The sequence below is a fragment of the Amphiprion ocellaris genome, chromosome 8 (assembly GCF_022539595.1).
Source record: "Amphiprion ocellaris isolate individual 3 ecotype Okinawa chromosome 8, ASM2253959v1, whole genome shotgun sequence".
NCBI lineage: Eukaryota > Metazoa > Chordata > Actinopteri > Pomacentridae > Amphiprion > Amphiprion ocellaris.
Genome location: NC_072773.1, coordinates 26,510,952 through 26,581,902, shown reverse-complemented (window position 1 = coordinate 26,581,902; position 70,951 = coordinate 26,510,952). Strand labels below are relative to the sequence as shown.

Sequence of the window (70,951 nt, the reverse complement as noted above, 5' to 3'; positions counted from 1 at the left end):
ACAGCTGCACATGCACACGCACACACACACACACCACAATGACAGTGGACACAGTAAATTCCTCTTGATGTAGTTAAAATAAGACACTGGGAAGTTTTCTGGGTTTCACTGGACAAGATTCACTCCAGCATCTTTGTTTATGTGACATATCAGGCAAAGTATCATGATATTTGAGTCACTGTGTTACTGTAAATCTGTCTGCAGTGAAACCATTTTTAGACGCCAGGCATTACTTTTACAAATCAACAGATACCATGATGCCATTATGTGTCTTCTATTCGATCTTCATTCTCCTTATCTCCTGTTCAACACATTGTATTCGTATTCCAAGACTCACCGATTTTATGCAATTTTGGACGGATTCAGAATTATACATATTGCACATGTGAGAGATTTTTTTTTAAAAAATATTAATGTTGTTGCAGAAATGCTGCCCTATAATTTATAATGTATTTTGTCATGTCTTTTGTTCTGTTTTTGGTTAAACCGCATAAATGTTGTTGCAGCATCCACTGTACACCAGAATGAAATACAAACCAAGCTTTTATACTGAGCTCCCAGTTCTTAGTTGTATACCTGTCCATACTCTCTGTACTCAGCATCTCAGGATCAGCCCTCTGTTGGTTCATGTCCTACCTCTCAAGAAGATACTTCAGAGTATCTTGGAGGGGAGAAGTGCCTGAACTGGACAGCCTATCCACAGGGGTTCCTCGAGGGTCAGTGCTCGATCCCCTCCTCTTCTCAATATATCCAACCCCACTTGGTGCAATAATCCACCCCCATGGTTTCTCATGTCATTGCTATGCTGATGATACCCATATTTTCACGATGTTCCCCCCGGACAATCACATGGTCTCTCCCCCAGTCTCATCATGACTTGCAGATATCTCAGCATGGATGAAAAAAAAACCCCACCTTCAACTAAACTTCTCCAAGACTGAGCTCCTTGTCATTCCAGCCAGTCCCTCTATACAACAGGAAATCAACATCCAGCTTGAATCAACCCAACTGAAACCCACAAAGTCTGCCAGAAACCTGGGTGTCATGATCGATGACCAGCTAACCTTTAAGGCTCATGTGGCCTCTGTTGCTCGGTCGTGTCGATTCGTCCTGTACAACATCAGGAAGATCAGACCATTGCTGTCTGAACATGTAGCACAACTCCTGGTACAGGCTCTCCCGACACACATCGTCAAACCTCTGCAGACGATCTGGAATGCAGCAGAGCGTCTGGTTTTCAACCAGCCAAAAAAAGCATGTCACCCCACTGTTCAGATCGCTTCACTGGCTTCCAGTTGCTGCCCGCTGAACTCTCATTCAGGTCTACACTCCCTCCAGCTCACTACGCTCGGCCAACAAAAGGCTCCTGGTCCAACCACCACAACAAGGCCAGTCTATAGCTAGACTCTTCTTCTCTGTGGTTCCTCAATGGTGGAACGAGTTACCAAACTCTGTTCGATCTGCAGTGTCTCTCAGTCATTAGGAAAAGACTAAATACCCAACTCTTCACTGAACACCTTTACATCTGACAGACTGCAAAACAAAGAGAACCAGTCTAGCTCCTGCTGCATTGTAAAAGGCCTTGCGATTGGTCGAAATTGGTTAGCTGCCAACGATTGGACCAATCAAATTGCTTGATGCATTCTTTTGTTACAATTCATGGCGGTATGTTCATGTTGGAATTTTGAGCTATCGGGATCGTTTTCGGTGGAATCATGAGGTTTTTATCTAAAGATCAAGAGTCATCGGTGCTAGAAATAGATAAAAGTGTCAAAAACAAGTTCCGATGGAATTGTCTTGAGAGAAAAGTCATTTGAGTCATTTAACAAAACATTGGGTATTTGACTCATGACTCAGGGCAAAATGAATCCCTGATAGTGTTTAAAGAGTGTTCTGGAAATGTAAAAAACAAAAAAACTGACACAGCTGACTCCATAGAGGAAACTGTGACATTAGAAGTGACTTTGTGACCAGTGTAGAACTCCAGTGTAAATAGTGTTAAAAGACCTATAGAACTGTAAAAATTGTAGGACTAAATGCAGTGAGACAACATTGAAGAAAAAGTAAGTTAACTTTTCATTGAATTAACTTATTCATTACAATCTAGTCTTCTGTAAATCTATGCATGTTTTTCATTCTAAATCACCTCTATTTTGCTGAAAACCTCTCTGTCAAGTGTTCTCCCACTTTCAATGACTGGTGATTATCACTGATGATTTTTGAACATTCATGTGCAGTTTCCTCACTTGAAAAAGGACGTTTCATCTACTCAGGGTTTGAGCTGGACTCCACTCATTGATCAGACAGTTACTTTCTTTTTTTCAGGTAACAGGTATACACAGATGGCAACTTCACAAGGCCATGATGAGTTAAGTTGATACATTAAGATGAAAAACCTTCAAACAAAACACAACAGAACAATGTTCACATCACTGCAACTCAGCAAACAGTAACAACCATTCCCTATGCAAAAGTTTCACCTCATTGGCAAATGCTACTCCACTCAATTTGTGTTTGTCAACCTCAGCATCAAAAAACTGAAGCAACAAACCATTTCATGACCGATCTTCAAACCAATCCTATACCACACACAAATTTAACTGCATTTTAAAGAGGCGATTTAAATCACACATTTACTCTTAACATTTTTATCAGATTTTTAAGCATATTTATACATTTTAAATTATATTTTTGTAATGACTTAAAGGGCATGAAGTGACTTTTAAAGTGCAATCTGTTACAGACCCAGTAAATAAATAAAGTGCAAATAACAAACCCACCATTGCAACCAGAATTAACTGTTTTTTTAATTAGCACTATCTGCCTGCAATCTTATTTTCAATTGAACGATTACAAACACATAACAATTAATCATACACAGACAAAAGAAAGTTAACAGGTGATGATACTGTGGCATGTCTTAAACAAACAAGCAAACAAATAAATCAGGACCGCCAGTTCTAAGTAAACAGGTCTCTGATTGGACGTTAGACAAGTCACGCGCTTCCGTGAATGACGGAAAGACTTCGTGGGGTTTTGGTTTTATAAACTCAAAAAATAAGCGTCTCGTCGTGTTTTTATGCGAAAATTAGGCACACGGTAAGTAACTAAATGAGAATAGTACAACCTTACACGACTCTTTTAGTTATTCAGTGCTCGCTGATGCCTTGTTGTCCGAAATTAGTTTTAGCTAACAGGTAACTTTAGCTAGCATTAGCAGCAGCTACTCGGCGTTAAGCTAGCTCCGTTATTTGGGGGAAAGAGATGTCAGGTCAGATAGCGAGTAATGGTTGAGTTTATGTGTTCAACGATCGTTAGTGATATATAATATGTAAAGAAGGTCTTGGAGTTACGTTTGGTGAGGGTTGACAAAGAGAGGACCGGTGAAAACGTCGTGGACTTTGTTGACGCGGCGCACCGGTCTACCGAGGCGGCGGCTAAACTGAAGCTAGACTGAATGACATAATTTGCAGGTAGGTTTTAGATGTAAAAACCCATCTGCAAATGCATCTATTGTGCATTTTTCTTGTAGATTATAACCTTTAAAATACAGCCCTCGTGATTGAAATCAAGTAGTTTTGATGCAATAATACCATTTCCGTTACAATATAGAGACTTCAGTTTTGACAAGTGCAAAACTGCATTTTGTGAGTTAAACTGGCCCTTAAATGCTTTTTCTAACTGGGAAGAAGAACTGGATTGGTTGTATTCTGAGACACAGCTGGTAAAATGACTCAGAGTTGAAGATATTTGCAAAAGAGATTATTTCTTTATCTCTTTTGCACTGTGTTTTATCCAGCTGTAGATGTATATAAACTGGGAAGTACAACTTTAACCAGCAACAGACAATCCCTTTTTGGCACAGCCTAGCTCACAACTGATGTTAGTACTGTTGAGAGATAACCAAAATGTTTTGATTGTCAACAACAAATTAACAGAAAATACATATAAAAGTCACTTGACCTATACATGAGGCTAAATCTCTGTTCAAATAGTGTTAAGATTGTTAGTTTTGTGTTTGCCTTTTTCTTTTACAGTCATTTTGAGGATCGCAGACTCTAAAGCGCATGGAAGACCCTCAGACACAAGAATGATACCAAGCCAGAGCAATCAGGTTGGAATGCAAGTTTTAAACAATTTGACTGATCATCAGTACTGTAATTTAAGAAGACATTACTCAAATAGTTCTTGATGAACAAATGGCAAAACGTAAACATTAATAAAACTTCTTACTCGTGTAGTTGGAGAATGCTATCGACGAGGGGTTGAAGAGTGGGAATGCCCAAACCCTGCACGTGTTCTTGCAAACGGACATATATGAGGAGATCCCAAGGAAATGCTCCCAACAGTTACCAAATTGGATAAACTTGTCAGCAGGGTAAGATAAAGTCCAGCACACTCACTACCACACCCTGATGCTCTGCTGTTTGTGGATTTAATGAAACTGTTCTGATGTTGTTTAGTGTTTGGATCAAAAAGATGCCACATCAGCCAGTTGGGCTCTCGCCTGCCTCTCTAAGTGTGGGAAAAACTTGAAACTACCAGGTGGCCAAGGACTGTCTGGACTAATAGCTCAAGGCCTGATCAAAAAGATAAGTATACATCCAATACAGGAGTGTCAGACATACAGCCTGCGGGACGACTTTGTAAAGTGTAAAAATTTCATTCAGAAGACATTAACTGCAGATTGTAAATTTGTAAAACTATACATTTAAAATGATTTCGAGACCATGACAAGTTGTTTTGATCATAAAGTAAAATACTGTATTTCTCATTGTTCTTTTTTCATTTTATGTCTCATTTTTGTAACATTTTGTCTTGTTTTTGTTGTTTTTGTCTGACTTTTAGATTTGCACGGAATCTCGTATATGATGTTGCATTTCTTGTCCAGTTCTATTTTGTCTTTGGGATGGACTAATAGCTGCTGGAGTTTTGTATGTGGTTTTACTGCTGTATTGATGTTGTGTTTTTTCATTATGCGCTGTATGGGTTCTGTTATCCCACGGATATATGGGATGGTGATTATGTCTTTGTTTTTATTGTCTGGTTGTTGTGTGCGTTTTGTTTGTGTTTCCTTTTGTTTTTTTACTTTGTTTTTAGCTTGTTGTTTTCCTTTGTTGATGGCCCATATCAGGTATTGGCAGTGTATGAGTGCGTTCTTGATGTGTTTTACCTCCTCCTGTCTGTCCTTTATCATCTGTTATGACGCTGGTCCGTTGATAAAGTGTTCTAACTACCAATAGTTTGTGAGCTGTGGGATGTTCTGATGTCCAGAGGAGGTTCTGCTCTGTATGTGTAGGTTTCCTGTAAACTGTGATCTTAATGCTGCTGTCTTCTCTGTGGTGTATGTTTAACTCCAAAAATGAAATGGTCCGCTTTATTTCTTCTTCGTGCGTGAATTGTAAATTTCCCGTGTCGTCCATGTTGTTCAGATGATCGATAAGTTCTTGTGTGTGTCCAGATTTTATTATTTCCAGGATGTCATCAACGTGTCGTTTCCAGAGTGTGGGTCTGCAGTGTGTGGGTGCTGTGTGGATGGCTTTTGTTTCTAGGTCCTCCATGAAAAAATTACTCATTATTGCAGATAGTGGATCTCCCATTGCAAAACCTTGTTTTTGGCTGTAAATAATTCCTTTGAACTGAAAATAGGTGGATGTGGCAATGAACCGGAGTAGTGTGAGGATGTCATTTACTGTAAGGTTTGTGCATTTTTTCAGTGTCCTGTCCTTCTTAAGTCGCTCTTGTATGATATGTAATGTGACATCAACGGGGGTTTTTGTGAATAATGAAACTACATCATGTGAAATGAATATGTTGTCTTTTTGTACTGTGATATTGTTGAGTTCTTGTGCCAGTTGTTCCTGTGTTATTTTATTGGTTTCTAATAGTGGCTTGAGCAGAGTTTTTAATGTCCTTTTCTTTTGTTCTGTGGGGTCTTTTTTTGAGTATTTCGTATGTGTTCCTGTCCTGTAGCATGTTGGTTAGCTGTTGTTCGTATGTTTCCGTGTCCATGATGACTGTGGTTCGTCCTTTGTTCGCCGGCAGGATGGTGATGCTGTTGTCCTGTTTGAGTGATTTTTACTGCTTTTGTTTCTTGCTTGGTGATGTTGCTGTGCGGAAGTTTTGCCGATTTTAAAATGCCTGCTATTGTGTTTCGGAGTTCCGATTTGTGTCTCTGATCCTGTAATTTCTGGCATGCTAATTCTGTTGCTAGTATGAATTCTTAGTGTGGTATTGTGGTGGGTGTGATGGCGAAATTGAGGCCTCTTGTCAGAACTGTTCGTGTTCCATGAGGGTGCATTGTGATAAGGTAAAACCATCTTATCTTTGATTTGTCGGTGAAAAAGAACTAACGTTAACCTACGATAGTCAATGACAAAATGAACATCATCATCCAAATATCATTTTTGTCATTTTGTGTTTTGCTTCATCCATTGTTTTGTGCATCGTTTTTGTCATTTTGTTTCATGCTTTGTAATTTTCTGATTCGTTTGTCCATGTTTTTGCCACTTTGTAACTTTTTTGTTTTGTTTCGTGTTGTTTGTCTCATTTTTTGTCATCTTGTTTCTCGCTTTTGTCGTTTGGGTCTCATTTTTGGAATATTTTGCCTTGTTTTTGTTGCCTTTTTTAAAAAAAGTAAAATACTATATTGTTCAGTTTCAGATACTTGTGACTAAATGTTTTGTGCCTTTGTAGACACCCTGTGATTTGGAAGTTGTAATGTGTAAATGATAAACTGAGGCAAAATATTGTTGAAATTGAACTTACTTTTCTTAAGAAATTTCAGGTTGTTCATAATGTTTTGTAGAAATATAGTTCCTTAAATGTGAACATTTTCAGAATGTACTTTGTTGCACTATAACAAAGGAAAAATGTGGAGTTGTCGTCCTTTATCAGTATTCATATTATGATTTTACTGGTCCGGCCCACTTGAGATGAAATTGGGTTGAATGTGGCCCCTGAACTAAATTGAGTTTGACACCTCTGATCTAATACATAGAGACACATCATATGTAGGAGCTCTAAAAGTATGTTTGCTTACTTGTTATTGGAACTTCTTTTGTGCACATGGTGGAGTGGTTTGAGAAATGCAGGCAGCTGTGGCTCCAGTGTGGCCTGCAGTAGGACGAGACCTTATTCACACTCTCCGAGGACTTCTTAAACGCCTTAATGGTGAGCTGGTGTCTAATAATAAATGCTTTCTATGATGAAACACATGAGGTTTCCTAATCTGCTGGTGTTTTGTGTCTCTTGTTTTTATTACAGGAGGTACACGAAGCATGTAAAGAGGGTACACTCGTATATTTTTCTTTATTTTCCTTCCATCATCAGTATGCATTGTCTTCACTTAGCCCTTTATAGAACCCACATGAAAATTCAAACTGCAAATTCCACACTAATTTCTGAATGTTTAGAAACATAATAAGAATAGAAAAAGGTACTTCTGTTCTCCACGGAAAAAAATTACATGGAGGAAAATGAGCATTTATCATACAAGATGAGCTTCTCATAACAAGTTCATTATGAATCTGAATATCGAAGAAAAAAACGTAGGTATTGTGACAACATTTTTTTTCTTTTTTTGCAGGAACATGGGAAATCACTGAGTGCTTCCTGTATCCCATTGGTCAGTTGGTAGTGGACCCCAGAATATACATCCTGATTAAGAAAGAGGTTAGAATTGGTTTTAATAACTACTTTTTGACAATAACTGAGTCTAACGGACTGAAGTCTTTGCTCATAAATGAACTTGCTAATAATGTTCCAACAGGCAATTCGTAAATTTAACCTAGTTCTCGACAAAATCCCAGTGGAGCTTAAGAAAGACAGGAAGATCTAACATCACTGGAGTCCTCAGATCTCATGTATGTCTCAGTAATTAGCTCATAGTAAGGATCATTGCTACTCATTTTTATTATATCATGCCTTTGAACCTTTGATTGTTCGCTTTTCTTCAGGATCAAACTAGCTTCTCAAATACTGGATGGTGGTGGTAAGTTTTTTTTTTTTTGAGTACTACTATCTCTCTTGATTGAGAACCATGATTAGGTACAAAAATGTACAACACAGTCTGTTTTTTTTTCTTCAGATTATGACTTCCAGTCTTCCCTGATGGAGGCACTGTGCAGAATGGCCACTCCTAACCAGAGGAGAGAGTTGGCAGATCAATGGTTCAGCATGGGGCATGTGGCCAACGCTTTTGCAAAGATCCGTGACTCTGAGTTTGAGATGGTAAAATTAGATCATTTATGCTCCTTTTGTCATGTGCATTCATAGCTGACTGCGTAGAATTGGGTGTATCTGTCTGTAATTTCAGGCTTGCTGCAAGTTTCTGAACATGGTGAACGGGATGCAGGGAGACAGGAGAAGGTACACACATACCATAACTGACTGTTTTCCAAGACATGGTGTGAAAAACCTGAAGGGTCTTTCTAGTTGTGATTCAAAAGATGAATATTTCTATTTATCTGTAACTCAACTGTCTTGACTGTACGGAAGGAATACCAATGACTTTTTTGGTCATAGATAAGCCACACTCACCAGCAATGTCACGCACACAGAGTTCGCACAAAGATCCCTGGTTCGCGTCCCGGCTTTCCCGGGATCTTTCTGCATGGAGTTTGCATGTTCTCCCTGTGCATGCGTGGGTTCTCTCCGGGTACTCCGGCTTCCTCCCACAGTCCAAAAATATGCTGAGGTTAATTGATTACTCTAAGTTGCCCGTAGGTGTGAATGAGAGAGTGCTTGTTTGTCTATATATGTAGCCCTGCGACAGACTGGTGACCTGTCTAGGGTGTCCCCTGCCTTCACCTGAGTCAGCTGGGATAGGCTCCAGCCCCCCCGCGACCCTAGTGAGGATTAAGCGGTGTATAGATAATGGATGGATGGGATGAGGTGGGGGTGTTTTTGCTACTCTTGGTCCCAGTTTTTGAGAAGCGCTCGGCGTTTCTCCTGCAGCGTAACAGACAAAGAGAACCAGTCTAGCTCCTGCTGCATTGTAAAAGGCCTTGCGATTGTTCGAAATTGGTTAGCTGCCAACGATTGGACCAATCAAATTACTCGATGCATTCTTTTGTTACAATTCATGGCGGCATGTTCGTGTTGGAATTTTGAGCTATCGGGATCGTTTTCGGTGGAATCATGAGGTTTTTATCTAAAGATCAAGAGTCATCGGTGCTAGAAATAGATAAAAGTGTCAAAAACAAGTTCCGATGGAATTGGCTTGAGAGAAAAGTCATTTGAGTCATTTAACAAAACATTGGGTATTTGACTCATGGCTCAGGGCAAAATGAATCCCTGATAGTGTTTAAAGAGTGTTCTGGAAATGTAAAAAAAAACTGACTTTTTTTTTTTTTTTTTAAACTAAAATCACTCTAACAGCCCAGGCCAAATAAACGGCATTAAAAATCATGACTGTGATCTTTAAACGTGCATTATTACTGCAGAAATGTGCTTGAGGCGAACTGCAGCAGCGGAAAATTGGACATTTGAATTTTTCATGTAATTAAATGGAAATTTTGGGTAGAAGGAGCAACATTCTGTCAGTGAAGTTTAGGAAAATTTAGGGAGATTTTGAGTCCCATTCTATTGGGACCTTTTACTTTGTAATAGAGTAGACTTTACAGATTGGTATTTTTGCTTTTACTAAGGAAAGAGAAGTAATGCTCATTTGCAAGAAGGGTCCCAGGCAGGTTATTATGAATGCTTTCTGTAAAAGATTTAAAATGAGATGCTTAATCTGAACTTAAATCTCCCTTCAAAGCTGCAGAGGACATCATAGAGCTTTTGCTTTTTTACAGACTGAGCAGTATTAACAGTGTTTAATTGTGGTTTGAAGGTTTTCAATATGATCATTTAGTAAATCTGATTTTTGGATGAGCATATTCATACAAATCATCTTCCGTCACGCTCATATAATATAATCAATAGATTAAAGAGAATGTTATCAAAATCAAAATCACTGCCCTGAATTGGCCTGCTCAGGTTGTATACTGTTTTTGCGATGTTCAGAGCCGGTTCCCTGCAGAGAAAGTTTCCATTGCATTCTGGCAGGCAAGCTGTGCCCCACAGCCCTGAGCCCTCTGCCATCTGCTCCTGTAAAACTGACATTGCCAGAGATGCAAAAACATAACATTTATTTAGCCAGTCAGCTTGTGGCTGCCTGGATGTGGAAGTAACTTACCAATGATGGTTGGAAACAAACAGACACAGTGGTGGATCTGAGTCTTTTTTTTTTTTTTTTTTTAAAAACCTGCACCTGTTTGTGGAGCGGCCTGGAAGACTCACCTGGGAGGACTGGATGTTCTCCAGAGGGGGAGGAGAACATGAGAACAGCAGGGCAGACAGAGACTGCAATGTCTGAGAGATGGTGAAAGCGACAGGAAGAGGACAGAGTCTGTTTTTTCCTTTTCACTGGTCAGAAAATGAACATGTCAGCAAGGGTAGTGTTTGGAAAAGGGCGCCTCACCCCCAAACAGCTCTCCTTCGCGTTCCCTCAGACAGATTCCCTGAGGAAAGGCAGCCGGTCAGCAGGAGGAAAGAGGAGGATGTTCTCTTTTTCTCTCAGATGTAGACTGGGCATCATCAGAGGGAGGACCAAAGGTAAAAACCTGCAGGAAACCTTTATTAATTAACATTAAAGTTTAAGACATGTAAGACTTTTACAGTTTATTTAGAGTTTTATGGTTCTACTCAAAATTACTTCACTTTGGTAAGTCAGATAATCTCCCAGCAGTCTCCAACTTAAGTAAATTATTTAAACTCATTTTTTAAAAGGGTCAAACTGATTGCATGTGTGCTGTGGGCCTGTTGAAATGAACATTTGCTCGACTGAAATGTGAGTTTTTTAACCTTAGTGGTGAACCGGAAAGCATGTGAGACATGTGTTTCCTCTGATTCGTTTTTTTTTTTTTTTTTTTCACAAACTGATCTGCGCTGGGTGACGACTGAATTAGTCGTTTTGCTCCTCAGACTTTCACTTGCAGCTAGAGTTGATCACCATAAGATGGCAGTGTGGTCAGTTTGATCGATGGAGAGGTTGAGCTTCAGGTCCTTCTGCCTAGAACAACCATTGTCAATGTAAAGTCAAAACGTAGGCTTATTTTAAGGGTTAATTTACAAGAATGTAACAGGAAAATTAGAATATCAGAACTCTATAGCAAATACAGTCATACTGTTCTTGAAATTCATAATGTTTTGCACATTTCTCTTTACATTCCTTTGATTTCATTTCGTCTGAGCTTTCCCAGCATCTGTTTGTGCGCCAAGGTCACCGCTGCAGTTCTGTATTCCTAATCTAATCAGTGCCTTATCTTTCACACGACATCAATAATGTTGATTTCCAGTCTCGAAGAAGTGCAAAAGAGTCCATTTTTTATTATAACTAAACCTGCCTTGTTCCCAGAGGTTTTTATCAGTCTTCTCCATCTCCCAATTCTCTTTATTCTGTTGGAAATTAATTAGTCTCGCTCTGAAAGACTACGCTCGCTCACATTGTAAATGGGGTATTAAGGACAAAAGTCTCTGAGGAAATTATCTACACCAAAGAGTACTGTGTCCACTGGAACAGCTGACTAATTAGGCTCCATGCAACAGCGGGTGAAAACACGGAAATGTTTGTTTGCAATCACTTTACGCATCTGTACATGAGGCTGTTGTAGAATCGAGGGTATAGTTTCGTTGTGGAAGCCGGAATTGAATGTGATTTGGTCGTGCTGTGTGGTTTTGTTGGTTTGGCACCTCAAAGTCTTAGTGATGACAACAGTTTGTTCACAGTGAGCCAAAAAAACGGGCAGATGAGGTTCAGAGGAGCTGCCAGTGAGGCTGGAGGAGGGGTTTGTTGGTGGTGGGGGCTCTGGGGGTCAGGAAGTGGCCGGCGTCGAGGCTTGTGTGCATGACAAATGGTCAGACAGGTGCAGCCACGGGTCCACAGTGTTTGGGTGGAGGCACCGCCATGGGTCGAGGATTATCAAAGGGCCCTTAAACTCCCCCGAGGGGGGAAATGTGACAAGTTGGGCCTCCAAGGAAGCACACCTGATTTTGACTAAGTTGCTCAGATCCGAACTGTTCCTGGTTTCCAGTCTATTTGTGAACCATTTATTTATTTTCACACGATCACAATCAGAATCTGTCACTTGTGCTTGACAACTGCACAGTATCGGGATCAGATTTAATGACTAGACATGCATGCAGCTGTTCTGCACAGGAATTTTGCATATGGATTTGCTGCTATGTGCCTGCGTGTGTGTGTGTGTGTGTGTGTGTGTGTGTGTGTGTGTGTGTGTGTGTGTGTGTGTGTGTGTGTGTGTGTGTGTGTTTGTCTGTCTGTCTGTGTGTGTGTGTGAGACACGGAGAGAGAAAGGCACTGTGCAAATACAAGCTGTGCAAAACGTGTGGAGACTGTGAAAAAAATGTGACACTGCAGGGCTGACGATGAATGTGCAGGTGGTGTTAATTGTGCTGAGAGTTGAGTGCGTGGGGTGTGTGCGGGTTTGTCGTGCCTAACCTCATAGTGTGTGTGTGTGTGTGTGTACTGGATGGATATATGTGTGTGTGGGTGGGTATGAGGATGTGTTTGACTTGGTGGGGAATGGGTAAAGTGTGTGTGTGTGTGTGTGTGTGTGTGTGTGTGTGTGTGTGTGTGTGTGTGTGTGTGTGTGTGTGTGTGTGTGTGTGTGTGTGTGTGTGTGTGTGTGTGTGTGTGTGTGTGTGTGTGTGTGTGCAGGGGGGAGGGAGTGACTATCGTGTGTGCCTGCCTCACTGAACCCCTCTGGCAGAAAGAGTGAGAGAGTGAGAGAGAGCATGCAAACACACTCCAGCTCTGTATGAGAGAGGAGAAGGACTGTGTGTGAGCTCATGTGAGTGTATGAACGAGGCATGATAAATCCTCTGGAACACAGACGGACGATTAGTTAGAATAGCTCAAAAAGCAGGACCACGGCGACATGGCAAGAAAAGGACACGAACCATCTCCCTCCCTGCTTTGGATTTTATAGAAGAACAGAGCTGAGCTGATAGTATATTTGTGAGGATTGAGAGGAATCATCTAGTGAGTTCAAACAAGGGGAGGACGAGAGACCATCTGAGGGATCAGAATTTGCCCTCCGGAGCTCCAGACGTACAAAACAAGGACATGGTTAAAGGAATTGTTGGACTTGGAGTGAAGGAATGACAAAAGAAAGATGTTCTTCTTGTTTGATGTGAGCGACTGAGACCTGGACTGCCGGGTCGCCTACTTTTACATCAGGTGGAACCTCAGCTCTCTGCCTACAACTAAAGATCAGCAAGGTTACTTCCAGGGGGTGGCTGCGCTGAATAAACCACAACCATGCTGTGTGGTCTGAGGAGAGACACCAAGAACAGCATTGGTAAGAGAATCACACTTTGATCTTTAGAGTCAACTTGTATTTGAGACAGCAGGAGGTCACTGATCACCTGTAAAGAGCTGCTCATTTCTCACATGTGTGAAAGGCAGCTGAGTTGTCCCTCTAGCCTTCCTCCTGATTGTATCCTCACATCCATTTAGCCGAAATGCAAATGACTTTGATTGTAGAATCACAGACTGCTGCTCTGCCAAGTGTCCTGCCATGTGTAACTGGGGCAGATATAGCAAAATAAACTGGGTCTGGATGGGCCCCAGTGTATAAATAAAGTTTTACATCTGAAAATAGCATTATGATTTCATTGTCATTGTAGGCACCGCCCCCATATTTAACCTACATTTGGATTGGATGGCATACAGTGCCCTGAATTAAATCAGGAGTTAATTAACTCACTGCATATTTACGCAGGAGGGAGGAATTTAATTTTCACTCACCAGGTACTTCAGATGCAGCTTCTCAAGCAAATCATATCCATGAGACGACAACTGACTTCCTCCACTAAGCAATCAGAGCTCAGATTCATTTCATTTATTATTTTTATTTTATTACATTTTTTTTGGTTTGGCAATTTTTTTTTTTTGCTCTGTTCATAATCAGTCCCATCCTGATCTTAATTTTGACTCTGAGGGTGAGTGATGGTTATTTTAAGCTGGAGGAGGAGGAGGGCTTGACGGTACAGTAGCGTTCAGTCACGTGCAGCTCTTTGGGTCTGTGTAACCCAGAGCTAATGTTGCCTTTTGACTGCAATGACAGCTGCTGGACTGTCAGGGCCCCCAGGAGCCCGCATGGCTACGAGGCTTTTGCCTATTATGTGTTTGTGATGTGTCACTCACTTTGTGTATTTGTGTGTGTGTGTGTGTAGCCTCAAAGCCACTGGACATGGTATTTGTGCAAGGATGTGGGTAAATTTGTGTGAAATACCATTTTATGCTTGTGTGTTTTCTGTACATCCCCATAACATGCAAGTCCAACAGAGATATTTTTGTAGTTGGGGTCTGACTCATGCATCTGTGTGCACTCGAAGGCTGAATTTTCTGCTTCCCTCCTTGCATCCCGGGGCTCACGAAAGGTTTCAGGTCAGTGAAGGAATGACAAAGGATCTTTGCCTCTCAGCTGTCTAAAGGCTTCATCTTCAATCGGACAGATGTGTGGGCTCCATGTGGACAGTGATAAAGCAGTGGGTTTGATGTCCGCAGAGCACTTGTTTCCCCCAGTTCAGTCTTGACAGAGCAACAGAGCAAGATGTCAGATTAACTAAACTGACATTTTTTATGTTGATCTGATAAACTCTCAGACCTGAGATATTGCTGCTTCATGATAACAGGTTTAAAATTTCTGACCTCTAGAGCACTGTGTAATGTTTTGACCTTTATTGCTTTATTGCACCTCCATACACAATATAGTTTAACAGTACAGTCGCTTTTTTATTTTTCTTACCTCAATTTTGTACATAATTGAGTTTTGAGGGATGCACACATTATAACGTTGCGGTAGAGTCGATGAGTCATGCAGAATCCTGAACCTCACTTTTAGCCTGCATTTGTTAACATTTTGATAAATTGGCACCACTAAAAGCATGCTGAATTAGCTATTGGCAGTTCAACTGTTTGCAGTATGTCTATGGCTCTAAAGACAACTGTGACTTCATTATTTTTCCACTGAAGAAAACTTAAAATTGCGATGATTCTCAGGTATCTCTGGAGTTGCAAGGTTTGCTGTGATCTTTAGACTGATTCAGATGGATATTGGAGGTAATAAGACAATTACTAAATAAAAGTCACAATGAATAGGAAAATATCTCCTCAGTGTGTTCTGTGCCAAACCAAATTACAATAATTAACTTTATGCTGTTTTTAGAACACCACCAGAAGCAGCAGCCGCTCTGTGTTGTTCTCATTGTGTCCCCTCTTCAACTTTTTAACGAACCTCATGTAGTTAATGAATAAGGGCTGATAGTCAAAGTAAGATTTTAATCTAGTGTCTCCACAGTGCAGTAATGAAGCAGTCGGAGCCTTTTGCTTGTGAATGACTTTAGTTTGATGCCTGTGTTGAAAGGCAGTACCATGCCCAGTCCACTCCTAAAAAGAGATCCTGGCACAGCTCTTTCTCAAGTTTGCAATATGATGTTCAATCACTGCACCAGACAGCTGAAAAGGTAATCTGCAGTGGACAGGATTAGAGAAGTGCAAAGTCAGTTTCCTTCTTCACTGTGGCTGCTGACATGGTTTGTACGGCTGCATTCAGGTTCAGAAGGCTGGGCAGTGGCTCAGCTAATCTGAGGACAGCCCTGTGCTGTGTCAGAAAAGGGTCCCACTGTGGGTGAAAAAAAAAGAAAAAAAATCAGTTTCTCTGCAGAGCAGATTGAACATTTCCCTGCTTTTTGTAGCAGCTGCTGTAAATGACATGAAAATGATGATTTCCTCTCCATGCAAGAACACTCCATTAACCGCATGCTGTTCCTTCAAGAAAATTCCCATGCTTTGGTAGTCACGTACATCAAGCTTGCTGCACACGTATTCTTGCGTTAAATGATTTTCAAGAGTCTTTGCTGCAGACAGAGTAGCTTTTTAAAACCCTTGACCCTTTTATAGGATTGTCGTGGAAACAGAGTGGGGTGACCTTTCAGGGTCGTGAGTTCAGGCTTATCGCTGTGGTTCAGTTAACGCCTGACGGATGTGGCTTGGTGCTGTTTCCATGCCAGAAGCCCTCACATTACCCAGGGTGATGTTCAAAGCATTAAAGTGTGTGCTGCTGTCATGATGTGCAATGAGCGGTCATGTTCATTTAGCCTTGTGCTGCAGAGTTTCCCTACACATCTTACCTCGCCGCTGTCTCCTCAGATGAAGGGCCATACTCAAAGGGGAGCAAAGAGTCCGGGGCAACTGACCAATCCCATTCGTCCCGGAGGCGCAGCCTTTCAGGTACAATACAGTCAAACGTGACTTCACATCTCTTGGTTTTGTCTGTTGTCTGATTCACCTCAAAGAGAGGAGGAGTCATGTCATCTCTGACTGAGATTTGTGTGTGTGGTGAGCCATGCGTGTGTTGTGTTTTGCTTGATGTTGCACTGTTTTAAATGCTTAGATAAGGTGAAAAATAATGCTTGTATGGCAAATCTGTCATTGGTACTAAACCACACTTAGTAGACTTCACATAGAGCAATTTAACAGCACAGCACAATGTGGATCACAAGACAGAATGAGTTCTGTGATGATGTTTTAGAACCACATATTCATCAATTGATGCCAAACTCATTTTCAGTCACCCACAATGAATACAGTTGGATTTCAATTTGTGGCCTGTGTTCAACATCATTCCCATTGAGTGTCTTTTTGCAATAATGCATTGTCTTTCTTTCCATTATCAGCATTTAGCGTGGTATTAATAAAATTGATTCCACCCTCCTTGTCCTCCTTCTGAACCCACCACAAAGATTCACTCAGATTGAAAGATGTGGAGGAACTAGAAAAAGACAGGAAAGTGAGAAAATAAAGTATGAGGTCGCGTGTCAGAGAGCATTTTTGGTGAAAGATTCAGGAAAAGGGTCTTACCTTGCCTCTTAGAAAGGGTGATTCTGTCAACCAGATGCTAATGCTGACTGTGGATCTGTGCCTGTGTCTGTATCTGTCAGCAGAGGAGTATCGAGGAGTGACCACTGTGGACCTGATGAAAAGGGAAGGCAGCAGCCTTGGCCTCACAATCTCCGGAGGGTCTGATAAGGATGGCAAGCCCAGAGTGTCAAACCTACGGCCAGGTGGGCTAGCTGCCAGGTGAGATCTCTGCTCTGTGATGCACTTAAAAGCTGGCAACCACACCAAGCTGTCCGGACTTGTTATTCTGCCCCCGCAAACATACACGTGTTGCAAAGTTACACCAGCTCGCCCTGACTGAAAGACCGTAGGCGTTAGATCAGCTTGCTGTCAAACCAAAGTAAAGCGTCACCTGGACTTTTTTTCACAAGTGCCCAAGAAACTGCATAGATGTGTCGATAAACTGAAAGGTCATGTTATTTTTAATTGTCATACTCAGGACTAATTTACTGTACAGTGATAATTGTTCAATCTGACTGTTTGGTGAGACTGCTTAATTAAGATGAAACTAATTTTCCCCAACATCAACCACATGAAAAGAAAATGTAGTGGGAGATGCACATTTCATGATGATTAAACAGCATGTGACTGAAATGAAACACACATACACACAAACAGTTTTGTAAGAATGAGACAGCCCCTCTGAAAATGTCTTGGCCAAATATGCAATCGCTTGTCAAGTCCAAGGAGGTTTAAAGACAGACACTGTGCTAATTCTTCCAAGCAGCTTGTCGTCCCACAGCTGAGTCCATGCTTGTGTGGAAGTGCTAGCTAATTTACTGGGTGGAGAGACACACAGGCAGACAGGAGAGCGACTGACAATGACACAGTGTGATGAGAATGGACCACGATGACAGGCCGTTCAGCTCTGCTGGTTAAGACGTCTCTCTCTGTCTGCTGTCAGTGCTGATTGGCAGTAGCCCAAAGTTTAGAAGGGCAAGCAATGGCAGAACATCTATTTAATTAATTAGCTCTCCAATGAGCAATGTGTTGACTCAGAATGTCAAATGTGAGACACCATGTACAATCATCATGGCTCTAAGCCATCCCACTCCAGGGTCCTATTCACTTTCTACACAGGTGGCTCTGCATGTTTGTTTCCCTACTACAAGGGTACCTAAAATCAATGTATCTTTACTGTCTGCCCAGTTTGGGAAAGGGAGGAAAAATGAAGCTGCTAGATCACACTTGAATTCATAAAATGTATTTCAGATTATCTTGGCTGACTTTATCCAAGTATCCTGTTTTTATTCTAGAAAACCATCTTCTTTGGTAAATATATTAGCCAAAAGCATATCAACTGGGGTCAAACATGGTTCTCAAGACCTAAAACAAATTAAGTAAATTGGGTTCCTTTTGACAATAAACAACAAATACAGTTTGTATTTTCAAAATCCACAAAGAAATAAGATGATTAGATGAGACTCCAGATGGTAAAAACAAGGGCATGAACTGTGGCTTTAGACATCCAGATGATGCTGTCATGGTGTGGGGGTAAACCCTAGCAGAGAGCACACAGACGAGGGACTGAGGCAAGAACAAAGGTGGATTTTATTGTTTAAACAGAAGTTCAGGGAGTGCTGGACGGGGTGGGAAAACTGATGTCTGGAGTAACTGAACTAAACAGGGAGGGTGAGGGGTGACTGTACCAGGAACCGGCAGCCCGGTTGGCGTCCTCCGTGGTGGGGGTAGGTTGGCGGCGGAGAGCGGGCAGGAGAGCCTCATTCCAGGGAGGGCAACAGGCGGGGTGTTTTCCAGAGCTGAGGGGGGCACACAGCAGGCAGACACCCTCCACGATGAGTAGGAGATCCAGGAGCAGGCAGCAGGTCCAAGGTGAGGGAGGGGGGAGGTCTGGTCAGGGCTGGATCCGGAGTGCAGGAGATGGGGGGGACAGAGCAGGTGGGACCAGGCAGCTGGGTCAGCGGAGTGCGTGAGCAGAGTTTACTATCTGGCCAGCTTTTATGGTGGAGATGATCAGCAGGTGTGCTGCACTGCAGCTGCCCGGAGTTCCGTTGATGAGTGATTGGTGATGAACAGCAGCTGGACAGAGCAGCTCTGCTGAGCTGCAGCAGGAAGGTGGAGAGAGGAATAGGAGGGAGGAGGGAGGATGAGGGAGGTCAGGTGGGGGCTGAAGTTGGGACAGAGGAGGGAGCCCTGACAGATGCAGACAGAATTGTAATTGCAATGTATATCACAGGGATAAAGGTAAGACTGGTACCTTATTTTGCACTGGAGTTGTAATTGTGGAAATGCATATTTTGCAAAAATATCAGTGATTGCATTGAAGGGAAATATCTTTGTTAAAAACTGTTCAGTTTACACATATATACTCATTTTACTGCAGGGGCACTTAAAACTAATGACCGTTATTGTTGTGACACAAATTCAAACAACCAGCTATGAATATTTATGCAAACATTCATATTATATGGTTTGCATTAAATATCATTTCTGACGGTCAAACATAGAGAGATGATGCACTAAAATCCACCTAGAACATGCAGTCAGATTAGATGTTTGCGTCTCATTTTGATTGCCAGATCAACTCACTAATTACGAGTTGCTTACAGCAATAAGCTGAACGTGTCTGTAAAGCTCCAGAGACAGCACAGTTGTTGATAGTCCATCACTGTGAGCCACATCTCTCTCTCACACATTACAGATGTTTGCAGTTTTAAGGTGTTAAAACTCGGCCCATCATTAAGACGTGTTCACAGCATCAGGTGCTCCAGTAATGTAGAGCTGAGTTGTTGTGCATTAGTGGTGCAAATTTGCAACTTCGGTGACAAATGTGCAGTAAATCTGGAGCTTCTGGAGGCCTCGGGGCAGCCGCCTGCTTCCCCCAGTCAGTAACCGAATGCTGACCTTAATGGTCTTTCCGTGACTTTCCACAGGAGTGACCAACTGAATGTAGGAGACTACATCAAGTCAGTGAACGGCATCAACCTGTCAAAGCTTCGGCATGATGAGATTATCAGCCTGCTAAAGAACATCGGGGAGCGAGTCGTGCTGGAGGTGGAGTATGAGCTGCCTCCATTTGGTAAGTGAATTCTGAGATAGTCTGATTTACTTTCACCAGATAGTAAAAATGCGCAAAGATTTTAGGATAATGCACAAAGATGGTTGATAGATAAGCTTATTAGCTGAGACTGTAGACCATGAAGAACCCTGACTTATGACATGTAAACTATTTAACCTCCACAGAGCTCAGCATAAAATTGTGCTATCTGTTAATATTCTGACTGCTTTCTGGTCTCAAAGTGTCACATAGAATGAGGTATAATATGTAGGAAGAGCATGCATGAAAGCTGTCATTACAGGCTGTCCTCCTGGAACAAGTTACAGAAAACAGGCTGTTGAGTTTTACTTTGAACTACCTACCGGAAACCTTTTCCCTCCATCCCTCCTCCTGCTCATCACACCTCGAATATTGCTCTGTTGTTTGGCCTGCAACCAAAAAGATTGATTAAAAAAACAAGAGCTCAGAGACAGGAAGTTGAGAAAAACAAAGCTGCTAGATCACACAAACATCAGTAATTGCACTGAGGGAAATACCTTAGTTGAGAATGGTACAATTTGCATGTGCTAAATAGTCAGTCTTGCCACCAACCTTAATTACCAAGAAATTTGACTTGCCACAAAGATAACAAAATTAAACATAAATAAATCCATTTCACGTGATAGTGAATTTTTGCGTTTTATTTTTGAAATTGAGATTTTTTTCTTGCAGGGGGACCTCCGAACTCCCAGGCAGATTTGGTCCCCCTGATGGTGTTGACTCCTTTAGAGGGCTCAGCTCTCACTTCAGCTTTACTGTGTGTTTATATGTTCTGCATCACTGTTAAAAAAAAAGAAAAGGAAAAAAACTTGAAAAAGTGTCAATATTCTTGCAGCGGGGCACCAAAAAAAAAGTAAAATAACAGAAAGCATCTTATAACAGTACAGTGCAATTTCAAGCCTATTGCATGAGATCATATGTACTTTTTGGCTTTTATTATTAACAAAGGATTAGAAGATAGATAGATAGATAGATAGAATGCATCTTAAGTCTTTTCATGTCAAAAAAGTTTTGTTTTCTTTTTTGTAGGGAAATTTTATGGTTATTTATAGCTACATGTTTTTACTGTTATTTTAAAATAGACTTGTACATTTACATTCATTCGTTTTTATAATGTTACAGATCTTGTCATGTATTCTAAAAAAATATGTAAAATCAAAGGGGAAAAATTACAGTTTACTGTTTTTTTTATTTAGCTGTGAAGCACAGCTGCCCCACTTTGGAACAAAGCCATTTCAGCTGTGTTGAAAGGGTAGTTATAACCATAAACATGTTGGCCAAATGAAGTTTTAAGTTCAACAGCTAGACATCTTTCAACCTGAGAATCACTAAATCAATGATCATTGGGTTTAACTGATCAACGGCTGGCCTCAGAAGCACATTTGGTCCCTGATTGTGACTGTAAATCATTAGAACAAGTCAACAAACAGTGGTAAGTTACACTTTGAGATTAAATAAATCATATTTTCACAACAATTTCTTCATTCTCTTAATTCAAAGTATCTCAGATGTCACTAAAATGCAATTTTTGTGAAAGTTTTATATGTGAATAGTGTTCCTTTTCTGTAGCCACATAAGATTAAAATAATAATTTTATGAATCTGTCTTTTCCTCTTTGCTCTTAGTTCAGACCCCCTCAGGAGTCCTAACCAAAACCATCGAGGTGTGTTTACACAAGGAGGGAAACAGTTTTGGGTTTGTCATGAGAGGTAAGTGGATGGGATGATTTTTGGTTCCAATATAATAGCAGGTTTTCACTTTTTGCACTTGTTTGTATCTGTGTTTAGTTTTTATTGCTTTTCTGGGGTTTGTTTTCAGGAGGCTTCCATGAAGACTGGCGCAGGTCTCATCCTCTGGTGGTTACCTACGTCAGACCTGGCGGTCCTGCTGACAGGTAAGAACGTGGACAAAACGGATGTGCCCAAGTGTGCGCTGAACATCGTGTTTGTGTATGCATATACAAGTGTAGCGATCTATGTGGCTTTTATGCTTTGTATGTCTTGACCTTGCATGAATGAGTCTTTTCAGATTATTGTATGTGTGCATGCATGCATGTTTCTGCATTGTATAAATGTAGATTTATAGCCTAATGAATGTCTTTTACTAATTGTGTTGTTTTTCTCCACCATTAGAACCTCTATTTGTTTTCTGTGCAGCATTTCATTTTTAATATTAATGCATCTAAGTGATGTTAAAACAACAGTATTTTTGTGTGCACGTTGCTTTTCTCTTCTGCATCAGTGTATGCTCAGGCCACTGCATGAAAGTGTGGCTGTGACACATATAGAGTATGTTATCTCCAAAGCAGAAAGGGCACTGCTCGTCCCGAGGCTAAAGCAACATTGCACCTTTCCCCATGAAAACCGAGCGAGAGCACCAAAACGCTGGAACAAACATAATTCAACCATCAAAGACTTTACGGCCATTTATCTTGTTTATCCTTCATCTCACCTGGGAGGAAACGCTCATGTGGAACAGTGTAATCATGCACTGTGACTGGTGTTCAAACGCTTGTATGAGCATCTTGCTATGGTCGCCTGTGTTTTATTTATTTTTCTATCTTCTCCCTCTCCTTCTGTGTTTCTCCAGAGAGGGAACGTTGAAGGCCGGAGACAGAGTATTGAGCATAGACGGGATGCCTTTGAACAGAGAGAGGCACGCTGACGCTTTGACCATGCTGATGCAGAGCGGCCAGGAAGCTCTGTTCCTGATTGAGTATGACGTCTCTGTCATGGGTGAGCACACACGCACGCACGCGCATAGACACGCACACAGTCACACACAGAATATGTGGAGGCATTGTAGGGCAGTGCTGCTCTGAGGGTAAATAATGTGGCCGTTTGGCAGCGTGGATGGAAGTGAGTGTCGGTGCTGGAGACGCCAACAGGGGAGTCACATGAGCCCGAGAGCAGCAGTGAAAGGGTAGATGGGTGATATATGGTGCTTTATCAAAACATGTGGGTCTAATCTCGCACATAGTGGCACCTAAAAGTATATTCAACACTTGGATACAACATTGAGGGACAGTGTTAACTGTGTATTTTGTATTTTAATGTGATCTTCAATGACAAAGTGCTGGACATGAGCAATAGGCAGACGTTTGATCATCACATGTCCAGAAGCCCTGATGATGCTACATATTTCATGAGGCAGGATGACAGACTTTCATAGCCATGCATTAACCCTTCAACCCACCTTATTTGACAATAAGTAGCTTTAAATCATCTCAGTCCTCGCATCCCTCTTCGTATTAGCCTGTTCCAGCTTTTAAGTAAATCTATACGATGATTACGCTGAGAGAAATACTCAGACACAAGGTATTTATGGAAAGTCACTTTATTACACTTGAGCTCAAATTCTCCATTAGCAACATACAGTTTTTTTTAAAATATGAAATTCAAACCCAAGATTGTGTGTGTGTGTTTTTTAGGAACTTGCCATCAAATGGACATATTCTGGGTACCTTCGGGTCTATTTTTGTTTTTAAGTGGTTTGTTGTGAAGCTAAAGAGGCAATCTTGTTTCAATTATCTCTCTCAAATAGCCTCAATCATTACAAGCAATAAGTGCATTCTCTTCATTCAAAAAACACCTGGAAAGGGTTCTAAAAATATTGCACAGGCTTCAAACTTTGAGGAATTATTCCATCTTTATTTTTATCTTTTGTTTGTGGATATTTTTACAGGGGAACTATCTTCATAAGCCATTTTTGGCTTCCAATCTCTTCTGCGAAATGCTCATTATTTTGTGTTTTTTTTAAAGTTCTTACTGTCCATACTCTTTATTTGTGCAAATAAATAAAGGTTTGAAATCTGCAGAGGACCAAGATATTGTGATGTTTAGTGCGGAATGTTAGTCAAGATCCAAAAATGATTTGGGCCAGTGCTTTGGACCATTAAATCCTATATTTTCCAAAGTATCTTTATTGTCCAAGCCAGATGAACTCCCCCATCTTTCACATCCATAGTTTGTAATACAAGGTTTCAGTTAATGCTCAACCTGAGAAAAACACTATGATGGTTATTTCCCACAGACCTTTAGATATAAACTCCTCCAACGCCACAAAAGACAACATCATACTACTGTTAAATCAGTTATATTTAATGTGCTACATCTGCAAAAGGCACCTTTAAGTAAACTGTGGCTGGAACACAGTGCAACAAACAACATATATCAGCATTATTTCAAGCTGTGCCCTTCTAGTATTTATATAGTTTCTTCATTTCACTTCATTTGTTGGGGTCATTTTGAGACACTAATGTTGTTAAAAAGAGACAAAACACTAACACAAGTCAGTTTGAGGACACAGACCGAATCCGAATATCCTCAGCATTGGGTTAAAAAGTGGTACAGTACGCCACTAAACACAGGCGCTCACTACATGACTAAAAGCCTAATTATAACCTCAATTTGGCCATGGTGACTAATTCTCAAGATTGCACACTTTGCACTGGTCTGTGCAAAAATGGGGCAGGTCACCGAGGACAGTTGACACACATTATTGTTCTGTGTGAGGGAATTCAGGATTTAAGCCTCCTGCCTCAACGCTGAACCAGTCAGAGAGTTCAAAGTGTTAAGAAAATCTATTTTAGAGCTGAATATCTGGATAAGTCAGAACAAGAACTTTAAAATTTATGCTGGTTGCAGTTATTCTTAATCGTGTAAGCGTCTTCTCTGAAACACTGCTGCATCACATCATTTCATGCTGAGCAGAGCAACACTTGATTTGTCCTGCAAAAGACCAGTACTCACTCAAGATACTTAACTTCTTCTGCATAGACGTATCCAAAATGACATGTCCCTTTGTCTTTGCTTTAGTCAAGACAGTTAAATGTCAAAAGGAACTGTGTCAAAATGACAGAGGACAATGAATTGTGTTTCTTCATGTCACTTCTCACTGGGGCCTAGCGAGCAGGCAGTAACTCAACAAGAAAGACAGACATCCTCGCAGTTTTATGAAGCCACAATGTGAAACAAAAATCACTCAAATGAAAGTTTAATAAAAGCAGATTTTTGAAAGTAAAAAATTAGCTCACCTTTAACACCTCACTGGCCATTCAAACATTCCTGCCTGTCTGGTTTATAACCTAATTGATGCTTTTATTAAGGGTTAAAACTTCATTGTTGCTAATCATTTATAGATAATTTATAGGCCATTAATGAGAAAAGGTTTTTAGTTGTCAGGTTTTGGAAATTCCTTCTCCCATCATGACACTTTTGTCTTTTTTTGGCAAAATCTTCAATGAATTTGGGAGCAGCAGGATAACTGGGTCGAAATCTATTTATTAACTGCTTGTGTGCAAAGACAGCTGCAGTTATTAACACTTTTATTTGCAAATTGACTAACTTTCACTATTGGCTCAATATAAATCAACCACAGGAGCCATTTTGAAGGCTGTACTAAGACTTATGACTGAATAGCAAGTATGAAGTAGTTATATATGTTTATAACCATTCATAACTACATTATTACTGAATAGATACACACAGCAATGATATTTCACAGTGATTCACGAATATTTCTGAAACCACTAGCACAGCAGCACTTTTAAGTGGTCTAATGGTCTACTAAATGGATCAAGCAGCAACTAGCACCTAACAACATTTTTACTGTCTGTAGACAGCAAATACATAAAATTAAATGTAAAATAACCTAACAAAAAGATGCTTCTGATATAGCAAAGTACTTTTGCTATGTTGGTGTGGCTTAGCTTGCTATATATGTCTGGGGGTCTAAAGCTTTGTTTATTGCAGAGTAACTATTAGCTTTGCTCACAACACTTTCCAGGGACACAGCATTGAACATTCTACATTTCCTGTCATGTTCTCATTATGTTTACATGTAATACTTTATGCTTCAATGCATATCAACAACTAGTCAAACTGTTTCAGTTAATAAATGATAATATTGTAAAATTAAAAGACTAAATGGATTTTGGTCCAGGTGTCCTGCAACCCATTTCCAGATTCTGATCAACACAGCATAAATTATTCATTAACCATTAATGAAGCATGAATTCCGGTTAATAAATGATTTATAAACTGCTTTTTTAAAATCTGGTACCAGAGGCAAAGTCAGTGTATTGCTGGGTAAAGCTACAAGAAATGTATGTAATGGAAGGTAAACAAGTGTGCCAAAGCAGCTGAGAACTGTAAATCAATGAACAATGTAAATCCGATCACATTATGCTCATCTATGACTGTCTTGGGGTGTTTACATTGTCACTGGCATTTTGTTTCTAGTATTAAATGCATTCAGTAAACTTGTCGACCACTGTATCTGTATCTGTCCATGTTATCGGTTTCAGAGGCAGTGCAACAAGCCTCAGGCCCTCTGCTGGTGGAGATCGTGAAAGGTCCTTCGACCAGCCTGGGGATCAGCCTCACCACAACAATATACAGGAGCAAACAAGTTATTATTATCGACAAGATAAAGGCCGCCAGTGTGGTGGAAAGGTGAAGTAAAACCTTTGAAATTGTTACCACTCCAAAGACAGTTTCCTGACAGAAAACTTCCTGACACGACCCACCTCTGTCGTCCTGTCTCAGGTGTGGAGCGCTGCATGTAGGCGACATCCTCCTGTCCATAGACGGGACCAGCACTGAGCACTGCTCACTGATGGAGGCGACGCAGCTACTCGCCAGCACCTCTGAAACTGTCAAACTAGAAATTCTCCCAGCCAGTCAGAGCAGACTTCCAATCAGGCCACAAGACACAGGTATGTACCGCAGCTGACACAAAAAGCAGACTGTAAAAGAGTTTAGTTGACATTTTAGTGATATCCAGTCATTTTTTATTGATAGGTGATTGTTTCCATAATAAATAATTGTGGAATTTGTAAAGACATAATCATAGTAATAATAAAAAACATATTTTTTTTACTTTTAATACAAATGTATGCAAGATATATCCCATGGACTTCAAAAGTCCCTCAATTATATATTGACCCATTCAATTTACTAGAATATAAACACAGAAGCAGCGAATCAGAATTAAGGAAATGTTTAACATTTTAAACAATTCACAACTGCTAAACATTCATTTTCTGTGACTCAACCCCTGAGAGAATTCCTGTTTGTCAAACACACTAACAGAATGTGTTGGCAGGATGGTATGCTCTCAAGCTTTTCTAAGAGATGAGTGTATAAAAATAACTAGAAAAAGAGTTTTATGTAATGTCTTTGACTCTACAGCAATATATTCCCCTTTAAACTCATCTAGAGGACGTGAAAAAAATTGTGAATGTATATGTTTGTTCGATGTTATTTCTTATTTTCTCTCTAGTCACAACTCTGAGACAGGCAGACAATGTCAACTTGAAGTTTTTGTGCAAACAAATAATGTACATGTCTGGGAGACTGAACCAAAAAACAAACTCCATGTGGGCCGACAACAGTGAGAAAACAGGCAAAAAATAATCAGGGCCCTGCATAGTGGGAAAACAACGGCAAAAGCACACGGATAATCTGGCAAGGTGTAACTGGGGAATTGTCGAGGAACTAATGAGCAGAAGGGCAGGGAAGGTCAGGTGATGCAACAAGTGGGAAAGCAGGGGCAGGTGGGAGAAGCTGGACTGAAATGAGAGCACAGTTCCAGCAGAGAAGGCAAATGACCAGGGGAGAATGGATGAAACACACTGTGATCTCTGTGATTGTGATCTTTCAGAGGGGCTCAATCCCCAAGTTGGAAACCAGTGCCTGACTAAAATAAGTAAAACCAGGCCCGCTTCAACCAGCTGCAACACTAAAGTCACAAATCTAAAAAATGTCATTTATATGATATACCGGTACCAGGAGACATTTTAATGGAGGACATGTATGTTTACTCGTAATGTCATACTTTTACACTGCTGTAGTGGTAATCTTAGGAAAATCACTGGTATTTATATAGCATTTTTTATACAACAGTCATTGTGAATTTACCAAAACTAGAGTAAATATTAAGGTTAAGATCTGACAGTGTTATTTATTATGGGAACTTATCTGAGTGATTTCAATATTGTGGTAAAAGCCCCACAAAATTATAGAAAATACAAATTCACCTGACAAAAATAGTAAGGTTAAGACAGTACAGCATTGTTAGTTATGGGAATTTGCGTGACTCTCTATATATAAAACCCAGGGATTCCATATGAGGAAGCATATTTGTGACAGTGAACAGGAAGAACTCCTGTTTAACAGTAGAACTAGGCTCAGGGGGGATGGCCATCTGCCTCGACCAGTTGGGGTGAGGGCAGAAATGAAGAGAAAAAAGGATAACGGAAACAAACAAACCACAGAGCGTAAACACTGGACAGATTTGTGGAACCGGTAGCTGCAGATCAGACACTAGCAGCTGCAGAGCCAGAAATACCTACAGAGAGGATAAAGCCCATACTATGACATAGAGAACATGCAGTAGTGCAAATAAATGCATGGAGGAAGTGAGAAGGTTGAAAACGTGTAGATAGCAGAAAAGAAAAATCTGAGCAAAATCAGGCTTAGAAATCAGTGGCAACTACAGGCAGGAAAGAAGAAACAATGGAAAAAATGGTAAGCTTCTAAGTTTGATATGAAAAGTGAAGCAAGATTGGGTGCAGCGACTGAAAAAGTCCTGCTGCTTTTGGTTTTGAGGTGTGAATCTGGGACTCAGAGGAGTAAATGTGACCTCAAGGCAGAAAACTGAGGTAACATATTGGTAATGTGTTGTGAACTATATTTACTAAAGGATCTGGATACGTCTTTCATCACTGGATGTAATATTAATATTAAAAAATGTGGCTGGTGTGTAGGTGGATGGTGCGGTGTTTTAATGTTGCATCTGTAAGTGAAACAATAAAAAAGTGTCAATATGCAGAACAGTGAGGAGGACTCACAGATGCCTCATTTTATTGTGTTTAGACTGTGAAAACATGCTGTAGAGGGACTCTAGTTCCATCGTGTTTCCTCACCACATGTATGGTGACTGTTTGGCTCTTAGCTGCTTTACCTACAGCTGTAAAGAGCCTGGCTGCCTCCCAGCTGCCTTCCTCCCTGCGCTCTGAATCAGCCCAATGTGTGTGTGTTTGCGTGTGCACGTTGCACCACCGGCCACAATCCCTCTGGCTTTGGGTACACACTCAGCCTCTTATGCATACCAACAAGGCACACACACACAAATGCTCACACACTCGTTCTCTGTCAGAGATCATGTTCTTACCACGTTCTGCAGACTTATTTCTGGGTCAGCAGCTGCAGGGACTCCTTAGCATGTAGGCATGGGAGGAATCACACATGACAAAGCTGGAGTTTGGTCTTCAGTGCTTCAATTTATTATTTTTAATATGCTTGAAATATATATATATTTTAAGTTAAAGCCTCTGAAGCACAGGAAGAATTCAGATCTTTTGCTTACTCATGCTATACTCTAAAAATACGCAGTCATAAAAAACAGTTAAGTAAAAGAATGTCAGTATAATCACGTGAATGTACCTAAAAAGTAAAGGCAGTTCATCTTGTTATGCATTGTATTTTGTAGTTCGTTGCAGAACAAAACTGTAATTGTTTTTCATTGAATTCATTTTATAGTCAATTGATTTGAGCACAATATTTCAGTAAATGTACTTACAATGTTACATCCCACTGCTGCTATAGACAAACAAATAAATACTTTCCAGTGTAATCTTTGAAGCACATGCACAAGCTTCACTTTTCTATAAAACCACAGGCGCTTCTTCTGAAATTGCGATTCAGTAACGGTTCAATTCTTGAATAAGGTGTTGTGCAGTTCTGATAAGACGATATTTTTACTCCCCGTTTAAGGCACGATTATAAGATGCAATTTGTCTAATCTGCTCGGGGGATTTAATGAGACTGATATGGCCACTGAGAGATTATGAGTTAATGTCTATTCGCAGCAGTGTGAACTGAAAGCACCATTTCTTGGAGAGATTCCCCTAGGTGAGCTTAACATAAGCCGGCAGAACCAGAGCTTTACAGGTTTGGTTGAGTCAGATAGAAACTGGTTCTTCCAAAAGGGGCCAGAGGTTCTCCTTCATGTATTCTGTCTACGTACGGTTGGATTTAATCAGGTTCCCTGAGTATGGCAAACATCCCAAACACCACTGTAGTCATCCATGTTTGCAGCAAATCCTCTATCAATGTGAGCAAGTTGTCAGAGATTAGACCCCTGCAAATGAAGCAGCAAGGATTACTGTCACATGTAACATTCAGTGACAAATTTAGCCGCATGACTCTGTAAAGGGAAGTTAATTATCGAGGTGTGTGTCATACAGTGGGTCAGCTGTGTCCCTTTGAGTGCTTCATGAATGCTGCTTGACTGAATGCTCTGTCACACGCTTTGACATGAAGGATAAGATGCCTCTCAGCATAAACAACAATCTGTGAATCTCACTATTTCATTCTGAAGAGAAAAGTCAACAGAAATACTAAAAAAGGATTAAAGTGAAACACATTAACGCTGCCAATCAGATTTAATCAGACACAGACACTCTGCATTAACTCAACTCGCGCTCTCAGCTGTGCCCAATCAAGGTCAAGCCGCTCGCCTCCAAACAGTCAGTATCATTTCCTCATCATGCCCAGCAGCCAGCTCATTCAGAATGTTTTTGCATCTTTTGAAAATGAAATGATAAAAATGATCTTCACTTTGCGCTCAACTTTTTGGAAGCTCACCAGTAAATGTAAGATTTTTTTATTTTTTAGACTTCCCATACAGCTCCGTGTTTCTAACAGATTCTCAGATGCTCATCAGACTACATTAAACCACAGGATTTAATCTGGTGTACCATGACGAAGACATTAAATATCAATTACTCCGCTCTGAATTTTCCTCCAGGCACTGTGCGGTGTGGTACAAATTTAGACATGGGACTGAAAGCATGATTTCATGGGTAGAATTTAGCAAAAGAAAAGAAGTGCACGACAGAGGAGCGGATCTGGTTGATTTAATGGATGTGTTTTCCTCCGTGCTGCTGCAGTGAAAGTGCAGAAAAGCAACCATCATCACTGGGACCAAAGCAGCAACTACTGCCATCCCCCACATGCCAGCCACAGCAAGACATGGAGCAGCCCAAGCCACCCACACAACCAGCAGGACCACTGCAAATGTAAGTTATCACTTGTGACAGCACTGCTGCTGGCGAGACACCATAGCAGGAGCCTTTTCTGCAGCGTGATCGTTAAATCTGTTTTTTCCCTGAACGTTTACTCCAACATTGGTTACCACATTTGTTTCTTTTGTTCCCCTTATGAGTGATCACTGCCGCCGTGGATGATGAGTTTTGCTCATGCCAGCCTTTGTGAGACCTGCAGTGCTTATGTCTCCTTTCAGCTCTGGTGAGCGGTGGCTTCTCCCCTTCCTCTACAGCCACCTCAGGCTTCAGCAGCCAGGGCAGCAACACTCTGCCCTGCCCCATCGCTCCCATCACTCCCACCAGCCCTCGCAGCTCCACCGGCAAGAGGAGGAACAGGAAGAAGGATCACAAGAGCTCGTGTATGACAAACCAACATCCACTTTTAACCCCACATTAAAGGATCAGTTCAGTCAAATTATGAAGCAAAGTACTTCGTTTAAACCTGTCCGAATCCAGGCGTGCAAATAGTTCTAGTTTTAAGTGTGTGATATACATTCTGGCACTTTATTAGGTATGCCTGGCTGAATTAATGCCGTCTAATATGACATTCCTGCAGTAAATCCTGCTTTAAAGAGCTGCTGATTTCACTGTAAGGTCATTTTGAAGGCACAAGTAGCAGTTAAGTGTAAAAATTGTTTTGCCATTTGACTGAACTGATCTTTTAAACTGTGAACCACCTTCTTCTCAGTGTGTGTGAACACGTTTGACTGATCACTGACGTAAACATGACTGACGTACACTCTAGTTAAGTGACTCATTCCCTTTCCATTTTCATGTCGTCTCTGTGGGCGCACGTCTCTTCCCTTTACCCTCCTCCTTTCTTTCTTTTTTTTTGTCTCCTGCAATCTCTCTCTTGCTCCATTTATCTGCCACTTCACCACCGATATCTCTTACTGATGCATCCCCCTCCCTTCTCTGTCCGTCAGTATCTCTGGCGTCCAGTTCTGTCGGCCCAGGAGGGCAGGTTTTTCATGTGGAAACAAGCGAGATTGTCCTGAGGGGGGATCCACTCACAGGATTTGGGATCCAGCTCCAGGGGGGTGTCTTCGCCACAGAGACCCTCTCCGCTCCCCCTGTCATCCGTTTTATTGAGCCCGACAGCCCGGCTGAGAGGTAACGCAATGAGACACCTAACGAGTAAACAAATATCATATAGGGAGTCACCTTGGACTGTAGCGCCCTAATCACTGAGTCCGGCAATGAAACGCCACATGTGAAAAAACGGCTAATTTTAGCCTGATGTCTCATTGGCTGCTTCTGAAATCACACCCAAGTTTGCCCACTCTGCTCCCACTATATCAAACACTCTGTGGCTTACTCACAAGTGCAAATTCCAATTTTGGATGTGTCTTTAAAATGCACAGCAATGCATTGTGGGATTGTTAGCAGAAATTAGTGCACATCCCATTTTTATTCAATTACGGAACTCTAAACATTGGACAACTTGTATACATTTGCATCCTCAGAATTTGATTTTCATATTAAATGGTGGACAGTAAATTGAAAAAGTGACTTTTGCTCTCCAAAATGGGACACCTGGCCAGCAAAACTAAGGCGGAAGTTTAAAAAAAATATTCCCACCAAAAACAAAAAAAAAGATGCAGAAAATTTAAAATGAGTCGCTGTAATGCAATTTTTAAAAATGAATTTATTTTTAAAAATGTATAAAAACAGCCATCCAGAACCCAGGGTATGTTCTTCAGGGAACACATCCTCTATAAAACATTCTTACAATGTTCTATGATGGGGAGGAAAGGAAGAACATTCTGAAACCAACATTCAAAAAATGTTTTCCAGATGTTATCGAGGCCTCAGATGATAGAATATATTAATAATATATTTTTTTGGTTCCTGTAGAATATTCAAGGTACAACATTTTGACTTTTTGTTGGGGAACACATTATAGAAAGTTCACCTAGATGTTTCTACCATGATGACAAAGTAAGGATGTTCTCAGTGTCAGCATTCAAAAACACATTTTCAAGATATTATCAAGCCTCAGACAGCAGAACATTCTCTGCAAGATTGATCCTGTAACAATTATTAACAAAACTAGAGCGTTCTGTTCAGTTTTTGGGATGTTATCCAGGGAACACAGTGTAGAATCTATAAAACATTCCAACAATGTTATATGATAACAAAAGAAGAACACTCTCAGTGTAACGTTTACTTTTGAGAGTTATCCAGCCTTTTTAAGAAGAACATTCTGGGAACTAAAAAAGAACTTCCCACTAAAACTATTACTTGACCTTTGCAGAATATTCTCAGAACCTTTTTAGAACGCATGAATTCTAGCTGGGGGGTTATTAATAACAGGTTGTCACATTCCACTGAATTTAGCTCCTATACACCAGCATTAACTTCAACAGAAGTTACATTTGGAATAGACTTAAAATGATTTTAATGGTGTAGCTGTGGCCTACATTGTAGATCTGCTAAAACCCGCATGTCCCAGTTCTCTGGTCCTAAAGTACTTCACTGCTGCTTCTGTTATTGTAATTTATACAAGTAGCCTCCTCTTTTGTACTCTCAACATTTGTAACGCTTTACCAGCTGAGATTAAACTCATTTATACAGCCAAGTAATAACAAACCTGTACTAACTGACCTTCTATGAACTCAATCCACAGCATTTATTAATTGTATTCATATAAAATGCAATTTAATGTAATATTTTGTATCTGTATTGTGCTATTGCTTGTCTTATTACTTGTTCTTGTTCACTGGAGCTGATTTTTGGATACAGTCAGTGAGCATTTCTTCCTCAGACAGCAGCATTAGAACTGCATTTGTCTAACACAATGGTACCCAAATAGGGTCAGACCCATGAGGTCCACAAGACAAATTTGAAGTGACACGAGATGATTAAAAGCAGAGAAATACACATCTGCTAGGCCAAGTTACGCTTCCTTTTTCCAGACTTTGGTCTAATTTTAACAGCCACACTGCTAGCAGCGAAGCTCTGGGGACGCTGATGTTGGTCAGTTGGTCAGTCAGACCACCCCTTCGGTGCACACTGAAATATCTCAGGCGACTAGCTGCATGGATCGCCTTAAAATTAGGGGCAGATTCTCTTGGCTGATCGTAAATAATCCCCTGAGTTTTCCTCTTGCGCCACCAAGAGGTTGACATTTGTGGTTTGGATGGATGTAGTCAGACTTTCAATATTCGGGTTTATGACCAACTGGTGACAATCCTGTCAGCCTGAGCTGAGCTAAGATGATTATTAAACATCATAGCTGCTGCACATCACATGTTAACACCATCACTGCATGTGAGCATGTTGGCTCACAGGGCTGCCAGCATGGCTCCAGGTTTTCCTTTTCTGTAAAAATGATTCAGACAAAATGATAGATCTCTTCAACTGGTCACACTTGGTAGACATAAATGGCTGCATATTGCTTCCATAGTCTAGTAGTGGTACATTTATCACACATTTTCCATTACATGTTGATCCAGCTGCTGAATTTTTTATGAACAGCCCCGAATAGTAGCATGTACAGTATTGATCAACAGCACGTTGCAGTCTAATTAACACACAGCTCAAGTAAAGCCACTTCTTAGTATTTGACTTGGAAGATTAATGGTGGTGTCTGGCGGCAGTGTGGGTTCATCTCCTCTGGGTCTGGTAACGTGATTAGTCCTGCAGCAGTTGGACAGGAGTGAGTCAAGTACAGCATCCGACTGTAATGTTGGTGCTTCAGCCTCGGCACAAGGTTAATGAGCAGCAGTGGTTAGTGAATTAATAGAAGCTGACAGTGCTTCAGTGTTTGCCCTCACAATTAGGGGCCTAATAAATGTGTGATAAATGTGTGGTTTTTTTTTCTTCTTTCCACCTGCATGTGTGTTTGTTTGCTGGAGTAGTTTTGAGAGTCCAAGTAAGGATGATTTTTCAAATGTGTTTATGTTGAGCCTTGAGGCTGCATTTTATTTTATAGATGACATTTTGAACATTGATTCCATGTGACACGGGACGTTACAGTGAATGAATCCAAAACCTTCCTTTCTGATTTTAGCAGGAGAATATATACTGATGTTGAATTGAGTGCAGACACAATTAATCGACTCATTGAAAACTGGATCAAGAACTTTAATAAATTATTTTTCATTTAAGTATTTTTTTTGAAGGAGAAAAAAATTTATTTTTTTTTTTTCAGATTCTGGTCTCTCAAATAAAAGAGGCTTTTTTTCCCAATTTTCAATCATTTTTAGAGCAGCAACTTTGTTGTGAACTGTTGATAGATTTAATATAAATTTTGTGTTATGCATGTGCCAAACAGCCGACATAATCTGCAAAAACAAAAAAAGCCGCATTCTTCTGAGCTCCTCTCATTTGCAGCTGTTTAAATTAGTGTGTGACCGTTTTGTGTGATGCTTTTTTGTTGTAATGTTACATTATGCATGACGCATAATGGTGTTTCTATTATGTAGCCTGCACTCACTGATATGAACAGGCTGGAAAAAAAATAATGGAAACTGCTGTCTGCATGTAATGATATGGTTCAATAAAGACTACTTCTACTGTTCAACTTTAAAATGATCATATAGTTGAATCCAAACCTCTAATCATCTCTAAAACTACAAAAAATATCTGAGGAGGATTTATTACAGGAGACGGTTTGTTTTGCCTAAAAAGCTGATAACTGAGTGCATATATTTAATATCTTCTTATATTTCTCATATTAACATGATCTCATAGAAATTTCTGTGATGGCTTTTTTCACATTTTGACAGACTAAGCAATTAAGGGTTTGATTGGCTAAAAATGTATATAAGGATAAGAGATAAGATAGACCTTTAATAATCCAAGAGGGAATTCATTTGCCAGATATTGCTCAGAAATCAAAATTGCATAACATCAGGAAATAGAGTCTCTAGTAGCAATTTGTTCGAGAATTAAAGAAGTAAACTAAAATGAGGCTGTTGCCTAGAGAAATAAGAAGTAATACTGGCAATTATACTGAGGTCGTAAAATAGTACACATCATGATGAAAAATTACATTAAAAATGAAATCTTCCACAATACATTGATGATATACTATATTAATCAAATTTTTTGAATAACTGTTTCATCCATTTTTAAAATGTGATCTGATTGCTTTATTTTGAAAATATTTATCATCTTTTAACCATTACATCTAATATAAGCAGATGTTTCTTTTTTATATTGGCATAGAAATAAGTTTTGGGGAAAAATCTGACTTTCTTGTGGCCTCTTTATCTTTTTTTTGTGTGTGTTTCTGTGTGGAGGTGTGGGCTGTTGCAGGTTGGAGACAGACTGTTGTCCATTAATGGGATCCCGACTGAAGATGGCACTTTGGAGGAAGCTCATCAGCTGCTCAGAGACTCTGCTCTGGCTAATAAGGTCACAGTGGAGATTGAGTTTGATGTCGCAGGTAATAAAAAGGGAAAAACTGGTTTCTTATTGTGGTGTCTTGTCCATCTTCCTGATTCCAATTTCTCTTCATTCTGAAATCCCATATTAGAATCAGTGGTTCCCAGCAGCGGCACCTTCCACGTTAAACTACCCAAGCGGAGGGGAGTGGAGCTGGGCATCACCATCAGTGGTGAGTCAGTGGGCTGCAAGACATTCAGCAGGGGGCAGTGTTGCTCAATAATCCTGGAAATCTCCTTTGAATCAATGTGCTGTGATCCATAAAACCCTGGTTTGCAAATGCATGAAGGCGCATACCTCATTACCTCAGAATAATACTGGCCTACACAAACATTCATCATTATTCTTTCTGCTCTAACTAGCTCTGAAAAAACACAATCTGTACGCTAAATATGATCCGAGCAAGCAAAAGAAAATGTTTAGTTAGAGCTGATGTGGTTTAATCTTCATATCCTGCTGCCTAAAATACACCGAAATCTCTAATTTGTCTTCTGTTTTATCAGCAAGTAAGAAACCTGGCAAGCCTCTCATCATCTCTGACATCAGAAAAGGAAGCATAGCACACAGGTATGTCTTGTGATGATGCAGAGCTGATAGTATTACAGTTGAACAGTTTATTCCTCTCAACCACAAACTTTTTTAATTTTATAAATGAGTGAAACAGTGGCTTTCGGTTGAAGAAGTCATGTTAGCAACACATCTGTCACCATTTTACAATTCGGGGTGAACAAGGATGTCTTGGCTTATGTGGGAGTATTTGTGAACAAAAGAAAATTTGATGTGTCCACTGTGTGACAAGCCTAATTGGATTGAGCTATCAAAACTGGATCAGTAGGGCAGCGCAGCTACATTTCAGAAGGGCTCAGTGTTGATTAGGTTGAGGGTGAGGTTACGGTCACCCCCAAGGATCCCACTGAGACACGAGGATAATAGGATTCTGAGGGTGAGTCAGGAGCTCTCTGGTCCCAGTTCATATTTGTGATCCTCTCGCTCTTGTGTCCGGTAGAACAGGCACCCTGGAACCTGGAGACAGACTGCTGGCCATCGACACGGTGCGACTGGAGAACTGCACCATGGAGGACGCCATGCACGTCCTGCAGCAGGCTGAGGACATGGTCAAACTGCGAATCCAGAAGGATGAGGACAACATCGGTACATGAATCAGTTAAAACACCAAACATACTTTCTTTTTTGACAGCTACATGTACTTAGATGAAGAAGTTGCATAAAATACATATGATGAACTAATACGATACACTAGACTGTCAAATATTTAACCAGTGGGTCCAAAATAAAATAATTTGGCTTGTGAACTTTTTATAAAAATGTTCTCTAAGTGAGGCCCGAGGTCAAACTTTAGAGGTCTATTTCTCCTCTAAGCTTCTCAAATGGTTTTATTTAAAATTCAAATAACTGTTAGTGGAAAAATATGGTAAGTGTGCAAAATTTTACTGAAGCCAATGCAAAGATTCAAGAACTGTCCCTTTGTTTGATATAATTGAATTTTTTAAACTCCTTCCTCCTCTGTCCACTCTCTAAACCTCAAAACCCAATGTGAAAGACATATTTTTTCAAGTTTTCTTTGAAAAAGTTGCCAAAACTTGTAAAACAAGGTGAATCATCAGGTTTTCAACTTTCCAAACTATTGCATGCATGCAGTTCTGTTGAAAAAAAATTAACTAAACTTAAAATTATGTAATTTTTTTTGCCAAAAATAAGTTAAACTAACCAACTAGATTCTGTCAAAAAAATAAATTAAAAAAAAAAAAAAAAAAAAAATGTTCTTTGGCGCATCTAAAACACCATTCCTGACTCAGCTGTGCCCAAAAATCACATTACAAAAATTCAGTGACATTTCATCTGAGCTAGACTGAACTGTAAGCTGTACTTATGCAGAGGAGAAATGAGACAAGTGTTCCACTTTTTTTCAATTATTGTAAAATAAGTAAAGAAGTTCAATTGTTTTTCTCATTTATGATTTATGGCATCTTAATTGTGTCATACTGCACAGAATACATTTCCCAGTTCTCTCTGCTTCTAGCTGTGGTTTTCCTGTTTCCATAGAGGTTTTAGACTTTATACTACAGTGAAAATTGAGCCCACAGTGAGGAAAAAGGGGACAGGCGCAAAAATGCCCACAAACTACTTGGAGTTGACATTTAATCATCTCATCAGCCCTCAAATGTATCATGTACTCATTTGGGCCCAAAGTTTTGGGATGTCGCTCTTATACTTCTCAGAAAATAGTGACTAAGATCTGTCACAGGTTTCCAGATTCTAAATTTGCATATTTTAATATTTTGTTATTCCACCCAGCAGTCTTACCTCCAAAGACTTTCAGTTCAGTTAGAAAAAGTAAAGAAAGTATTCCTTTTTCAAATGGCACGTGAAACTTTGGCGCTTTTTTCTTGCTTAAAAAAATGACTAAAAAGTTAATCTGTGATCAGAAGGATGATGAGCCTATTCATACTTTTTTATTATTATTATTACCAAATTACCCTTCTGTTTCAGCTCTACCTAATTGTATATAAATTAACCTACAATCTCAACCCTGACCTCTTCCACCAGTAAAATGCAGCTGTTGTATCCATATTAATGATCTAATTATATACATCTTTATCAGGTTATTTTAGATCCTCATGGACTTCATAACATCCGTTCTAATCTTGATTTCCACCGTTTCTGTGTGTGCTGTAGATGAGTTGGAGATGTCTGGCTCCATAATCTACACAGTTGAGCTGAAGAGGTACAACGGGCCGTTGGGCATCACAATTTCTGGCACAGAAGAGCCCTTTGACCCCATCGTCATTTCTGGCCTCACAAAGAAAGGTCTGGCTGAGAGGTGAGAGAAGCAAAAGAGAAGTGAGGAATGTCATGCCGAGGATCAAGGCAGCTATTTGGCAACATATAAAGCTGAAACCAGTTAAGGTCTCTAGTGGCCCTTTGGAAACCATAAAAAAGAGAGAGAGAGACAGTAAACAATGGCTGTCTCGTCTTTTTCTCCAACAAAAATCCTCTTTGTTTCTGTCTCGGTCACAGCGCTGGCAGCCTGACAGGTTTGCTGGCCTGCCTGTTGGTACTGTCTGGAATACTCTGATATCTGTGTCTCCTCTGCCCTGACCTTAACCCTGCAGGACCGGAGCCATCCACATAGGAGACAGAGTCCTGGCCATCAACGGGGTCAGCCTGAAGGGAAAGCCACTGAGCGAAGCCATCCATCTCCTGCAGATGGCCGGAGAGTCGGTTACCCTCAAGATCAAGAAACAAGCTGATCGTACATATTTATTGTTTCCTATTGTTTTCCAATCTTTTGCATAGTTGCACATTTGATTTTAAATGCAAAACGGAGGCAAAAACAAAACAAAAAAGGTACAAGAAGAAAAATAGAAATGTAAGACTTACATTAACCTTTACTGTTTGTGACAAGTAGGGCAATTTTTACCCCAAATGTTATTGTGTGTAGTTTCAGGCTGTAGGTAACTTCATTCACTTGTTTTGTTTGTCTTTACCTCTGTGGGAGGAACATTCCTGCAGAGTAAACATTAGGTTCTACATTCCCTCAGAGATTTGCTGATTATTTTCTGAGATTAAAAAAAGAGAAAAAGACAGGATCGTGAGATCTCAAAAACATCACATTTTAAGTGCAATTTCTCTTCAGCTGTCTGTGATTTGCCTGACGATTTTATAGCATAAAATAAGGATATCTTAAACAATATTTCAGAAGTGAAAAATGCATGCTTTTATCTTTAATAGTTGCTGAGATATAAAAAATTAATGAATATTATTATCTTGCAACATACTTGACGTATCAATCTAAATTTTCAGATACCATTTTGAATACCTCTAGTTTATTGTAAAGTTTCAGTTAAAGATAGTCAAGCAGAAGGCCTCTGATAATTTCAGATAGAATCACCAGGCATAGAAGACAACATATGAAAGAAAAAAGACAAAACAAGATTATAAATTAAGCCAAGTGCCTGTGAAGGGAAGGTTGCAGGTTACAGTGTTGGCTATTTTCAAAATAAAATTGTATTTCTTCCATGTTTAGTGCTAATTTGACTCACTTTTCATTCCCAGAGTCTGACGGTCGGCATCTGGATAGAGAAGTTGGTTTTTTAAGCGACACAGAGGATGAACTGACAGACTCTCAGAAGACCAGTAAACACTCGGAGGTTTACTCTGCCAATGTTCCCAGTATAGACTCTGCCATGAGCTCCTGGGACAGCTCAGGGTTTGATGCCGGCTATGGTAGCCAAGGTGAAGGCCACTGTTTACATGCTGCAAAATCACTTATTTGCTGTCTCTCTTTCAGTAAGATCAGTGGGATTTTGTTTTTTTTTTTGTTTGTTTTATTTAGGGACATATCTTCATAAGGCATCCGATATACTGCTCAATCCAAATGAATGGCGGCGCCCAAAGCACCGGAGCCAAACCAGTTCCAGTTCTGCAGGCCTCGTCCACCACGCAGCGCTGTATGACGGGAGATTTACTGAAGATGAGTGGGACAAAATACCTGGGTAAGTGCCACAGCCTGGGGTCTATTCCAGAAAGCCTTCAGCATTCAACAAGTGGATTCGTAACTCAGAATAAAGTCAGCACATTGTTCATCTTTTCTTTCATTGTGAGACTTCGTATCATCTAGAAAGCTGTCGGTTATCTGAAATGTTTACTGCACATTATGGTGGTACTCCATGTAAAACCAACCAGTATGAGGCTTTAATAAAGAATCATTTCATGCTTCTCATGTTGTGATTTGAATGTTATCATACTTACTGTATTAAACTGCAGAATATGTGAATATCTGAGTGAGAATGATTGTAGTTCAGCCTTGAAGATTTCAAAACCGGACAGAGTGTACTTTGAAAGGGAGGTTTTAATACAGTGTTAAGATTTTTTCCAGTGTGTTTGTGTTTTGTTACGAAATATGTTGTTTAACCAAGATTTCTATCTAAAATGAACCTTTAAAAATTGATGCTCGGGTTCCTTTTCAATATCAAATCACTAAAATCCTTTGAGATGACCAATGAACATTATCTCTATCAGTTTTGTTAATTTTGTCGCCTACAATTTGTGCCAGTCAGGATACCACTAAATATGAAAGCTAAATCTGTAATACACAGTAATCCCATCACTTGACAATCTGTTGTAGAAATTATCAGTTTTTGCTTCTTGCGTCTGCTTTCTGGAACCGACTTCTGTGGTTTTCTCCTTGTAAGCATCTTGTATGTCAGTGCAGCTGTAAGATGTTTCTTAATTTCTGTTTCTTTAATTAGTATTCTATGTAAAAGCAGACTTTTCTGTGATTTATTTTTGTTTATTTCCCCCCTTCTTTGTGTTCATTGACAAAAGTAATTTGCACTCTTTAAATTATTTTCCTTGTCATTTAGTGTTGTGTGTTTTCATGTTTCGTGCTTTTCCAAACTGTCCTTTTCTCTTCTTTCTCAGGTATTCTCTCTCTCATCTGCTTTACTAACTGCCCACGAGCTCTTTGGTGTTTCACATCTTTTTCTGTCACCCCTTTTCCACATACAAAAAAAAGGTTTCCTCAGAAAAAGCACCCAAAGGGCCCAAGGATACATCAGCCTTATCTGTCTCTTCTTCACACTTGACTTCTTTTTTCCTGAACTTTTGTGTCACATGCTTTCATTTTCCTGCCTTTTTGTTTTTCTTTTTGGGATGGCGACTTTGCTTTCATAAGTCTGAACTCTTTAAAGGCTTTAATCTAGCGGACTCCGCAGCGTTCGAGCTGAGAATTTAGGATAAAACCCTCACTGTGGTCCTGAGAGATTTTCAAAGGGACTCTCCAGCTTTTGCAGCCCAAAAACTGCATTTCCCATGCTGCTTTTGTACGCAGCACCGGCCTCCAGACTACAGGGCTGCTCTCATGTTCTGGTTCGTGCATTGTCATAGATTCGTCAGCCCCCCTCGTTGCCATGGCACCCTGAACCCGGAAGACAGCTTCTGGTCCCAGGCTCTGCAGGACCTCGAGACCTGCGGCCAGTCAGAGATTCTCAGGGAGCTGGAGGTAGGATCGCCTGTCGTCTCCATCCCCCTCCTCCTCCGCCTGCTTTGTCCTACTCATAAATTCAAACTGGTGTCAGCCTAAATGGACATGCCAGATGAAGCTTTATGATAATCACCAGTGTGTAATCTGTTATTAAATCTGACAAGACGAGCCTGAGCATCTGCTGCCATACTGACCGAGGAAGGCTTTCGTACAATGCCTTCGCCTCTAATCTGTGTGTGCTGCATGAGAAAATGTTTGTGTTCAAAAGGGAAGTATGTTTTTCCCTTTTTTAATACATGAAGCTGTCATAATCCACTTTTGTTTTCCTCTTTCAGGCATCCATGACAGGTAGTGCTCTTAGCCTGTACCTAGAGGAGACCAAGACCAGTGAAGACTCAATGTTTCACTCTGAAATTAGTCCCATTAAGAGGGACGGAATGCGCAGCGAGACTAAAAGCAAAAGCAGCCTGAACATGTCAACTGGAGCCCGAGACGTACCGTCCAGGGTCAAGGGGGAACCCTCTGACATCTTGTCCCCTACAGCTCTGGCACTACACAAGGTGATTTTAAGAAATGTCACTTTTGTTAAAAAAAAAACCATAAAGTGCAAACTTTACAACACAGCTGATGCTGAGGGACATAAGCATAAAGTTGAACATCATGACTCAAAGTCCTGACTTACTGCATTTTCCAGAACTTTCAACCACATCTCGGCAAGTAACATTAATTTAGATACATCTTTTTGGTCTTGTTTTGATAAATTGTTTGTTGTTTTTGGTAATATTTTAAGTAATTTGTTTTGTCTGTTTTTCATCACCTTTTGCCTCTCTTATGCTTAACCTGTCCATCTCTGGCCACTTCCGTCTGTTCCTTCATTTTTTGGATCCCAAAAAGTGTTACTGCACCAGTCATTTTAAAAACATACAGATATACATGCAGATATAGCATATTTCAAGTGATGCACCCCTTTTCACAACTTAATGACAAGAAAGACACTGTTAAAAGAAAAACAGTTTTAAACCAGAAAAAACCTACAGTACAAGAACTACCTCACACTATTATCTACATCCTTCATGTATATTAGTTGTATTTATTGTTCATAACGTCATTTATTCTTAGAATTAGAATCTGCACAATTTGGACAAGACTTTGATTAATATTAAACATACTTTTTTTACACGTATCTATGGCTGTACATAGTTGAAAAGTCCATTTCCTGTTTAAATGCATGTGTTGTGTGAAGACAAAACCAGAGTGGCTTACTTGGCCATTAAAAGTTTCTGACTCTAACAAATAAAAAGAAAGTAAAATAACAACTCTGTATACCGTATAATTTCACAAAGTAAGTTTATTGACCACATTTGGCCTATGTTTCGTTTCTTCTTACCTGGTACTATAGCCAGCAATGAGAAGTAAACGTTCAATAATTAAAATAACTGAAGTCCGCGTTAAGCACAAAGTGTTACTCCCTTAATCTCATTACTTCGTGCCTTGTGTTCATACATACCATAGGTACCCACTAAATATTTTATTGATAAGCTACTATACAAGTCTCCTGTAATTTGCAGGCTGTAATCTCAGACTGTCCCCAAACATTTCAGCAGAAATGTGATCAGTTGCGCTCAGTGAACACAGAACAAACAGCAGCGTCCTGTGGGAATGTACCCGTTGTGAAGCTATACCTGCATGCCTCCTTCACTTGACTCGCTGTTCCTGTCTGTAAACTGTAACTGGACCCAGTGGATACCTGGCCAGTCAGGACTTGCAGTGGATTTGCACTCATTATACAACATTACCTGAGCTGCTGCGCCTGCTGTGACCCCACACTGCACCTGTATACTCCCTGAGCTGTGTCAGCTGTGTTCTGACTGAGGACAACAGTGCAGCCCTGCAGTGTTTTCAGTTGACACAACGTAGATGATATCATGGAAAGTAATCTCTATTTTCCACTTTAAAGCTGTTTGGTTGTGGTCAAACCTGCTTTTTTTTATGGGGAACTTCATTCTCCAAAGAGAATGAAGTGACACTGAGACATGTGGCTGTTATTACTGCAACTGTTGAGTGTTTATACAGAGGGGGGACACAATAAAAAGACAAAGAAAGAAGACATCTGCACAGTGCAGAACCAGGCTAGAGATTTATCTCTCTCTACACCGAGCTAACGGACATCTGGTTCAAGTACAGACACGAGACTGATATTGATCTTTTCTGACGATTTAATCACAAGTACCAAAATATTCAACTATTGTACTTTGCATCTTCTTGGAATGAACATGTTTTTAAATAGAAATGTCCAAAACATCACATGTAAACTAGCCACCACTTAACCAGTAAATACATTGTAGTAGTGAAAAAATCACTCTAGAGGAGCTTTTTGAGGTCTGAGAAAATAACCTCTCATGATGTTTTGAGTGTCATCTTCACTGTTGCTCTTGTAGAGAACCTGTTACAAACTAGTAATGTGGAGATTTGTTCTTTCGTTATTCTGTTTTTATTCACTAAATTGCTGGACTAGGCAGTAACTGTGTCAACTGAGCCTGTTTAATCTATGCAACTCTAATTTCCCCTGTGTTTGCAGGTGACCATCAGGAAGGACCTTGAGAGCCGTGACTTTGGTTTCAGTGTATCGGATGGGCTCCTGGAAAAAGGGGTCTATGTGAACATGATCCGACCGGAGGGTCCAGCTGATCAGGCGGGTTTAAAACCTTTCGATCGCATTCTTCAGGTATTGTTTGGCTTTTAAGTACATAGTTTGACATTTTGGGAAATATGCATATTCTTTTGACTGCCAGGAGTTAGATCAAAATATTATGTTTCACACAGTATAGCCGTTTCATCTTGTTTACAGCTTTATGCTAAGCTAATAGTACTGTTAGCTTAGCATAAAGCTGTAAACAAGATGAACAAGCTAACCTGATGCTGTCCAAAGATAACAAAACACAACTGCCAGCATCTCTTAAGCTTACTAATTAATTATTAATTAGCATATCTATACATTAAATGAGAGGCTAAATGTAGCAGGTGCTTAGCATTAAAACTGGAAGCAGGCTAGGTGACAAAACCTACATCCTCCAGATTAGCAATTTGAATCCCTTTACAGATGACAGTTAAAATGATGCAAGAGCATTCAAAACCATAAAAATAGTGAGAAATTAAACAAATAAAGCAATCAGAATAATTAAGTACAAACAAAATAATACTAAAATAGGAAAGACACTGCAAACAAAACCTATAAGCAGGAATATAAAATTTGAATAAATGTATTAACAAAATAAGAGCCATAACAGATTTTAATCAAGTCACAAGGCTACAAAGGTAGATTTTAAGTTTGTTTTTAAGTATTTTATTAGTTATTTCTGCAACAACCTGCTGTGAAACAGTTTCAGGCTCCCAGCTTTTAATGCTGTTCATTGTTCTGCTCCTGCTAAAAATAGCAATTAAATGAACTTCTTGCCAGTAAAGGAATAAGCAAATTTCCCAAAATGTGAAACTATTCCTCTACAATAATGCAAAGTGCAGTGAATGATAATTAAACTAGTTGTGATCTTCCAGGTGAACCATGTGAGGACCAGGGACTTGGACTGTTGTCTAACTGTGCCTCTAATTATGGAGGCCGGAGACAGCCTGGACTTGGTCATTAGCAGGAATCCACTGGCAGCCGGCGACACGGAGCTGCCCGACAACTGTGACGACCCCTCAAACTCACTGTTCTGCTTTTCCAACCACAGGACCAACAGCATCGCCCTGTGACCACGAAGAGAGAGACGCCAACTGTTGAAACGCTGCAGCGCTGAGACCTCACACACACGTCACACATGGTTAAGTTTGTCACATTGTACCTCTCAGACAGACCTTCACACTCATGTTCAACACACAGAGCATCCACAGAAACAGCCACACTCTCTCCGCCTGAAAGCATCTTGCACTCACAAAAGCTACAAGTGCATGTGTTCGCCATTGCCAGTTTTAGTCACTCTGTTCACATGATGCAGTTCAGGGGAGGTTCTGGCTTGGGGGCAGACCCCCCCCCCCCCCCCAATCCCTTCCCTCTCCACAGGCAAAGCCACATGCGGCGTTACATAACGGTGGGAGTCATAGCTTCTGATGGGGCCAGGATGTCAACACACACGCCTCGGCTCCGAAGAGGATCAAATGCTGCTCACATTCACCGCATAAATTTTCTATCTTTTGCTTTAATGGGCTTTGCATTCTCACCGAAGGAACATTAACCCAGTTTTCTTTTTCTTGCTCAGAGGGGACCCACATGCATAGAAAACGCTCACACAGACGCACAGGGTGTTAGTGGACTCACGGTTCAAAGCACGTTGCACCTATTTGAGTAATTTCAGACACGACTTGGCTCACTGCCTTCGTTTCCAGTCTCTCCTCCACACTGCCTGCCCCAGAGAGGGGACAGCGCCTCCAAATAGACAGAAAGCTCTCTGATACTTGCCAAGTATCATTAACTATATTTTAAAGCCTCTTATATCGTAATACCACAAATGCTTCTGAAGACACTCTACCCTTTCTGTTTTAAAGTGGGTGTCCCTTGACGAAATGATAATGTTTGAATGGTTCCAGAGAAACTTCAGTGTTCATGATGCTTTCTTTTTTTTCTTTTTGTTTCGAAGATATCGTTTTCAGTTTCACATTTGGTGCATGTTTTCTTTTCTTTGTAACACTGCATCTGCACATCTCCCTTTCACATTTTCACTTTCACAGTATTGAGCCTGTCTTTGTATGTGGCTTTGCACCAGATTGACTTGTGGTCTGTCACTGATGTTCCCTTAAGTGAATCACAGATCTCTGAAGCACGAGATGAAAGGCCTTTCAGTTTTCAGTGATGAATGATGTCACTTCACATCTGACTCAGTTGGTTATTGGTTCGTTCCTCTCTGCAGTAGCTGTTTCTCCTACCAATGTGTATAAGCATGTTAAGCATGCATAGGGTTCGTCCTCAGCGAGTAGCTCTTCTGTATGTTTAAAAAAAGAAATATTGGAGTCTGTTTGCTTGAGCAGGATCTTTGTGAGAGTGCTACCTTTTTTATCATGAACTGGTGTTTTTATAAAGCTTTTGTGCAGGAAATGTGGGATTCTAATCTAGCTGAACCTCTGGAAAGAGGCTGTTTTCATGTGGTGGCTGATGTGAACACATTGAGATAGTTGCTTATAGAGCAGCCTTAGAGACCGATTCATCCTTGGGACAACTTTCTGATTTCAGATTTATGTCTTCTCTTAAATGTCATGTTGTATACAGAGGCCTATTTTTAAGTTTTTTTTTATTAATTTATTGCATATCACTTTTACTGTAAAATGCATCATGGTATGCAGTGCTTTATTTTTATTTACTGTTCATGCACATGCAGTGTAGTATCTTCATTTAAGTTGTGATACTGAATGTGACTGTGCATTATTTTATTTAATTTTATTTAGTTTATTTCCACCATCTCCTCACTGAATATGTCAGGAGTCGGTTCTAAAGAACTTGACTGAATTGATATTATTTTATTTTTGTTATTTAATTTATTAAGAAAGAAAAGTATTTCTTTTTATGGAAATAAAGTTATGAGACCGTAGTTGATTTAGCCCTTGTGTATGTTGTTTAATTCGGCCAGCCAGCCCATCATTTAGCATTAACTATTAGTTTAAGTTGGGCATTGATGACTTCCAGAGGAAGAGTCCTGCTTGCTGTCCATCTAATGAAGTCTCCACTGGTGCCAAACAAGATCAACATTTTTGGTTATTAGTAAAACATCTACAATATTAAATAGGTTGTCATGAAATCGTGTCCACACCCTCCCTCTAGAACTAATTAAAACTTTAGTGAGCCCCTTTGCTCTAAAACTACCATCAGATATTTAAAGGTTCTACATTGTGCCCTTTTCAGCAAATTAACAGAAGTCTCACGTCACCAGAATGGATATTTCCATTTTTCAGCTGAAAATACTGCAAATATTGTGAAGATGGTTTACTTTGCCAAGAATGGCAGCCCTGTTCTGAAGACGCTGTTTCAGTGTCTGTAGCTTTAAATGCAGCTGAGCTGTTGCTGTTCACGCCCCCTTCAGGAAGAAGACTCTCTCTGGGCTTGAATGAATGTGTGAGAGTAGGACTTGCTGTCTTTGCATCTAACTTTGTCTCTGAGTGATCAGTTTACAAGGACATATCACTGAATTCACACCACGGCACTGTTGACATCAGTAGTTTAACTGTGGAGCAGCACCTTTGAAATGGCTGCTGGAGAACATGTAGTCTTAATGGGCTGCATTTTGGTCTATGTTTCGTACTTGTTCCATTGTCTGACAAGAGAAACAGAAAAATATGTAAATGAGAACAGCTTTACTGGGTATTCGACTGTATTAAAAGACATATGTGAGGACAGGGGAGCAGAAAGAAGCACCCTGATGTCATCACTGGCTTAGCTTCGGTTGCACTCATGCACACTAAGCAACATGAAGCACTAAGGATTTTCCTACTATTGTAGTGAAATTATCATCAATAATGAAAGCAATTCACTAGGTTTTCAGTTCCTGAAATGCTGGGAGTGCATGAACGCTCGTGTTCACGCTTGCAGCCAACAGTAGAACATTTGGTATGTTTTGTTCGTGGCTGACACATTTTAATGTGAGAAGAAACGGCTCTACAAAGTACCTAAACATAGTGGGCTGCCAGTTAGGGGCTCATTCTGAAAGGCTCACCTGGAAGCACAGTGGGCAGTGAGCATTCAGGATCATCAACTGGTTCCTCAGTTGTAACATAGCAGCACAGTAAAATTCTTGCTGACTCGTAAAGCTAGGAGGCGATCTAGTTATTGTTGGAGGCTTGAGGAAAGGGATTTTCACCATATGGGACCTTTAGATGACCAAATACCTGCACATTTATTGACTCTTACATTACAAATTTGACATATCAAATACTACTGAATTAGTAAATGCTGGAATGCTAACAAGACCTAACCAACTAATTTACATGCAAAATGTTAGCATTCTCATTGTAAGCATGTTGACATCGATATTTAGCATTGAGTTTCAGTGAGGCTGTACTTTTGAGAATTAGCACTCATTTTAAAGATTGCTACACACTGATTGTCATTCAGTTACTATGGCATAGAAATATGCTTTATTACCTTTTAAACTAAAAGGAAACATTGCACTTTGTGAAGTACTTATACTTTGGAAAGCTATTGCCATTTAAATTTGATCAAGAACCAGTGTTTTTTCTGAGATTTAACACGTAGTCTTTCTATTTCAGAGGTATTTTGCCATTAACAATATATTTCATGTGTTTTGGGCTGTGAGAGATGTTTTCATTTTTCTTTGAGTATAACTGATTTTGAGTTTTTTCAGATGTGGACACACATAGACATACTATAAAACTGTTTGCAACCAGTGTGGATTTAGAACATAGCAGTGTCCTGGTAGTTAGTGGATTGTTTGACATTGATCCAATAAATCTGCAAAGACTCAGTTAAATCAGCACGTAGTTGACAGCTCTCTGGTGGTCTTTTGAGCCTGACGGAAAAGGAGATTTTCACTGAAGAAATTCTTCAGGAATCATAGTTTCTTGCACATCACTAGATCATGTTCAAATCCCAAATCTTAAAAAAAATAGAGGGACACAATTTTGTGTTATAGTTGTTAAACGAAGGCACAAATATATTATTTTTTCCAGATTACATCCATGTTAAGTGAATGCACAAGCCAGCAATCACTTAACTGTAATAAATGCAACACAAAATATGAGCCTCTCACTTGCTTTTCACAGAAACACATCTGCTGCTGTTCTATTTCCACAAACCATTTGGAGGTCTCAGATCCTCACACACCCATACACATCTTTGGGGACTCGATGCGTTCGTACGGTCAGCGCAGGGACATGCCCAAATAAGCCAATCTCATCTTTGGGAGCGAAATGTCAGGTGCAGGTGGAGGCGGGGGTGATTGATGGTGGGAGGGACAGGGCAAGAAATGTAGGACGGATGTCAATGAGCCATCACAGGGAACAGGGAGAGGTGTTAGTCAGGGTGACACTGGTGGCCTTCAGTAGAGGACGTTTGAATAAATATAGTTGGCTATTTTCAGAGTGGAATCGAGATGTATTGTGATTTGGACAAGTGGCAAACTCTGAGAATCCAAAATAGTATTGAGAGCTGCGATGATGTCTAGCTCGGTGTCATTCGTGCATGGCCTGTACGTGATTTTTCACTGGATTTCAGTCTCTGAATTATCTAGGAAATCTCATGAATGCTAGATCTTCCTTTAGCAAACAGCACTTCTAATATGCAGCCATGACATAGTGTTTGAATAAAACGTTTCAGTGAGTCTTTAAGTCTTTTGATAAAGTATTGGATATCTATGGGTAAAAGAATGGAAAGTGTGCAAAAAATGGACTTAATGACTGGGAAACATGGAGTAGAAATCTCAAATAAAAGGGGATTAAATGATACATGTCATGTTGCATTTTGAACTGTACAGCATCGGACATAAATGGGACTTAGTAGATTAAAACTAGCATAATGCATCAGGCGATTTCTTACCAAATTCGACTGCTACTTTTAAATATCCAGACAAAACACTTAATAAGTGCTTGATTTGTATAATAACATAATTTATCAATTATGGTTAGTAATATCATAGTGTGTAAGTTTTGAATTTGTCATTTATACTGATTATTTCAGCCACATAAATTTGGCAATCCGACATATATTGAAGCTAAGAAATACACTCAGTGGCTACTTTACTGGATACGTATGTGCTATGTAATGCAATCCAATACAGCTGCCCTGTCATTACATCTATCTTTATACATTATAGGTCTCATGAATAGCAAGTACAGTAGACTTTATGGCAGAAAATATGTACTGGATTGCATTTAACTGTGCAAGTGTTACTAATAAAGCATATATAGTTCATAGTGTCAGATGTACAGATGGAAGTTTTTCCACTTGGCAGGTTTATGGTGTATAAATTTCTCAGAGGCGTTCATTTAAAGATTACAAGACAGCACAAATAAATCCAAAGAAAATGATGTTTATTTAATCTATATAGAAATGATGCAATATGCATCTCAAAGGGGAAAACTGTGAGACAAATATACTTTGGTACAGTTGAATATCAGAGTAGCACAAGATTTTCATGGAGAAAGCAACACGGTACTGTGGTGGCTCCTGCACGTGCTCCCTTCAGATTTTTTTCCATTTAGCTGCGCAAGTTGCTTCATTATTATCATTGTATTCATACATTTTGAATGAGCAAAGAATGCTACTGCTTCACTGAGTATTGCACACTGACAGATGTTATCCAGGCTCACAATAATTGATATTTAGAAAACACATCGGTGAGCTTTCAGCAAAGTAAAGAATCAGTGATGGTGTTCAGATGATGCACAGTATAAAATTGTTACAAAAAGGCATATGTGATTTACAAACATTTCAAATTCTACAATACAAATATAACCAAACATTAGAAGCTAGAATCCAGTGGTAGTTCTGCAGAGCGCGCCTGCTACTGAAATGAGCACAATGGAGAGAGCTGTCAGTGATGTTTTTACTTTGTAAGTGATGTTCTCACAGATCCGACAAGTAATTATAAATCAGAATATTTGATTTTCAGAGTTCTACTCTATTTTGCCATTTTTTTCTAGCAAAGAGACAACTAGATACTGTATATCAAAGGTTTACAATATCAAAAAGTTAGAAGCTAAAAATATTTCCTCCTGAAATGTGTTGCAAATGTAACTGCAATACCTTGCAACAATAAAAACAAATACTACAATAAAGGTGAAACGACATATAAAGTGCAAAGAGAGGTTTCAATAAATGCACTGGGACTGACTATAGTAGTCACACAGGCAGTGTACAAATACTTTAAAAATGCCACTTCCCTTTTCTCCTTACTTTTTCTTTCGTAGCTGTTTTTTTCTCTTTTATTATTTTGTTTCAACTGTTTTTTTAGGATGGATATTTGTATGAATGCATTTCTCACAGTATTTGGCCAAGGCCTTGTTCAACTTGTAACGTAAAGGATGTTAAGCAAGATTAACTCTGTACACTGCATATTGCCACCTAACATGTTACGGATATGTACTCAGAGACATGTGGGTGGCTTCGCTTCCGCTGCTAGCGGAGGTACATTCATTTTCATTGTGGGATACAAAACGAGATCAGAAATTAGCTGGGGCAACAACACTGCCACAATCACGTGAGGGTCTTTAGACGTTTTCTACCTTTTTCACGGTTAATTACCCATTTAGTTTACTGAATTTATGAGAAGTTTATGAGAATTTCCTCTTTTTTTCTATTATCACCAATAAAAGCAAATTCCTCATCCCTCCGGAATCAACAGAAAGGTAGTAAACATTGAAATATTCTATCTTAAAATACTGCCTAAACTGATATCAGTGCCAACTACAGCAACAACAATTGTAACATCAACAATATCAATATAGTAAAAAAGAAAAAAAAAAAAGAAAAAAAAATTACAACAATAATATATAACTCTCTTCATAGAAATCAAACCAGAGTATCTCTAACGTGAATATACTGGACAATGTAAACCTACCATTATCAAAATTAGCAAATATGATAATAACACAGAAAGCACATCAATCTTATTCCTCTCACAGAGAGCGCTCACATCATTGTTTCTACAATGGTGTGGGTGGGCTTAATCAAGCCATTGTTCCCGTTTGGGTCCAGGGGCTGTGTCAGCTCGCTGCCCTTCAAGTTGTACTCTTTCGGGCGAGAGCTCACGCCTGACTTCGCCGGGGCTGCCACTGCTTTGATCCTCTGAGGGAAGGAGACGAGAGTTTAGATTAATGATCGTCAGAAACCGAGGCGGTTCGAGGCTCAAAATGACATCAGCAGTTGTGCATGTGCAGAAATTCAAGCCTTGTTAATCTAACACTCAGAGAGATGTTTCAATAGATGCACCACGGACTCTTCAGTATATCTGATCAACACTACTCACATTTCTGTGGGTTAAAAATGGAGCTGTTGCAGTGTTATGCAGCGGACCAAAATGGGTTTGGCAAGTTTGCATTTGAGAAAAAATAGCAGAACAGACCTTTTTCCAGTAGGAAGAAGTGAGTTTGTTGGCTGTCTGTTAATTAATGATTTCACCATTATGTGGCCACTTTTCGAGGCAGGTTGGCCGACATTAGCGATCGATAAGTGACTAGTAACTGTTGTAGGAGATTGCAGTGTTTACCTTGTGAACAGATTTGGCAGAGGCCTTAAATGGGTCATGCACAGACCTACATTGGTAGATTTGAGGGAAAACCGGGTGTCCAAATAACCGTAAGTTGTTGTAGGGTTAGTTGGATACACTTCTAAGTTTTACAAATGTAAAATTTTGTATTGTTCAATCATGATTTGCAAAAGATAGACTGCCTTCAATAACACAGCAGGTTGACGAAGGATGGTTATGTTATGAATAAATACTGTTTGCCTTCCACCAGTGTTCAGAAGTTAGGAAGGTACCAAAAATTTAGCATAAGCTGTTTCACTCAGTCACTGAATGACTAATTTTTATGCTTTGGTTTTTGTACAGATTAACCCTCTGAACCACAAAACCCACCACTGGGTTTGAAAGAAATGCTATATTTAGAAAATACCCCCCAAAAAATTTAAAAATGAGATCATTTATTTTAAACTACTCATCTCTAATGTGTAGCACCTTTGAGAAACTTAACCAAATCTAAGCTTAAAATTGTGGTTTTTAACCAAAAATCCCTTTACTCCCTTTCTAGCATCTTTTTTTTTAACGTTACTGAAAAAGAAACTATTTACAGTAACCAGAGTCTGTAAAAAACAAAGAAACTTAACCTTCTTCCTTGCAACTGAGATGTCATTAATGACTCTGCTGCAAAAATTTAGGGGCTTCTCTGAACTGCAGGCTGTGTGGGAAATTATGGACATGTTGTTTCCTATTTTTTCAATTTCTGTGAAATAAATACTCAAACAGTGGTGCAGGGCTTTATATTTCAGTAACAAATGAGCCAACAGAAAATGCAACCGAAGAAAGAAACACCCATAAACTCACCCATAAAGCCAGGAGATCTGTTTCCCATGTGTTTCTAGTATTAATGCTAAACTATGCTAACCTCTTCTGGACTCCTGTGTCGTATTTTGGGTACAGACACGCGATACTGATCTTCTCACCTAAATCTGAGCAAGATAGCTTCAAATAAAAACAGAATGTTAGCTCACCTCGATTAGAGGTCCCTCAGACTGTAAGATCTTGATGACCATCACCATTGGGATGCAGATCATGGAGGTCAGGGCCAAACACCAGCCCAGACCGATGGCCCAGTCAGGGTACTCATACACTTTGTTGTAGGTCAAGGGCTTGTACTTCACCAGGGAGAAGACAAAGCAGCCCTGGAAAACAAACACGTGCTGCATTTAGTTCTGAACTCTGCAGCTTCCTGTGACCTTGAAAGTTCATTGACATTTGTCACATGTCAGCAATGACAGTATCTCCAAACTCTCCAGTACAATAAAGTGACACTGATCTCTTACCATGCAGAGGACAGGAGTGATTATGGTCCAGCTCCATTTCATCCAAGGGTTTGGTCTGTAGCCAATCATATCTTCAACTGCGTCATAGAAATTATCAACTCCTATACAACACAAACAGAATAAAGAATAATGTGAGTACATAAAATAATTTTCTACTCATGAATACTGCACTTAAAGCACTATCCGTTTCACTGCACACGTGGCATTGTTTCAAATAGTAGAATGACCTTGAATTACCAGTGGAAATAAGCCGGTTTATGAGCCCTTATCTTTATTGTTTGTCATAAACTGAAGCGTTTATTTCCAATATCTCGTTTATATACAGTATAAACAGTCTTGACTTTGGCTGTTGTAACTATCTTAGTAGGTTATCATTCATCTTACCTGACTGACTGTTGATAGTAGTTGTTTGATGGGATGTGTGTTTATTGACTTGTGCATGACGTGTGTTGCTGTACTCTACCAACTTTATGGGGGTTAGTTGTTTTTTTTGCAGTTATTGCATCCATTGTCAGAGGCTGATATGTTTATGACCACTAAACATGTAAAACTAAAACTAACAAAAAAAGTTATGTTCCTTTCTCATATTGTTCATATTAAGTTTGCCCGCTTCTACATACCAACGACTGCCAAAGGTTAATGAGTATTTTAGTATTTAGTTTGGTCCAATACTCCAAAATGAACATGAAAACATGACAAGGTTAAACCAATTTAAAATGGAGCCCATAACTTGAACATGGTTAAAATTTTACATTTGAGTTTACATTTGAGTTTAAGTTTCTTTGCTGCGTTACCACATATATTAAGAATCTTGTTTACAGAAAAAAACTAAAATGGGATGCTGAGACAGAGCCTCCATTATCGACCAACAAATAAAAGCCATAAAGAAGAGTTTCTGTGTGGCATCAGTAGGGGCGATGCAGTGTCGCTTTGATTCCACTTACAATTTGTCCCTAGGGTCTTCCTTCGTTAATAACGGTAGGGTGTTATCTGGTGGGAGGCAACTCAGTAGCCAATCAGAATCTAGCATTGGCCCAACTCCATCCCCAACACCCCTCAACCTCAACACACCCTTGCAGTTAAACTTATTTACAACTGCCGTGTAAAAAATCCACAAGGATGCCTTTGTTACAACAATCATTTGGGCCTTTTTGCCCACCTCTTCTGGACCAGTGCTTACAGAAACCTATTACATATAGAGTCCACTTACCATAAACCCAGGCTACAGCAATGCATTCAAAGAATGCAACCCACAAAAGGCACACACCACTGGCTGCATAGTAGTCGAAGAGTTGAAACACATACATGCCACCCTGGAAAAAGAAAAGACAGAAAGCGGCATTAATTATCTCTCTGATGTGTGTGGCAAGAAAGAAAGTCACAGAGATAAAAGAGGGCATTGAAGCAGGGTGGGCAGAGATGTTGAAAGCAAGAAACAAGAATGCTGGCAGCCAACCAATAGAGGCAGAGTTCAACAGGTGCTGAGACGTCACTGGAGCGCAGCTAACTGCTAAACGGAAAACGGCATTCCAAATTGTTCCATTCAGACATGCAAGATGTGAGTGGTGAATGTGGTAGGAAGCCATATTTGGTTGTGACAATGCAGCAGCAGACAGGCATGTGGAAAATCTGTGGCGTTATCTCTGCTGTCGATCCGAATGCACAGGGTCTCTTTTCCTTTTCTAAACAGGATAAGCAGCTGAAGGTTCGGTGGATAAAGTGACTTGTCAGTGAACTTACTTTCGTTACCATGGCGAGTCCCAGGAGATAGCTTATGAAACACATCACAGCTATGAAGATCTCACGCCGGTAACCCTTCCTGAGGAGGTCTGGATACAGATCCACAATGGAGGTGATCTGGCCTTCCACTTCAACAAACTGTGGAGACAAAAGCAACTATTAACTTCTCGGAGGAATAAAAAAATTCTCTTTCTGTGTGCAAGCAGCTCTTGTTTTGCCTCTACAAACCAGTGATTAGAGAATGAGAGCTGTCTTTGTTGGGCTGTAATGAGAATTGAAACAAGGCTCCTCTCTGCAACACTGGTTTGTAGCTACCAAGACAGAACAGAAAGAAAACAACAGTGAATCAGTGTCTCAGTGTTCTTGTCTGTGTAGCTCTTTTGCGTCTCCCCTTTGCCTCATAAACTCCATAATGTCATAACAAAATTATGAATTTCCCCCTATTTATCGAATCCAGTGTCTTCAAGCACCAAGAACATGCTTCTTTGTTGCACAACAAAAACCCCTTACATAACGGTGGCATGTATGTGTGAGCGATGTTAACAATATATAGCATTCAGGGCCACAAATGTGCATGAAGTTTATGGTCAAAATGCACCCACACACACAGACGCACACACAGAGACTGGCACCATTTCTCCTGTGGAAATAGCTGCACTTGCAGAAGTATTTAAATGTACTCAAATTTAGAGCCTCGTCCTGATCTCGCAGTTGGCTGATACAAGTAGCTGGCCATGTGTAGGACTGAGTTAGCACAGGAGTAGAATTACACTTGGAGGCAGGAAATGTGATATAGCTGTAGAATCCCTCAGGCATACACTTGTGTTTTGTCTACTTAGATTATCTTGTCTTAATCAAAGTTCTGCCTCGTATCAAAGCTAGATGGCTTGAATGCAAGATACTATAATGGCTTCTATTGAGAGAATGTTTGTCAAACATCCACACATTTCTAAAAATGTAATTTGTGGCATTAAAAGGGCATCAAAGGGGCTATAATCCTTACACAGTGCAATCGAGTGTGGTAGTAAAATCCCTTTGTGGGAACAGGTTGCTTTTCTTGTCTGTCAGTTATCTGATACCCTGGAGATGGTGGATATGCATCAGAGTGACACTAAATGTGTTTTACACATTGGGGCTGGCAAGAGCCAACAAACCCATGGGAGCTGGGAGGTGCCTGTCTGAAATGAATGGGCAAAACACCAAAGAACTATTCTGTACATAGCTTGACGCTTGTGAAAACACTGACCTGGCTGTCGAGGCCCAGAAGCAGCAGCATGATAAAGAAGAGGATGGCCCACAGGGTTGGCAGCGGCATCATGGACACAGCTTTAGGGTAGGCGATGAAGGCCAAGCCGGGACCTGGAATAAGAACAGAGTGGGGATGGGGAGAAGGGACGGAGGACAGAGTTAACATTTCTATCTGGTTTCAGCTTGGACGACACAATGTTAGGGGATCGGAAAAAATAAGGCGAACGCTAAGCTAAGGAAGCTAACAAAATCTGACAGGAAATATATTCTAATGTGGCCAACAACACAGATATGTAACAAATCGAACTGGACGTAATATATATTTATGCTTTGTTGGCCATAATTATTAAAATTCTCCTTAGAGGAGTTTTTCATTAACGGTCCAGTATGTGCGGGACAAACATCAACAACTATATTCAACTGTGCATATTGTGGCTTTTAAGCTGTAAATATTGCACAACTATGCACAACTTATATCATAATCAAACTACTCTACTGTGCATATTTATAGGTTCTATTTATCCTGACATACCATAGCACATAGTTACATCCCGGTATTTCCTTTACACCTTAATTGGCCTGCTATTCACTCTGAGCTAATTTATCTTTACAAATTTCTATATGTACTTATTGCCTGTAAGATGCTACACTGCATGTTGGTACTTACTGCTATAACAACAAAGCTGAATCTAATCTATCCTAATCTAAACAAAGCAGACATGGAACTTAACAAAGCCATGAACCAACAGTAAATATATGTATATAGTAAGAGCATTACATACAGAAAAATAGCAATCACATTACAAGTAGGGCCTCAACTGAACAGCTGAATGAAATGCAAGACATTTGTCTAAAAAAAAGGAAAAAAAAGAAAAATATGCTTTCATTAATTATATTTAGTTGTATTTTCATGTACATTATAACATGCCATCACAGAATTACTGTAGTAGTTCTATTTCATATGATTATATTCAAGATAGTTTAATTTTAACTGAAAAGAGCAGGCATGCTGAAAGAAGACACATCTCCTTCAAAGTCCACATAGAAGATAAAAGAAGACAGAAACAGAACCGGTGGCGTCCACCTCAGGAGATCCACAGCTTGTTAACAGAACTGGGTTTACAGTGCAGTGCTGCTGGTCAGAAATATCACCTCAGGGTGCCAGTGCACATACAGTAAAGTACATACAGTGGAGTGCCAATCTTCTTAGTAATGTCCCCCTGGTCAGAAAGATGTAAAGCTACTGAATGACAGGAGCAGGTTGAATGTGGGACACCAGTGAACACCTGTAATAATGATGATGGACCAATACAGGAGCTCTTTGACGCCACAGTTCATTGTGTCATTAAAAAACACAATTCACTGTAATCTGTCCTCAGAAAACTGGGAACATGTTTCGCACTGAAAAGCAACAATTCTGTTTCTTTGAGGCTTTTATTCAAGGAGTGTGCAATTGCCGATACCGCTACATTTCAGCGTCATATTTTCCGAGACTTTGACAAATTACTTTTTTTTCTTGTTTAAATTTGGCTTTAAGTTTCCAATTATCTTTTTTTTTTGGCAGCAGCGCCCACCATCACTGCAGCCAGCACCTTGGACCCTCGTACCTGACTCTGCCACATCGGCAATGTCCACCCCTTGTTCTTGTGCCATGAAGCCCAGGACGGAAAATATTGCGAAGCCAGACACAAAACTGGTACCGCTGTTGAGGCCTCCCAGCAGCAAACAGTCCCTATGTCACACATATGTCATGGAGGGTGTTAATGAACACAGGTGGAACCGAAGTTCCCATTTTCTTTTCACGCAACCGTCTCTGACACGAGTTGCTGTCACTACTACAGTCCCACTGCCCCCCGCCGGGAACGCAACTCACCTGTAGCAGTTGTATTTGTATTTGTTGTAGCTCCCCAGTGACGTCATGGCGCCCAAGCAAATGGCATAAGAGAAGAAAATCTGCGTTCCTGCGTCAATCCACACCTGAGGAGACCAAAGTGATCGCTGACGTTCAGTGTTTTGCAAATTGGATGAGGTCAAATACTTATATTTATAACAATAATAATAATTCTTTTGAATGATGCAAGTCACTAGCATTTATGCTAAGCTAAGCTAAAAGGTTTCTGTCTGTAGTTTCTTATAAAGTTCAGAGTTGAATTCAACTCTCAGCAAAAAAATGTCCTACTGTTCCTTTAACGCCTTGAGACAGAAATATTACAGCTATAAGTTGGGAGTTAACGCTGGGATCTATAACAGTTGAACGGGGTTCTGATCCTACCTCCGGATCCTTCAGGCGGGTCAGGTCAGGGTAAAGGTAGAATTTGATCCCTTCAGATGCCCCTGGCAGGGTCACACCACGTACCAGCAGTACGATCAGCATCACAAATGGGAAAGTCGCTGTTATGTACACCACCTAGACAGGACAAGGGAATTACCATCACGGTCCAACAGTTACAGGCTTATTACTCATCACTGGTGAAGTATAATGGGAGAAACACTCCTTTCTTTTAAGTTCACATTTCTATCATATTTTTCCAGTTGAAGGACAAAAGAAACATTGTTCTTATTTCCCTCCACACAAAGTGTTTCCAGAGAAATGCAGACGCTCTGTGATGCACGTCCAATGGAGCAGGACACAGCTACACGATATACAAACTTTTGACTTCCTGAGTTGCTATCTGGTTAAAGATTAGATTATTTTAAAGTACATCGGCCACAATAATGACCTGTACAATAAGTACAAAATAATAAACCCACATATAGATCTTAATAGAGTTAATCATTTTCCTCTCAGGGTTGCTTGCGTTGGCTCTGACCCAATTTCTGTCCTGCTAAGAGAAACAAAAGACAGGGCTAAGGAGCGGCAGTCAACTGTTTACAGCCGACAGTGAGTCTGGCCAAGAAGCAACTTCCAGGACAACTTGGAGGCTTGTGTCTCTAAATCAACTATATTAACCGTGTTTCCAAGCATGCAGCTTTTCTCTGAGCAACAGTGTTTTGTCACTGGCCAGTCAGGGTAAAAAAGCAAAGGCCCAACAGCATCCAGGCAACACAATAAGTACAGGATGTGCCTACTCCTCAGCACTCACTTTCCCAGTGGACTTGACTCCCTTCCAGATACAGAAAAAGCAGATAACCCACACAGCCAGGAGACACAGGGCTAAGTCCCACTTCAGGGGCCCTATGTCCTCGATCCCAGTGGAGATGCTCAGGACGTTGCGTCTGCAGAAGAAACAGGGGAGCATGTCAGGTTAACAGCAGTGTGTGAAGTAGGCGAGGTTATCTTTTACACTTTCATTAATAAGACAGGATGTAGGTCATGTGCCAACTACACAATGTGAACACTAGAGACTAATTAAAAGGACAATAAAGATACCAAAGCGGCACATGACTTGGCCTTTCTGTGCTGTTCAGCTGCTCTCGCCTGCCAAAAATCTGAATATTAAGCTGGTAAGTTAATTTCTTTGGAAAAGTGTTGAAGCTGGAGCCATTAAGTGCTTTTAATACTTCATAAACACTTTATATTCAAAACTATTTGTTGATTCTAACATTACACAAAGCCAATGGATGTTTAAAAAAAATAAAAAAGGAACTCTGGTGGTTGGTGTTCCAGTCTAATTTGAACTTAAGTCAAACTTTGAACTGCATTTACCATGCCAAAACTGCAATACAAATAATGTTCAATACAGACTAGTGGAGAACGGCTTTGTGAAAGTAAACAGCTTCTTTGCAGGGATTGCACCTCTTCAAACACATTTACGCATGCAAGACAAAAAAAATCAGTGTTGCTTTGTGTTATGTTCACATGTATGAGTGGATATGCTTTCAATGAATACTCACTCCCAGAACTCAGTGACAGGGGAGGTAAAGTTGGTAATATTGGCTGCCAGCCAAAGGGTCTTGTTCTTGCGGACTGTGTCCTCTATACAGTGCTCTGTGTTCCAGGGCTGCTTGCATTTTGCCCAGGGGAGCTCAGGCTGAAAGCACTGAAACAGGTAGTAGAGACCCCAGGCCAAAATCACGATGTAGTAGATGTTCAGTAGAGATACGATCACGATAGAGGCATAGCCAATACCTGCAGACAAAACAAGAGGGATGGCAGATTTTAAAGATATTACCCTAATCAGCATTTCTTTTACAATTTAGCTTTTGCTGGTTTTAGAGCTTTGCTTAAACCTGAAATTACATATTTTATAACGACGGGTAGTTGGGAACACAACATTAACATACAGTGTCATTACCCTCTAAGCTTATATGGCCAACTTATTTACGTGTCCAGTTAACCAGTTAGACATCCAGCAGATAGAAACATTGTCAATCACGTTTATGGCCACATGATGAATGTGAGTCCAGTATTTGCTCTGCTTTTTGCTCTGTTTTTGGTCTCCACCAGCAACTACTGCTACTCAAAGCTCCACTTTCTTCCACAGCTAGTCGCTTACTGTGTCTGCCAGTTGTTTGATGCTGTTTGCTGTAACCAAAAACACCTCTGACAAGCGCAGCGAGAGTGAACCAGTGAGCTGAAAGTCACTATAAAGCTGTGCAGCGCTGAGATGAACTGCAGAGTTCATCCTTGTATATGCAATTGCTCATTTGATCCATTGTTACTATAAAAACTATTCATTATAGCCACTTTCATCTTAGCGCAGGGATGTAGAAGTGTACTCCCTGGCGTCATCACTGTTGGGCGCAGTAGCAGGTCCACGGAGTACATTTCTGACCACAACTAACCACACCCAGTAATGACATTGAGCGTGATCATAGGTTTTAAAAGCAGGCTATTGCTAATACATAGCTAACAACTCACTCAAAGTAGGGGGTAAATTTCTCAAGCTTGACTCGATGGTGACTATCTACTATTATAATGTCCTTCATGTTTTTACGCTATTTTTAGATGACTTTGCCCCAAACCTGGACACAGAAATCCCCGGTACTCTTCCACTCCTCTGGTGTATTTTTAAACTTATCATCTCAGTCGCCCCCACCTCCTCATTCTCACATTCCAAATGCAAACTGATAGACAGTCAATGCTGTGACAGGTGTGTATGTGTGTGTGTGTTTGCTCGACTTGTGCGTCGGTGACCAGTGAGCAAAGCCAACAGATTCACTGTGTGATAGAAACACGTGGAGGTGTTGGGGAACAAAAGAAGGGGGGAGATTTTTGTGATTGGAGCCACTTGTGGACTTTCTCTGCTGTGCCAGACGCTGCGGCAGATGGACAGACAGCAGCCTCAGCGTTCTTTTGAATGGCGGGGATCATGGGCAGCTGCTAGAGATCCATTGCCACACAGTTTCCTCTCTTTTCATGTGACGTCCCTCGTGTGAACATGAGTAAGGGCGTCGCGGCAGCTGCTGAGGGTGCGGTGCCTCAGTGCTTGTCTACAGCTGTCACTCAAAAGTACAGAGCTGCACGTAAGAGCAGCGAGAGGCCGGAGGGTATCAGTAGCTCACAGTGGGGCTTAAGACAAGAAACCGGTGGCAGAAAGAGACTGACAGGACACATACGTTATTTATAATCTCCAATGAGCTAAAAGAAATGCATCCACACTGCAGCTCCATGTCAACAAAATATCTTTTCGTGTAAACCTGCTGCATGAGACTGTACCCATTGCTAGGCAACTTACTTTTTTTTCCTCATGGTCTGTTTCCATGGCAACCAAGAACTCATCAGTCCATTATACACACTTAAATCTGAAATCCAAGGATGACTGTGTGTTTTAAAGGCCCTTCAAGCATGCAGTGTTAGTACTTGTTTATTTATGTTTGCTTAAATGCGTGCGTGCAAGTATGTACATGTGTGTAACCTCTGGCTGGAGTTGACCCCCAATTCAAGTTTTTTTTTTTTAAAAAACTGTCACTCAACCTCCATTATCCTCCATGCTGAGTAATTTCATATTTAACTCCTGCCTCGCTTTGCCATGTGAGGTCATTTACAAAACACAAAGCAGACTAATTAAGTCAGACGGGTCCAGTTACACCAAGAGAGAAGAGGAGGGGACACTTCTAGGAGGACGTAATATCAGAATGACGAATACTGGAAAAGGAAATCAGGGCAGAAACCTTGTTCAGACAAATGAGGCTTTTACTCAGCGTTAAATATTAAATGATCTAGTCGGGGACGATTTGTGCTGTGATGCATAGTTTCTATTCGTCTTTCTGTGGGTGAAGATGTGTGCGTTTAGGTGTTTGGACTGACCAGTGAAAATGGGGCAGAGTTTGCCCCAGCAGGTGATCCCTCCCTCAGAGGTGTACTGGCCCAGCGCGACCTCCAGGAAGAAGACCGGCAGGCCACCTCCGAACAGGAAGATGAAGTAGGGGATGAGAAATGCACCTGAGAATAGGAATCAGTTCAGAGTAAGACCATTTTTTCCACCACTGTTTGGCATAACATTCTTCCATCTGTTGTGCATCTGCTGCCTACCTCCACCGTTTTTATAGCAAAGATAAGGAAAGCGCCAGACGTTTCCTAATCCGACAAAGCCTCCGGCCACGGACAGGACAAAGTCGAGCTTACTGGCCCACTTCTCCCTCTGAGGAGCCTTGCCTTCGGCCTCGTCTTCGGGCCGCGTGCCGGGGCTCTTCCCTGGCGAAGGTTTCAGGGTGTCCTTGTGAAAGTCCTTCAGGCATTGAAGCTTCTCTTTTTGTGCCATGCTGTGAATGGCAACAAGAAAAAGCCCATGTAAGATAGAGAGACAAGGAGACACACAGGCAGAGGTGAGAGGGATAACACAGAGATAGGGAGGAGCATTAGGGAGATAATGCTGTGGCCTGACTCTGTGTACAGCTTGCTGTGTGAGCACATGATATACAGTACAATGCTGTTAATCTTGCTAATCTGAACAAGTGATGCATGGAGGTCATTCAGATTGAGGAAATGTTTGGGGAGCTGATTCGCATTGGAACTGGGAGCAGGAGTGAATTAGAAAGTGGCATTATTGTTTGTCCAAGCCCTTGTGCAAGAGAAGAAATACAAGCTAACAAGGAATATGAAACATCGGTGTAACAGAATGCGACACAAATCTCTATTTGAAGAGAATATTTTCATCTTACGCAAAAAACTCCAGTGTTTTAGTGCTCCAACAGTATCCAAATCACAAGGTGCACATTCACCTCCCTGTTTTCCAACTTTACTCTGTCTCAGGCTGGATCTTCTGCTCACAGGGGGGCACATTGTAAACAAAGGAAAAGGAAGGGAATGTTTGGGAACAATATACGCCTTCAAGACCTCAAATGAACCCAAAGTAAGGTTTTTTCTTCTTATGCTACCGCATCAGCAACGAGTCAGTCCAACATAATCCAAATTTAGAGAGGAAGATATCCCTCTGCATTCCCAACACGCTGGCTGCTTTCAGGAAGCTTCGACAGCTTAAGTTCGCTTGAGTGTTTACACTGTAAACCGCCTTTCCAAGAAAGACAGGATTTGTTATTACGGACTGAGGTATCCTATTTCCTCGCATGAGCCAAAGGGGAGAAAAGTAACCCTAATAGGACAGGAATAACCATGTACGACATGGCACAGAATGAATATGAATTAAGCTCCCAGCTGGGATATATTAAAAACAAAACAGGGACAATGAGTAGGCTATAATTAATTTTAAAGATATGAGATCAGTTAATGTACTACTGAGAGCGGTCTTCTCTTTTTTAAGTTTGGCTCAAATAGAGAAGGAGTTAACAGAGCAACTTCAGATACTTCCCCTTAACTCTTGAGGCCACAAACTAATTTAGACTGCGTTGTTCACTGAAGCTCACACAAAAGTACATAGTGTTCAGATAAGAATCAGCTCTCCACAGAATTAATTCTTGTTCGGAGCAATTTCAGTAGAAAAATTTAAAACAGACAGTAATAAGCGGAAAATAAAATAACATCTCAGATTAGAATGACAATCATCACAGCGACCTGAGAGGTAAAAACCACTTTATACCTCTCAGAATTTTACGCTTTCAGCAGCAAACACATTAAGATCCCCTGAAAGTTCTAACATTCCTGTTGGGAACTGTGCATCTCCTCACTGCGTTAACACTGTGCACACTGTGTCCCATCATTTTCAAGGATTTCTCTCTTCCTGTTATGCATGACAAGTCAACTTGAACTGCTTTCCATTCTCAAACCTGCTTACATAACTGGATCAGTTCTTGCCCACTCCGTTTCTCATCCTCTCTCTCTCTCTCTCTCTCTCTCTCTTTATCCCTTTCCCCTCTTTTACTTTCGTCCGCTCAGCGTCTGCCTTCACCTGCCCTGCCTGGTGTTAGGAAGCTGTCAGTTCGCCAGATAAGACTTAACGCAAACTGTCCTTGGGATCCAACCCAGACGCGCTTCACGAGAAATTCCTTAATCTTATATATATATATATATGAACATGGGACTAAATCGAAACTCTTTCTTATAGGAATCACAACCGACAACTTTAAAGCCTATTTGCAATTCTTCTTCTGTGCATTTCACCTTTTAACGTGCAAAAACACTCTATAGAGATAATATTAAACAAAACATTACACTGCTTTTGATTGGACCATTTTTAAAATCCGTTTAAACAGAAAACACGATTAAACACGCACAAACCGAGTGAAATCGAGTCTCTTTCCACGGCAAAGCAATTCAGAAAACTTACATTTCCTTCATGGCTGCGACTATGTATAGCGTTCCTCTCTCTCAGCTGTCACCATTCCTCTGTACTGAATGCCTTTATGCCGACAAGGGTCACAAGAAGTGGAGCTGACAGTAGGTCCCGCCCCTTGGCTAAAGACAATTAAATCCAATGTGCAGATTGGACGCAGCCCGGCTGTGACAGACCACTCAGGTACCAACGTGGGAGACTGTAAATTTCCACTTCCACTACTCCCTGCCCACAGACATACACACAGCCAAGCGGTGGGGGGATGAGTATGTCTGTCACATACGAGCACACATTACTTCTTATTCATGTTGGAGACACAGAGGACATTTCAGAGGAGCTGCTCCTTTGCTGAGGGGGCTGAATTATAATCTGATACAAAAGGAGGAATTGAATGCAGGACTGACAGTTTTAGTACAAACGGCAGTGAAATAAATCACTTTCATAATAAGCCCCTCCACTTCCAGGCATCTTGGTGTGAAAACTATTTTTATTCCTTGCATGCGGGAAATTTGGAATCACTGTGCTCCATCCTTTCGTGACATGTGGTTTGTTATCTGGGTAATGTAAACCAGTACAGTATCAGCTGCCTAATAAGGTAAAGTGTCTCCTCTGCTTGTCCGTGGTGTGTTTAGATCCTGCTCACTGCTCTGAGAGCTCACAATGGCCGGACAAAGACTGCTGGCAGCCAACTGTCAATTCAAAACCTCAGCAGGACCCTTCAAACACTGCACACACCCTCACTTCTGACACCTTTATTTCCACAGTCATAACTCAGCATGTTTTGTCTGTCATGCATCTTTGTCAAACGCTGTCTAATTTTTTTTGCATGTGAGACCACAGGATTTGTATTTGGAAGGTAGATGCAAGCAACAGAAAGAGAGCACGATTCATGTCAGGTCATGAAGTCAAACTGAGTTCCTCTTAATAAAATCAAACCTTGTGGTGTTTGTTTAGAAATCATTGATTATTGCAGAACACCGCATCTGTATCTTATACCTTCAAGTAGCACCTTTTTCCAAGTTTTAGTTTTGTTGCATTTTGTCACCTATAATTTGATCTGAGCTTCAGCTTTAAAACTAAAGCTCACATTGTGCCGATGTGATCTACTTTGTGTTATGTTTGAAAAGCAGAATTACACAAATCCATGAAATCCAAGTGCTAAAATGTTTCTTTTTTAAATTATGATTTAGCAGAAAAACTACAACTGTATTAAGGTTTCAAAGACTGATGCATTATCTGTCAAAGTCACATTTTCACAATGAATAACAGGCAAAATATGGTGACTTCAAGTGCAAAGAGCCCAATTTATTTTCAGCACCTGCAGCTAAAAGACGTGCAGCGATCCCACAGGTTTTATCTGCTGAGAGGAGGGATTGGGGTTATTAAAGGACACATGACAATCAGTCATACACTGACCAGGGTGAAGACAGAAGTAGGTTAAGTATTTGCCACTAAGCATAAGATATAAGCTAGTAAACGTATTAGTTCATCAGTTCAGCCGTCTCCTACAGATGGGAAAAATACACATTCATCCATTCATTCATTCATCCATTCTCTCAGTGGATAACTTATAGCTGTGACAAAGTGAAGGTTCACCTGGAGCCTGCAAGAAACAAAAAAACACAGCCTGTATTTCATCACCACCTCCACATCACAAGCCACCGAGATGTCCGGACGAGCCTGAACGCATCACAGCAGCCCTCCAAAAAGCGATCAAGCAGAAACGAGGAGCGTTGCAGTCTTATCAGATATACTGTAAACACAGGAAACCAGGTTCGAAGGCCAAAACTGCGTGTGTGTTTTTTATTTTTTATAAGCAGAACATTATTTACTCAAGTTGCGCTTAAAGCAACAGCACAGGGTTTCATTTATGACGAGAAAAGAGACAAGAGCATCATGATAAAGAAAAGGCGAATGTTATGTTCCTGCAGTCAACATTAAAATGTATAAAAAGCTTAAAAGTACAGTTTAAGTACAGATTGTTTGGGTTTTCTGCCTCACATTCTCTTGGATTTAAACGTCATTGACCTAATTTTTAAAATTTATAATAGGTAAAGAAGATCAGATTACCTGTCCTCTTACTTTTACTAAGCAGCCTGATGTTCCTCGTGCAGTTTAACGCTCATTGAAACAAGTCAATCTATTTTTCATGAGACCATTGTTTTGCATGAGCTGGTGCGCGATTAATATGAGTTTGAGTGGAAAATCACCAGCTTCTCCATGCAACAGCTTCTTAAAGCGACAGCCTCCCTCCGTCCCCCTTCACCTGATTGTTCACCGCTGCTGACTGATAACAACCTCCACATGGTCTTATGGGATTTACATATTGATTTACATTGACATGCCACCTATTTGCATCGCTTTGCAAAAGCGTGAGAATGTTCACTGTAAACATCACATTTGCTAGTGAGAACTAAAAAAAAATCATCAGAAGAGTTGCATAACTCGAATTTTGGTTCCACTTTCGAATTATTTCACATTTAACATTGATTTAACAGCTTTATTGAACGTTACTGAATTATTCGTAAATGCTTAACAGTTATAACCTAGTATGGAGAATCGTTTACTTTTGGTGTGTTCACCTTATTATTTTTATTTTATTTTATTCCATTCTCTTCGGTTTAATTTCATTTTAATTGATTCTGTTTTATTTTATTTTACTTCAGTCAGATTGTAGGTCCTTAGCCCTAATATTCAAATGAATTAGGTAAATTTGTGTAATTAATAATATTTCAGGATCTTAACTTTAATATTTAATTAATCATGTAAATTTATGTAATAAATAACATTGTACAATCTTAACCCTACTATTTAAATCAGCAAGATAAATTAACATTATTAATAATATTGTGGGGTCTGAGCTAAATTAATTAAGTAAATTAATATAAATAATAATATTTCAGAATCTTAACTTTAATATTTACCTTAGTCAGGTTAATTTATAGAATAAACAATATTGTAAAATCTTAACCATACTGTTTAAATCAGCCAGGTAAATTAACATGACTAATAATATTGTGTGGTCTGAGCTTAATATTTAAATTAGTCAGGTAAATTATTATAAATAATATTGTAAGGTCTAAGCCTTAACATTAAATTCATCAGAGACAGTTATATTATTAGTAATATTGTAGAGTCTAAAGCTTATTAATTTACTGAGCCAGATGAATGTATTCAGATCCTAAGCTTAGTATTTCAATTTGTCAGAAAATTTTATATAATTATTTATTCCTTCATAACCTTAATATTTAAACTTATTAGTATTGCACAGCCAGTGTATTGGTCAGCTGATCTGCCTATAATAGGCTATCACAGACAGTATATTATAGTGTATCAGTACCAGTAGTGTTGTACTACATGTAGCGATATGAAAACGCTGTTGTAGTTTTCTTACAATACATAATACAGAAAACGACACTTGGAATACTTTACAAGTGGAATCATCACATAGTTTGTCCAGCAAAGCATGAGTTAATTAAATAGGTTTGTGAAATACATTGTTGGAAGTTAATAAACAATGACCCCATCAGTTTCTTTTTCAAAATTTGAGTTATATCTCAGATTACAATTTTCACATTTTCTTTCTGTACAAAAAAAGGTGTATCTCGAAACGGAGTGATTTTGAATGCTTGTTATATAAAGAAGATTGTTATTTTATGGGCTGAGGAAATTTTCCTACTCCTTCAGCTACATTTACAATTTAACAACTGTACCTTACCTCATCTGAAATTACCACTCTTTACACGTGGAAGTCGTATAACCACACCTCCAAACTGAGAACAAAGATTTCCACTGGCAGTTAAATAAATGACTTCCTCACCTACATTTATCATTTTACTTGGTTAATATTTCACAGTGATGATTGTGTCATGGTTTTACTGGATATCATTTATTTGTATTGCTTTAGATTATACTGTTTAAATACCTTGAATATTCTGTTACCTAAATACCTTGTTTTGAAGCTGTATTTATTCAGTTTTTTGTTGTATTGTTGTCTGTTTTGCATGTAGAAAACATCATCCATCCATCTACTGTATCCATCCATTCATCCATCCAACTAACCAGAATCGTCTGTAACAAATAAATAGTTGAAATAGTTCTCTAGATCCTCCAACACCACCACCTTCACTATAGTTTTTTCATGATCTGTCCAACCGGACTGAACATCTCTAGTGGAAAATAGTTTCAGGAGCTGCTCCACCAGATGTTGAGCAGCAGAAAGGAAGTGAGAAAGGATACCTCAACTACAAGACTGTAAAACTGAACTTTATGACAGACAGAAAGTAGAAC

General features: G+C 40.1%; 2 protein-coding genes and 1 long non-coding RNA gene across 9 annotated transcripts in view; 2 read left to right on the top strand and 1 right to left on the bottom strand.

Moving 5' to 3' along the window:
* The window catches only part of LOC118469575 (uncharacterized), a 23,102-nt gene extending 14,732 nt beyond the window's left edge, over positions 1-8,370 (top strand). The window contains exons 4-12 of the long non-coding RNA XR_008602497.1: positions 4,038-4,114; positions 4,242-4,378; positions 4,464-7,173; positions 7,267-7,291; positions 7,589-7,674; positions 7,772-7,865; positions 7,959-7,993; positions 8,090-8,232; positions 8,318-8,370. This is a non-coding gene — a long non-coding RNA (uncharacterized LOC118469575). The remainder of the gene's footprint in view (positions 1-4,037; positions 4,115-4,241; positions 4,379-4,463; positions 7,174-7,266; positions 7,292-7,588; positions 7,675-7,771; positions 7,866-7,958; positions 7,994-8,089; positions 8,233-8,317) is intronic.
* A 1,841-nt stretch (positions 8,371-10,211) lies between these two features.
* Positions 10,212-48,125, top strand: grip2a (glutamate receptor interacting protein 2a). 7 transcript variants are annotated; one of them, XM_055012765.1, is made up of 24 exons: positions 10,212-10,602; positions 16,223-16,303; positions 17,014-17,152; positions 19,867-20,012; positions 21,656-21,739; positions 21,849-21,924; positions 22,620-22,765; positions 26,338-26,485; positions 26,579-26,748; positions 30,988-31,116; positions 31,377-31,502; positions 32,070-32,256; positions 36,393-36,538; positions 36,629-36,709; positions 37,041-37,104; positions 37,544-37,689; positions 39,235-39,379; positions 39,672-39,811; positions 40,615-40,794; positions 40,895-41,054; positions 42,448-42,562; positions 42,880-43,104; positions 45,123-45,269; positions 46,097-48,125. In XM_055012765.1, exons 1-24 carry the CDS (start codon positions 10,425-10,427, stop codon positions 46,292-46,294), a joined length of 3,357 nt encoding a protein of 1,118 aa, XP_054868740.1. In that variant the 5' UTR covers positions 10,212-10,424; the 3' UTR covers positions 46,295-48,125. The 7 variants fall into 7 exon arrangements, with proteins under 7 accessions (XP_054868740.1, XP_054868741.1, XP_023154446.1 ...); XM_023298678.3 differs by having other exon boundaries at positions 10,216-10,602; positions 31,341-31,502; XM_023298679.3 differs by having other exon boundaries at positions 10,217-10,602; positions 17,017-17,152; positions 31,341-31,502.
* A 3,429-nt stretch (positions 48,126-51,554) lies between these two features.
* Positions 51,555-66,810, bottom strand: slc6a6a (solute carrier family 6 member 6a). Its single transcript, XM_023298683.3, has 14 exons — positions 66,656-66,810; positions 64,465-64,694; positions 64,240-64,374; positions 61,884-62,118; positions 61,133-61,265; positions 60,322-60,456; positions 59,923-60,026; positions 59,657-59,781; positions 58,048-58,160; positions 56,802-56,939; positions 56,272-56,374; positions 55,062-55,162; positions 54,750-54,920; positions 51,555-53,327 (listed from the first exon to the last, which is right to left on the bottom strand). Exons 1-14 carry the CDS (start codon positions 66,664-66,666, stop codon positions 53,172-53,174), a joined length of 1,890 nt encoding a protein of 629 aa, XP_023154451.1. The 5' UTR covers positions 66,667-66,810; the 3' UTR covers positions 51,555-53,171.
* Between the last annotated feature and the right edge of the window lie 4,141 nt (positions 66,811-70,951).

Excerpts from the sequence above, each read along its gene's own strand:
- slc6a6a (XM_023298683.3), bottom strand. Across the intron at positions 58,161-59,656 it reads TGCCGATGTGGCAGAGTCAG|GTCCCGGCTTGGCCTTCATC; the intron begins GTACGAGGGTCC and ends TTCTTATTCCAG. Across the intron at positions 56,375-56,801 it reads GACTCGCCATGGTAACGAAA|GGTGGCATGTATGTGTTTCA; the intron begins GTAAGTTCACTG and ends TTCTTTTTCCAG.
- grip2a (XM_023298678.3), top strand. The coding sequence starts at position 10,425 with ATGAACATGTCAGCAAGGGTAGTGTTTGGAAAAGGGCGCCTCACCCCC. Across the intron at positions 17,153-19,866 it reads CCAGGTGGGCTAGCTGCCAG|GAGTGACCAACTGAATGTAG; the intron begins GTGAGATCTCTG and ends GACTTTCCACAG. Across the intron at positions 43,105-45,122 it reads CAGCTCTGGCACTACACAAG|GTGACCATCAGGAAGGACCT; the intron begins GTGATTTTAAGA and ends CTGTGTTTGCAG.